Source organism: Bubalus kerabau, chromosome 2 (assembly GCF_029407905.1).
Source record: "Bubalus kerabau isolate K-KA32 ecotype Philippines breed swamp buffalo chromosome 2, PCC_UOA_SB_1v2, whole genome shotgun sequence".
NCBI lineage: Eukaryota > Metazoa > Chordata > Mammalia > Artiodactyla > Bovidae > Bubalus > Bubalus kerabau.
In genome coordinates, this window is record NC_073625.1 from 181,869,827 (window position 1) to 181,934,611 (window position 64,785).

At 42.1% G+C, this 64,785-nt stretch overlaps 1 protein-coding gene, 1 non-coding gene and 1 pseudogene across 2 annotated transcripts; all 3 read right to left on the reverse strand.

The window, feature by feature from the left end:
• Positions 1-270: 270 nt before the first annotated feature.
• On the reverse strand, positions 271-39,999 carry LOC129644172 (serotransferrin). Its single transcript, XM_055569650.1, has 17 exons — positions 39,854-39,999; positions 37,791-37,960; positions 30,160-30,268; positions 29,241-29,417; positions 28,210-28,357; positions 27,388-27,443; positions 26,722-26,900; positions 25,853-26,030; positions 23,907-24,058; positions 21,517-21,607; positions 20,877-20,915; positions 19,379-19,534; positions 14,386-14,530; positions 12,623-12,687; positions 8,447-8,631; positions 7,067-7,253; positions 271-624 (listed from the first exon to the last, which is right to left on the reverse strand). The coding sequence occupies exons 1-17, from the start codon at positions 39,894-39,896 to the stop codon at positions 590-592; spliced, it is 2,115 nt and encodes a 704-aa protein (XP_055425625.1). The 5' UTR covers positions 39,897-39,999; the 3' UTR covers positions 271-589.
• On the reverse strand, positions 36,163-36,234 carry TRNAW-CCA (transfer RNA tryptophan (anticodon CCA)). The gene has a single exon. It is a non-coding gene; the product is annotated as a tRNA-Trp (tRNA).
• Positions 40,000-49,854: 9,855 nt separating the features above from the next.
• LOC129645020 (mitotic spindle assembly checkpoint protein MAD2A-like) lies at positions 49,855-51,058 on the reverse strand (annotated as a pseudogene).
• Positions 51,059-64,785: the final 13,727 nt, after the last annotated feature.

Genomic DNA, 64,785 nt, shown 5'->3' on the forward strand with positions numbered 1-64,785 from the left:
GGTCAAGGGACGATTTTTAGCAAGATGAGGTTCCAGTGATTCACTTTTGCAAGCAGTAAGACTTGGGACCTCAAGTATACCTGATGAAATGTATTAAAAATATTTTAAACTATGTAAATCATCTATATTATTTTTCTGTACTGCCTTGAGCACTCTATGTCAATATTTACTCTGCATCCTCCTTCCTGCCCGTTCCCCAACAATACACACACACACACACACACACACACACACACACGTACACACCTGATTCAATCAAGCCTTGTACACTTGATTTTATTAAAATGACCATGCAGACCCCTTTTAGAAAGAATTCCACTTGGACTGTACCCAGGAACTGTGGCTGTGGGAAAGAGCAAATGAATCTTGAGCTCTGAAGGAAGGGCTAGTTGCAGACCAAGCATTAAGGGGGAAAAATGAAGTTTTTTTTAAAAGATAAAACCAATAATGTTTATTTTTATTTTGTCCTGCAGAGGCGCCACCACCAAATAGTGAGGGCAACCAAATCACTCAGACCAGCGAAACCAGAAGAAGCTTATGGGTCCCATGAGCTCCCATCTCCATCAGGTGTTGGCTCCACTCTTGGATTTTAAGGTTTGTGGAAAGTGCATGCTTCCAGGAGTTCTGTGGGGGCAGAGCAGAGGGGTTGGACAGTTAAAAATCTACCTATATTTAGTTCCTGTTGAGTGAATCAACAATTAAGCTCAATACAAAAGTACTCAGACCAGTTGCCCTGCTCCTCTGATGGGTGAACCTGACCCTCCTCCCAATGCCTCCTGCTCCTGCCTACACACTGGGCAGTGCCCCACACCAAAGACAGTAACAGGAATTCCCTGCCCTGCATCATCCCCTGCCTTATGTCCTATGGGCGGGGCTCCCACACCTGAGTCCATGTGGCTGGAATGAGCCTAAGAGAACTATCCTCTCAGATCCAGGCAAGGAACTAACATAATGAGATGCACTAAGCACCAGGCCTGTGCTGGTTCCCCTGCCGAGGGCTAGTCTCCACCCCCTCAACAGAACAGTAGCCAAGGACCCTTAAACCAGAATTATGTGGGCAGCTGTTAAAATACAGAAATCCTGAACCTGGCACAGACTTGCTGAATCAGTATCCCAGGGCATGGGAATCAGTATCTTAAGGACTGTGGCTCATGGACCTGTACTCTGCAGTTGAAGAATAACCTCCCTTGAGCTACATGGTATTCTCCCAAATCTTCCAAATGATTCCAAGTCATTAAATGATGTCCAACATAGCTATAGCACAAACTGGTATTCTAGATAAGTATAAGCATACCTTCTTTTATTGTGCTGTGCTTTATTGCACTTTGGAGATACTGCTTTTTTCCAAATTGAAGGTTTGTAGCAACCCTGTGTCAACCAAGTCTCCTGGTGCTATTTTTTCAATAGCGTTTGCTCACTTCATGTCTCTGCATCACAGTTTAGTAACTCTTGAAATATTTCAGACTTCTTAATAACTATTATTATCTTTGTCATGGTGATCTGTGTTCAGTGATCTTTGATGTTACTATTGTTAATTGTTTTGGGGCACCACAAACCATGCCCATTACTATGGCAAACTTAATTGATAAATATTATGTGTGTTCCTGCTGCTTCACTAGCACAACAATGTTGAAATTAGGCCAATTAATAGCCCTACATTGATTCTAAATGTTCATGTGGAAGGAAGAATTGCACATCTCTCTCTTTAAAACAAAAGCTAAATGTGATTAAGCTTAGTGAGGAAGGCATGTCAAAAGCAAAGATGGGCCTCTTGTGCCAAAGAGTTAGCCAAACTGTGAATGAAAAGGGAAAGTTATTGAAGGAAATTAAAAGTGCTACTTCAGTGAACACAGAAATGATAAGCAACAGCCTTATTCCTGTTACAGAGAAAGTTTTAGTGGCCTAGATAAAAGATCAAACCAGTCACAACATTCCCTTAAGCCAGAGCCTCAGCTGCAGCAAGACCCTAACTCTCTTCAGTTCTGTGAAGGCTGAGAGAGGTGAGGATGCTTCAGGAGAAATGCTTCAAGTGAGTACAGGTTGGTTCATGAGGAAGAAAGAAGTTGTCTCCATAACATTAAAGTCAAGGCAGAGGCTTCCCCCGTGGCTCAGTGGTAAAGAATCTGCCTGCCAATGCAGGAGACACAGGTTCAATCCCTGGTCCAGGAAGATCCCACATGCTGTGGGGCAACTAAACCTGTGCACTGCGACTACTGAAGCCTGTGCATCTAGAGCCCGTGCTCTGCAACAAAAGAAGCCACCACAGTGAGAAGTCTGAGCACCAGAGCAGAGGAGCCCCTGCTCACCGCAGCTAAGGAAAGCCCACACACAGCAACAAAGACCCAGTGAAGCCAGTAATAAAATAAATAAATAAGATTTCTAAAAAATAAAAGTGCAAAGTGAAGCAGCAAGTGCTGGTATAGAAGCTATAGTAAGTTACACCGAAGACCTACCCAAGATAGTTCATAAAGGTGGCTACACTAAACGAGATTTCCAATGCAGATGAAACAGCTTTCAATTGGAAGAAGCCATCTAGGACTTTCATAGCTGGAGGGGAGAAGTCAGTGCCTGTCTTCATGATCAAATGACAGACTGACTCTCCTGTTAGGGGCTAATGCAGCTGGTGACTTGAAGCTGAAGCTAGTGCTCATTTACCATTCTTAAAAAACTTAGGGCCCTTAAGAATCATTCTCAGTCTGCTCTGCATGTGCTCTGTAAATAGAACAGCAAAGCCTGGATGACAGCACATCTGTTTATGAGAGGGTTTACTGGATATTTTAAGCCTGCTATTGAAACCTACAGCTCAGAAAGAAACATTACTTTTAAAATATGACTGCTCATTGAGAGCATACCTTGTCACCCAAGAGCTTGGATGGTGATGTACAAGATTAAAGTTGCTTTCATGCTTGCTTCCTGGTAGCTCAGATGGTAAAGCGTCTGCCTACAATGCGGGAGACCAGGGTTCGATCCCTGGGTCTGGAAGATCCCCTAGAGAAGGAAATGGCAACCCACTCCAGTATTCTTGCCTGGGAAATCCCATGGACCGAGGAACCTGGTAGGCTACAGTCCATGGGGTCGCAAAGAGTCGGACACGACTGAGCAACTTCACTTCATGATTGCTAACACAACATCCATTCTACAGCCCATGGATCAAGGAGTCATTCCAACTCTCAAGTTTTATTATTAAAGAAATACATTTAATAACTGCCACAGACAGTGAGTCTTCTGCTGGATCTGGACAAAGTCAACCGAAAACCTAGAAAATATTCCTCATTCTAGATGCCATTAAGAACATTTGTGATTCATGGAGTAAGGTCAAAATATCAGCATGAGCAAGAATTTGAAAGAAGTGTATTCCAACCCTCATAAGTGACTATAAGGGGTTCAAGATTTCAGTGGAGGAAGTAACTGCAGATGTGATGGAAATATTAAAAAAACTAAAATTAGAAGTGAAGTCTGAAGATATGACTGAATTGCTGCAAATTTCAAGATAAAACTTTAACAGATGAGGAGCTGCTTGTTATGCATGAGCAAAGAGAGTGGTTTCTTGGGATGAAATCTACTCCTAGTGAAGATGCTGTGGAGATTGTTGAAATGACAAAAGGATTTAGAATATTATATAAACTTAGTTGATAAAGCAAAGGCAGGACTTGAGAGGGTTGATTCCTATTTTGAAAGAAGTTCTACTGTGGGTAAAATGCTATCAAATAGCATTGGATGCTACAGAGGAATCAGTCATGAAAGAAGAGTTGATCCATCAATTTCAGGCTTCCAGCTGAAGATGGCAGACTAGAAGAATGTGTACTCATCTCCTCCTGTGAGAGTACCAAGATCACAGCTAGCTGTTGAACAACCATCGACAGGTGAATGCTGGAACCCACCAAAAAAGATAGCTTACATCCAAAGACACAGAAGAAGCCATGGAAAGATGGTAGGAGGGGCACAATCATGATAAAATCAAGTCCCATACCCTCCAGGTGGGTGATCCACAAACTGGAGAACAATAATCCCAAAGAAGTTCTCCCACTGTTGTGAAGGTTCTAAACCCCATGTTAGGTTTCTTGGCCTGGGGATCTGACAAAGGCACTTAGAATCCCCAGGGAATCTGATCTTAAAGGCCAGCAGGATTTGATTATAGAATTTCCACAGGAATGAGGGAAACAGAGACTCTAGTCTTAGAGGGTACAAACAGAATCTTGCACACACCAAGACCCAGAAGAATGACCCCACAGAAGACTGAACCCAAACTACCTGCTAGTGTTGGAGGGTCTCCTGTGGAGGTGTGGGAGGGCAGGGGCTCATAACAGGGACAGGGGCACTGGCAGCAGTCCTGGAAAGTCCCCCTTGGTGTAAGCCCTCTTGGAGGTCACCATTAACTCTACCATAGAGCCCATAGACCCCAAGGCTGGGTCACCTCAGGCCAAAAAATCAGGGAGGGAGTGCATCCCCACCCATCAGCAGATAATTGGATTAAAGCTTTACTGAGCAAAGCCCTGCCCTCCACAGCAGGACCCATTTTTCCCACTGCAAGCCCCTCCCATCAGGAAGCTTACACAAGCCTCTTAGCCTCCTCCATCAGAGGGCAGACAGAAGAAGCAAGCAGAACCACAATCCCACAGCAGCTAGAACAAAAACCACATTACAGAAAGTAAATCAGTATGAAAAAGCAGAAAGTTATGTACCAGATGAAGGGACAAGATAAAACCCTAGAAAAACAACTAAATTAAGTGGAGGTAGGCCACCTTCTAGAAAAAGAATTGAGAATAATGATAGTGAAGATGATCCAGGGTCTTGGGAAAACAATGGAGAAAATGCAAGAAATGTTTACCAAAGACCTAGAAGAACTAAAGAACAAACAAACCAAGGTGAATAATACACTAGAAGGAATCAATAGCAGAATAACTGAGGCAAAAGAATGGATAAATGACCTGGAGGACAGAATGATGGACATCACTGCCAAAGAACAGAATATAGAAAAAAGAATGAAAAAAGAAGAAGACAGCTTAAGAGACCTCTGAGACAACATTAAATGCACCAACATTTGCATTATAGGGGTCCCAGAAGGATAAGAGAGAAAGGACCTGAGAAAATATTTGAAGAGATAATACCTGAAAACTTCCCAAATGTGGGAAAGGAAATAGTTAACCAAGACCAGGAAGCACAGAGAGTCCCAGGCAGGATAAACCCAAGGAGGAACACACTGAGACACATAGCAATCAAACTGACAAAAATTAAAGACAGAGATAAAATATTAAAAGCAACAAGGGAAAAATGACAAATAACATGCAAGGGAACTCTGATCAAGCTATCAGCTGATTTCTCAACAGAAACTCTACAAGCCAGAAGGAAATGGCATGATATATTTAAAAGTGATGAAAGAGAAGAACCTGCCACCAAGATACTCTACCCAGTAAGACTCTTCTTCAGATCCGATAGAGAGATCAAAAGCTTTCCAAACAAGCAAAAGTTAAGAGAATTCAGCACCACCAAACCAACTTTATAATGAATGCTAAAGGAACTTCTCTAGGCAGGAAACACAAGACAAGGAAAAGACCTACACAAAATAAATCCCGAACAATTAAGAAAATGTTAATAGAATCATACATATCGAAAATTACCTTAATTGTAAGTAGATTAAACCAACCCAAAGACATAGATTGGCTGGGCAGATGAAAACTTGTGCATGTATGCACTTCCATTTACCACATGACTCTGCTTGACCCATTATATTGTGTGTAATTATTATATATTGTTAGGCTAATCATGTTCCCATTATGACTTGAAATTGTAATTATCTTTTTATTTTTGGGGGGTCTGGCTATTCATTGTGAAAACTAGTAAACATCTTTTACTATTGTGGTAATGAACTTTTGGCCTATTTAAAAAACTTATGACATTTTGATTCTACTTGTTTGATTTAGTATGAAAAGCATGTTAGAATTCTAATTTTAAAAAATAGATATGCAGCAAGCAAAATAAATAAGTAAATAGGTTGTGTTTAGGATAAAAAATAAATAAATAATACAAATATCTCAATAATAGTAGCCTTTAAAATTTTTTCCAATGGTATTTATAATATCTAAATTAAACTGTACAATTTTTTAACATATCTCTGATTCTCTAAAGAATCAAGAGAAAGTTTTTGTATTTGTGAAAATAAAGTTTAAAACCCAGTCATCAAGGATTAAAAAAAAAAGTCGATCGATGGGGCAAACTTAATTGTTGTCTTATTTTAAGGAACTGGCACAGTTGATCTGTCAGCTGTCATAAATATTGAGGTAAGACCCTCCACCAGCAGAGAGATTATGAAGGCTCAGATGATAGGGTTTTTTAGCAATAAAGTATCTTTAATTAAGATACGTACATTGTTAGACATTTTTTAGACAATGCTATTGCACACTTTATAGTGTAGTATAAATGTAACTTTTATATGCACTGGGAAACCAAAAACTTCATATGAGTTGCTTTGTTGCAATATTCTTTTATTGCAATGGTCTGAAATGGAACCTGCAGTATCTCCGAGGTATGCCTGTGGTGTGTATAGCAACTTTAGAGTCGCTGGTACTTATCACCATTCAAGCTCTCAAGAACAGCGCCATGTAAAAGAACTCTCTGCAGTGCTGGAAATGTTCTCTTTTTTCATCTATGTGGAGACACAGGTATCTATTTGAGCACTTGAATTATGGCTGTTGTGACTGATTTAAAATTTGTTTAATAATATAAATTTAAATATCCACAGGTAGCTAGAGGCTACCATTTTGAACAAGACAGCACAGTATTAAAAAGGTGTTCAGAGCAGAGCAGTGGGCACAGGCACGTAGCTCTCTTCCTTTTCTAAGCAATAGCATGGAATTCTGCATGTCCGGTGCCGTCAGCCCATGTCCCCTTACCATCTGCCCATACAAGTAGCCTTTCATCCATGCTAGGTTGCATTGTTCCCTCCTCATTTCATCTAGTCAGCTGATCATCTCCTGGTGACTACAGTCTGCCCCTCCTTTTGAATCCAGCACCCAGAACCCCAGCCATATTCACTTTGCAGGTTCCCCGTGCTGTTCCTCCTACTCACTTGAGGTTGAGCATTGTCTCAGGTTGGTCATAGCTCTGACGTAGTCATCCCCTAAGTAGGAGTCATATGTTTTTTTCGCAATTGAAGCCAAACATTTAGTGTCATCCCTGAACAGAAGGTCCTTGGAATTTGATCGGAATAAACAAAAATTGCTCGTGCAGTCGGTTACAGATTTTCCAAAATCATCCTGTCAAATGGACAGAAAGTACATGAGGACCCGTGGAAAAGAGCCCCTGGGAACACATGGATGGGATGGAGGAAACTGGAAGCTGGGAACCAGCCCTGGGAAGAAAGGGAAGCTGCAGGGGATGCCTCAGGATCTTTCCACATCCTTCCCTTGGCATTCACACAAATATGGGCCCCAAATCTAGGCTTCCATGAGGCCCCCAAATCCTTTGTAGGGTCCAGCCTACTCCCATCTCCTTGGGGAAGTCCCTCCCTCCCACCCACCCTCTGCTAACTTCTCTGATCTCTCTTCCCCACTTCATTGGCCATGGCTTTGGGGATGACTTCCAGGAAATGAGAGGACATAAACATTTCCCTTTTAAGTATTATTATCAAGAAGGTATTAAATAAGAATCACCCAATGAGGGGGTGGTACAGGTAGCTGTCAGCTGCATCTTTGATCCTAAATTGATAAGAGGCTGGACTTGTCCACATCTTCTAAGATTATAAATGAAATAATGATTACAGAAAGTTTAGCATTCTATCTAGCACTTAGGAAGTGTTCATTAAATGTTCATTATTAGTGTCATTTACCTTAAGAGGACTCACAAAGGTGTGCTATCTTCATTTTTAAAAGGAGAAAACTAATGATGGATCAACAGGCAGGAAGCTGTCACTGAGGGGAGGTTGGTCTTTAGGGGTGGAAGGGTCTTTAGGATTAAAATATTCAGACAGCCCCTCTCCCCACAGGGCCAGCCCTGGGTTGGTTGTTTTCACCAGAGGACAATCTCCCTGAGGGTAGGGTTGCTGGGTTTCTCTTCCTTTTGGAATGGTTCTCAGTCTGTCTAAGCAAAAGAAACACAGTCCACATTTGATGACTTGTATCCAGAAAGAGTTGGGAAACAGGATTAGTTGCCTTCATTTAAAAAAAAAAGGCAGAAGTGGGTAAAATGAGGGTACCACAGAACAAGGTCAGGGTCGAGCTAGAAGGCAGATGCTTGGACCCTGGAACACATGCGTCAGTTGAGGTCTGATTTCCAGCAAGCAGAAGATATGAGTAGAGCCAGGTCTGGGAGATCCAGTCCACCATCCACACCTTCCCAGTTCTAACTTCCAGGAAAAGAACACAGGAGTGTGGGCTTCTCGCCTGTGATATCCCTCAATAATCCATACCCACACAATAAAAACAGTTTGGAGTCCCTGGCTGGTCCATACCTGCTGTTTGTTTAATATTTTCTCCACACAAGTTGCCTTATCTTTCCGTGAGACCACAGCATGATTCGGGGCTCGGGCCAGGTGGCAGCTCTCAGCATCTTTCACAGGTTTCCTGGTGCCATCCTTGCATAGTACATCAAAATCTTCCTTATGCAGATTTTTTGCCCATGCTTCTTTATTCCTTTCTAGGTTCAGAAAAGGTGCATCAGCCAAAGATCAAAACACCCTCACTGGGAGATGTGACCACCCTCCACTAGCATGTTGGGGGGCTGGACCTAGTGGCCAGCAGAGGTTTCACTAATATGGAGAGGAAGAGAGTTATCAGGAGTTCCCTGGGGCCATTCCTTTCCATCTTCCCAGCCAGACAAGGGACAGTGAACCACGTTCTGTGGATGATGCATGTTCAAAAGGATCTTCATTTCTGCTAAGTTCCAAATTCCATTTAGACTCCACTGTAGGAAGCACATGACCCTCTAAGCAGATTGACAATATCTGTGCTCTACCATCTGGCTGCATGTGTGTATAGTCGCTCAGTTGTGTCCAACTCTTTGCAACCCCATGGACTGTAGCCCACCAGGCTCCTCTATCCTTGATTCTCCAGGCAAGAATACTGGAGCGGGTTGCCATTTCCTCCTCCAGGGGAATCTTCCTGACCCAGGGATCAAACTCGCAATTCTTGGGTCTTCTGCAATGGCAGGTGGATTCTTTACCACTGAGCCACCTGGGAAGCCCCATAGCATCTGGCACTAGCAAGCAAAAGAATCTTCCCCAGAGGCTCTTTTGGAAGGTAGCCCAGGGCTTGAATCTGGCTCATTCACACTAGTTCTATGTAAAATGCACAAACGCCTCTGTGCGTGAAGGCCCATATCCTGTTCTCAGCCCCCTGCTTCATCTTTTCTGTATTCTCTCTGAGAAAAGAACATCTCATCCATTCCCATGGTTTAAGTTCCTTTCTCCTGAGGCAATTCTCAAATAAGCTTTCCTGGTTTTTGCTTCTCTCCTAAAATACAGGATTACAGTCTTTTTCTTAATCTCATTTTCTCATTTAATTGAACAATCACTATATGAATTCACTATTTTAAAAGTTTAAACTTACATACAAAGTAAAAATACCCCTTTTCCTACACTCTCCAAATGTACACTTTAGATTTTAATAGAAAACTCCAAATTGTCTGCCTCTCCAGTATCTGCACATATCTTGCTCACCTTTTAACTTTTTGCCTTTCTTTTCTTATCGGTCCCTCCAATTCAATACCTTCCAAATGAAGTCCATCCTCCTTCTCTCTCCAAACCCATTCTGTTCTAGTTAATAATTTATGCATTTATTCAATACTATGTTCCCAGCCCTGTGTATGACACAATCTTATTAAAAGTGGGAAATAGCACACAAACCAAAAGCAAAAGTGCAGGACACAGATAATATCATTTTATATTTTGTGTAACACTCTCTAAATGCTGTGTGAGCAAGGGAACCAGCACAGTGAGAGTATGTTAACTCAGGAAGCCTAGTTGGAGAGGGCAAGGATTCAGCAGTGTCCTGTAACATGTGTGGGACTGAGAGGAGAAAGGACTGCTTCTCTGAGGGGGGATGGAATGTTCTGGCAAGACTTAGGGACAGCTACATGCCTGGTGTTTCTAGTGGGTGGAGGAGAACAGCTCCGAGCCTTGGGCAGTCAGGCTAGAAACGCCCTCAAGATGAATGTGGGATGGAGTATGGCACTTTGTTGTTATTGTTGTTTAGTTGCTAAGTTATGTCCGATTCTTTGTGACCCCATGGACTGTATAGCCCACCAGGCTCCTCTCTCTGTAGGATTTCCCAGGTAAGAATGCTGGAGCGGGTTGCCATTTCCTTCTCCAGGTGATCTTCCTGACCCAGGGATCAAACTCGGGTGTGCTGCATTGCAGGTGGATTCTTCACTGCTGAGCAACTACAGGAAGCCCTAGTGTGGCACTTGGGTAATAAGAAAGGTTGGTCTATGAGAACTTAATGAATGGAAATCAATGTTAATGTGTGAGCTCCAAATAGGACAATTAGGAAAAATGAGAAGGGAGGTGACTTGGTCTGGGTTAGGGGCAGTGGGCATCTAGAAGGGCATGATAAAAAATTTTCTTTCCAGTAAAAATAATGCTTGTTTACTGTGGCTAATTTGTAAAACACCACATAGTTTTAAGGAATAAGACTTTGAAACCCAGTATAATTCCACAGCATTCACTTTCAACATTGATTAATCTAGACTTGACTGACGGGACCTATAACAAAGTCCTCCATAGGGACGAGGCTGTGTGAAGAGCGAAATGTAAGGAGTTTGGATTTATTCTGGTTCAGGTTGCAGTATCAGTGTACTTCGTACATAAACATGACCACAGGGCAAGCAGAGATCCTAGGATGGTGTTTAGGTAGGGAGTGTATAGGGAGGTAGGCCTCCTCTATAAATTCCCCTCAGAAGGTTAAGGCTTTGGGAGTCTTGGCAAAGAGAATCGAGGTCTAGAGAGGGGAGCCCTGTTGGAAGGATACAAAGAGAAATCAAGGAGTGGCAAAGAACCAGCCTGGGTAACACTCAGGTAGCAGGAAAAGGACAGCCCTTAAAGGGAAAAGCAAAAGTTACAGGAGGGGTGAAAGAAAAATTAGCCAAACCAATATTCCTTCAAGTAAGTACTTAGTAAATTCTGCGTACCTTATACTGTGATTGGTGTTGAGATGTAAGAAAAAAGTAGAGCTCCCTGTGACCATATTTTATTACAGAATGTGATGAATAATAGCAACGTGGACAGAGGATTCTGTTGTGGGATGGAGGTGTGCCATTGGGGAAGGCTTCTTAGAGGAGTTGGTCCTACACTAGAGGAAAAATTTGAGGTTGGGTAAAGGGAGGAGGGCTTCCCAGGTGGGTTAGTGGTAAAAAATCAACCTGCCAATGCAGGAGATATAAGAGAGACAGGTTCAATTCCTGGGTCAAGAAGATTCGCTGGAGGAGGGCATGGCAACCCACTCCAGTATTGTTTCCCAGAGAATCCCATGGACAGAGGAGCCTGATGGGCTACAGTCCAAAGGGTCACAAAAAACTGGACATAACAAATGACTACACACACACACACACACACAGGGTTATGAGGGAGGGAGGGAAGTAATACTGCCTGGACTCTAGGGGGTGGTGTAAGCTGTTAGTGATAGAGCATGGGCAGCTGGAATGCTCATTCTTACCAACATTTAAAAAACAGCTGTCTTGTTTTTAATGTCATGGCCATCTAATATCCACCCACTAGTTTTAGTACCCATTGATTGATGGTCCTTGCTCAAATCGATTATTGCTATATTGGTTGCCAAACGATAGTTGTTTAACTTCATGATTTTTTCTACGTCTGTAATTAGCATTCTGCAATAAAGAAGATGTTTCCCTTATACTCATTCATTTAATCAGGATGGACTCATGTGTTCTTATTTTATTCAATGGGTTTTTCAATCTTCCTACTGTTATTATTTCTTGTAATGCTCAAAATGTCAGATCTGGCCAGTGGAGGGCTTTCACAACAGTTCCAATGTGCTCTGACACATTCCATCTCTCTGAGCACTTCAGCATCATGCTCTTTGGTTCACCTTACACTTTTCCTGCCCCAGCCCCAGAATCAGCTGTTTTTCCGAGGGGCCATGGTTCCTCCTCTTGGAGAATGGTTGTAGAAGCCAAAGTCCTGGTGCTTATTCCTACAGGGGTGCTACTGTCTGTATGTTTTTCCAAGTGGATTTATAATATGGTTAAATATGTATATTGGACCTAGAAATATGAGAAATAGCTATAAAGGGCCTTTGGGGGATAAGTTCACTGATTTTGAATAGGGACTGTGGATGTGATCAGTATTAAACCACATTAGTATAAATTTCCTGATCTTGCTGATTATAATGTAAGTATGTAAAAGTCCTTGTTCTTAGGAGTATTTAGGGGGAAGAAGGCACAGTGCCTACACCTGTGGGAAGGCTTCTAGGAGCGATTTCAGAGCCACTGGGAAGCTCACGGTCCTCACCATTCTGCCTATGCAAGTGGATGCTTCTCTCATTGGTGAACAAACAGGTTGAGAATCACAGCTCTGGACCCTGACAAGAGCCCCTAACACTTCCACAAAGACATCCTGAACACAAGGGAGCCAGCGACCCTGATTTATGGGGCCAAAGGGTTGTGCACATACCGTCAGTGTTCTCTAGGACAGTCTGGTCCTTCACAAAGGCCACGTCTCCCCTCTCCACCAGACACCTGTGGGGTCCCAGACAGGGAGAGAGAAGAAAGGAGGTCAGAGTTACATCTGTCATCCAGAAGGGCCATCTTATAATCTGAAGTTGGGTTTTTTTTAATTTTTAATTAGATGATAATTGCTTTACAATGTTGCACTAGTTTCTGCTGTACAATGATGTGAGTCAGCTCTACATATTCATATATCTCCTCCCTCTTGAGCCTCCTTCCCACCCGCCGTCTCACTCCTCTAGTTCATCACCGAGCACCAAGCTGAGCTCCTGTGTTATACAGCAACTTCCCCCTAGTTATCTATTTTTATATATGGTAATATATATATGTCAATAATATTATCCCAGTTTGTCTCACCCTCTCCTTACCCCCTGTGCCCACAAATCTGTTCTCTATGTTTGCATCTCTATTCTTCTCCTGCAAATAGGTTCATTGGTACTGTTTTTCTGGATTCCATATATATGCATTAATATACAATATACAATTTTTACAATATTGTTAAAAAACAGTATGTTTTTCTCATTCTGACTTACTTCACTCTGTATAACAGACTAGGTTCATCCACATCACTACAGATGACCCAATTCATTCCTTTTTATGGCTGAGTATTATACCACCTTAGAGATCCAGGGCTGGCCATGATATCAGCAACTGTGACTCCCATTTGATCACTAATCTCATATATTACTAATATAAGTAATAAAAAGAAAACAAAACCTCTGATACACTTTGTAGTTATACAATTGCAGTTCTATATATTAAATTCTAAACTCTAGCACATTTTCTCTAACAGGTCTACATCCTTTCCGAAGCATCAATACGGATATTAGAGGAGCAGTTTTCCACCAAGGTGATTCCTTATGTACAGTCTACTTATGAAATTGGAAACTTGTGGACTGTGAATTGTTCTTATTCTAACTCACAAGGTGGTTCTAACTAGAAAATTGAGATAATCTTTGTTTTTCCTTTGCTAGTGAGCAGTTTAGTAATGAATACCACCATCATTGTGAAGTTGATGGATTCATGAACTACCAGGGTAGCAAAGGCCCAAGTCAGACAGGATAGTTAAAAACTAATAAGGTCATAAAGTGCACAGGTGCCTCTTTAAAAATGATTAAAATTCCATGAAACAGAGATGTAACCAAAGATGTAGAAATCATGGACTTTACTGTTGTATATTTCCGTGGTCATAGGTCCCCCCAGAGATGATTGGAAGAGTGTGAGCTAAATGCTTGACTCCTGTGTTTATTCAATTACGGTAGGGTTTCCTCACCTGGCACTAGTGACATTAGGGGCCAGATAATTCTTTGTTGTAGGGTGCTGCCCTGTGCGTGAAGGATGTTTATCAGCCTCTCCCAATTAGCTGCCAGTTGTACCCCCTCAACCCTACTGATAATCAAAAACATCTCCACACACCGCCAAATGTCCCCTGAAGGGCAAATCCCTCCCCCGCTACCCGCCGCCATTGAGAACTCCTGACCCGCATCATACTACCAGTCTTTGCTGTCTATGACAGCCAGTTCCGGAGACGGTGTCCTGGAGGGACCTGGATGCCTCTTCACACAGGCTTCTACATATGTTTGTAAACATGTCACCCTAACATGCAGGACTAATGGCCTAGGAATGTAAGAATCTCACCTGAGCTCCTAAAAGGAACTCTTGTCAGGGCTGGGGTTATTATTATTTTTGTATGAGGATTATAAGACTCACCTGAAAGCCCCTGTATAGCCATAGTATCTTTCATTGCTGTTGGGAACACACTCCTTTCCTGTACCCTTCTCTGAGCCAATGCACAGAGCACAGAGACTGGAATTTCGTGGAGATCCAGGTGCACAACCTGCGCTGAAAAATTCATCTGTGCAGAAGGACAAGAGAAAGTCAGCTCTTCCTGAGTCAGTATGAGTGGACTTTATCTAACACATCACAGGTGTGTATGGCCCAGGTTAGGTAGAACATGCTTATTATGTGACCTGCCATCAACTCAAGACTTGCCAGGCTTAGGCTCTGAAAGTGGAGAAGGCAATGGCAACCCACTCCAGTGTTCTTGCCTGGAGAATCCCAGGGACAGCAGAGCCTGGTGGGCTGCCATCTACAGGGTCGCACAGAGTCGGACACGACTGAAGCGACTTAGCAGCAGCAGCAGGCTCTGAAAGAAAACTTCACTGAGGCTGAAAATGGTAAGTAATCATTACAATTCAGGTGGAGGAGACTCCATCAGCCTCCCAATAGTGTCATTACTTAAAGAGAGATGAGATGGAAATTATGTGGAAGGTGACTGAAGCAGGTGTAAAATTGAAGGTCTCACTCCTTGAGTTGTGCCATTTGTTTTCAGGTGTTTCTTTCCTCTGATATTTATTAGAAGAGCTTTTAACAGAACTTAGAACTCCGAACTCAAGAAAATTCTGGGGAAATCTCACTCACAGCTCAGCTGCTCTCTCATGGCTGTATAACTGCCAGGAGGCTCAGGAGAGCAGATGTGGTGCCCTTGCTGGTGGGGCACAGAACTCCTGAAAGTCGCCCCAGCCACCTTCCTGGCAAACTGATGTCACAGAGCATGTTAATGCAAAGGTGTGATTGCATCTCTGAATCTGAACCTCCTCTCCAGTACACACAGGACTTGCCTGGCTCTGTCTTTAGAGGCCTCTCCTTTTAAAGTTGCTACACATATTTGGAGATGGCAGGGGGAAAGTACTCAGGAAGTTAAAGTAAATAAGAACCATGAGGAAACATATCCATGGTGAACTTATGCACAGATTTTAGGAGGTAGAACTAAGGCCACACCTGAAGATATTCAGAGGACACAGAGAACAAACTGATTTCCACCCCTTCAAAGGGGCCTAAGAGCTGAAGCTGCCAAGATCTTAAAGAGACCTGAGAATCCCTTACACCATATTGCCTAAAAAACTCTGTGGCACGGCTTGTAGCCATCCGCCAAATGGCCATTTCCTCTTGTTTCTCTGTAACAAAGATCAAGTTGGGTTTTTTCTCTTAATTTTTTTCTCCATTAATTTTATATTGAGATATAATTGACGTGTGTGTGTGTGTTAGTTGCTCAGTCGTGTCCAACTCTTTGCAACCCCTGGACTGCAGTGTGCCAAGCACATTATATTAATTTCAGGTGTACAACATGATTCACTATTGTGACTATATTGTGAAATGATCACCACAATAGGTCTAGTTAATATCTATCAGCATACAGGGTCAGAAGGCAATGGCACCCCACTCCAGTACTCTTGCCTGGAAAATCCCATGGACGGAGGAGCCTGGTGGGCTGCAGTCCATGGGGTCACACAGAGTCGGACACAACTGAAGCGACTTAGCAGCAGCAGCATACTGCTGCTGGGTTACATTTCTTTTCCTTTTGGCTAGGACTTTCAAAACTATGTTGAATAAAAGTGGTAAGAGTAGACATCCTTGTCTTGGGGAATGCTTTTAGCTTTTCATTGTTGAGTATGATTTTAGCTGTACGTTTTGTCATATATGGTCTTTATTATGTTGAGGTACGTTCCCTTCATGCCCACTTTCTGGAAAGTCTTTATCTTAAATAGATGATTGTTGTTGTTGTTCGTTGTTTCGTCGCTCATTTGTGTCCGAATTGTTGCAACCCTGTGGACTATCAGCACTCCAGGCTTCCCTGTCCTTCACCATCCTAAACCAAATTTAAAGCTCCTCTGGAGCTTACTCAAACTCATGTCCATTGAGTCAGTGATGTCATCCAACCATCCCATCCTCTGTCGTCTCCTTTTCCTTCTGCCTTCAGTCTTTCCCAGCATCAGGGTCTTTTTTAATGAATTGACTCTTCACATCAGGTGCCCGAAGTATTGGAGATTCAGCTTCAGCTTCAGCATCGGTCCTTCTAAGGAATATTCAGGACTGATTTCCTTTAGGATTGACTGTTTTGATTCTCCTTGCAGTCCAAGGGACTCTCCAAAGTGTTTTCCAATACCACAGCTCAAAAGCATCAATTCTTCAGTGTTCAGCCTTCTTTATGGTTCAATTCTCATATCCATACATGACTACTGGAAAAACCATATCTTTGACTATATAAACCCTTATTGGCAAAGTATGTCTCTGCTTTTTAATACACTGTCTAGGTTTGTTATAACTTTTCTTCCAAGGAGCAAGCATCTTTTGATTTTGTGGCTGAAGTCACCATCTGCAGTGATTTTACAGCCCCCCAAAATAAAATCTTTCACTGTTTCCATTGTTTCCCCGTTTATTTGCCATGAAGTGATGGGACTGGATGCCATGATCTTTGTTTTTTGAATGTTGAGCTTTACACCAACTTTTTCACTCTCCCCTTTCACCTTCATCAAGAAGCTCTTTAGTTCCTCTTTGCTTTCTGGCATTAGGGTGGTGTCACCTGCATATCTGAGGTTATTGATATTTCTCCCGGCAATCTGGATTCCAGCTTGTGCTTCATCCAGCCTGGCATTTCCCATGATGTACTCTGCATATAATTTAGATAAGCAAGGTGACTATATACAGCCTTGACATATTCCTTTCCCGATTTGGAACCACTCCATTGTTTCATGTCCAGTTCTAACTGTTGCTTCTTGACCTGCATACAGGTTTTCCAGGAAGCAGGTCAGGTGGTCTGGTATTCCCATCTCTTTCAGAATTTTCCACAGTTTGTCATGATCCACACAGTTAAAGGCCTTAGCGTAGTCAATAAAGCAGAAGTAGATGTTTTTCTGGGATTCTCTTGCTTTTTCTATGGTACAACAGATGGCCATTTGATCTCTGGCTCCTCTGCCTTTTCTAAATCCAGCATGAACATCTGGAAGTTTTTGGTTCATGTACTGTTGAAGCCTCACTTGGAGAATTTTGAGCATTATCTTGTTAGCATGTGAAATGAGTGCAATTGTGCAGCCGTTTGAACATTCTTTGGCATTGCCTTTCTTTGGGATTGGAATGAAAACTGACCTTTTCCAGTCCTGTGGCCACTGCTGAGCTTTCCATATTTGCTGGCATATTGAGTGCAGTACTTTAACAGCATCACCTTTTAGGATTTGAAATAGCTCAGATGGAATTCCTTTACCTCCACTGACTTTGTTCATAGTGATGCTTCCTAAGGCCCACTTGACTTCACACTCCAAGATGTTTGGCTCTTGGTGATAGATCACATCATCGTGGTTATTTGGGTCATGAAGATCTTTTTTGTATAGTTCTTCTGTATATTCTTGCCACCTCTTCTTAATATCTTCTGCTTCTGTTAGGTCCATACTGTTTCAGTCCTTTATTGTGCCCATCTTTGCATAAAATGTTCCCTTAGTGTGTTTAATTTTCTTGAAGAGATCTTTAGTCTTTCCCATTCTATTGTTTTCCTCTATTTCTTTGCATTGTTCACTTAGGAAGGCTTTCTTATCTTTCCTTGCTATTCTTTGGAATTCTGCATTAAGTTGGGTATATCTTTCCTTTTCTCCTTTGCCTTTTGCTTCTCGTCTTTTCTTAGTTATTTGTAAGGCCTCCTCAGACAACCATTTTGCCTTTTTGCATTTATGCATAGATGATGAATTTTATAAAAAGCTTTTTCTGCATCTATTGAGATGCTCATATGATTTTTTATTATTCAATTTTTTAATATGGTATATCACATTAAAATTTTTTTCTTGTGATGAGAACTTTTAACAGCTACTCTCCTAGCAACTTTCAAATACACAATATGGCATTAACTATAGTCACCAGGATATACATTATATCCCTATGACTTATTTTACAACCAAAGTTCATACCTTTTGACTATCTTCACTCAATTTGCCCATCCCCAACCCCTGCCTCTGGCAACCACCAATCTGCTCTCTGCGTCTGTGAGCTCAGGTTGTTTTGTTTAGATTCCACGTATAAATGAGAACAAATGGCATTTGTCTTTCTCTGCCTGTTTTATTTCACTTATTTCACATAGTATTCTCAAGGTCAACCCATGTTGTTGCAAGTGGCAAGATTTCTTTCTCTTTTATGGATGAATGATATTCTATCTATACATATAAACCACAGTTGCTTTGTTCATTCATTCATGATGGACACAGGTTCTTCCCATATTATGTGTTGTTATGTAAATAATGCTGCAGTGAGCATATGGGTGCATATATCTTTTTGAGCTAGTATTTTTGTTTTTTTCTAGTAAATACCCAGAAGTGAAATTGTTGGATCATATGGTAGTTCTATTTTTAATTTTTGAATAAAAATCTAAATAAAAGATGGCATTTTACAGCCCCCTTTACAGCTAATTGTGACTATGTACCTAAGTTAGGGGCAATGAGAAGTTAGCTGGAGTAATTGGGTTAGACCTCCTAATTGGCTCCTTTACCTCCTAACAAGGCTCCTTGTTCCTTAAGGTTGCCTGGATCATGGATGTAATGGCAACCATGGGTAACCTTGAAGATGGAGGCCTCATGCTGAGAATGGGGAAGCAGGAAGACAGAGAAGCCTGGGTTTCTAACGACAGTACCAACATGGACTCCTGTCTCTGGTCTTTTTCATGAGAGAGAATAGTAAACATATGTTCACTTAAGCCATTATGTGCAACTGAGAAGAGCCGTTCTGATCCACCTCCCAGTCCTGCTGTTCCTTTTATTTCCTTGAAGTTCACTAAACCAAATTGTATTATCATAGAACAAGGGCCTCGTGTACCATACTACTCTTGCCAGTGTGCCTCTTTCCACCCAACTCTGACAACAGCACACTCCCAGAACTCACTCACCAAATTTACAGTTATTAATCTTGCTGTAGAGCAAACCCATGGGGATGTTCCAGCCAGCGGTTCTGTCTACTGCAGTGTGGCAGGACTTCTTGCCTTTCAGATTGTTCCAGTTGATATCAGCATCTGATTTTTTAACCACAGCCACAGCAAGATACCCTACAAGAAAGACACCCCAAAAGGGAGTATTAACACCTCTGGACCCTCCAGAGTGTCTGTCTACAGTCAAACCCAGCCATCATCCTATGGAATAAAATTATCCCTAATCATTCCTTCTCTCTTTGAAAGGGTCTTCCTAATAACTGACTGAAGGGAGATACAAGTCATTCTAGGAGGTGGAGATTAATCTGAACTTAAAAAAACAAAACAGTAAGAATACTTAATCATTGGAGCAATGGATGATGATGGACAACACTTCCCCAAATGCCTGAAGCTACTGACATAAACCAGCAACTCACCCTCCACTGTGGAATAGCAGAGGAATGGATACTGAAGGATACATGTAACTCCAACATTCTAAAAATTAACAATTTTATTAGAAAATAGTAGTAATGTGCAATAAACTGTAGGTTTATTATTCTGGTCAGATGTTTTACGATAAGGAGAATAAAGGTTTGCACCAAAATAAATATGCAAAGTGAAACTATCATAATCAAGTTAGCTGCGATCATTGGCAGTAAATACATGCTGATCTTTAAAACTGGGAATAGAATATAAACTCATGATTTCAGTTCTCCAATTTAATTAATTCAGGAAATTGTTTCCAACAGAAAAGATACAAATCTTTTTGCTCATGGACTAAGAAGGGTTCTATTTTTGGCTAAAGAGCTTGCTTCCTAGTATGATGGGGAGAGGCTGGGATGCTGTAACTGGAAAAAGTGATGAGAACAGATTTGTACACTAATGGCTGGAAATGGCCTGCAGGGACTTGAGCATGGGACTCAGAGCCCAAATCTTTGGTAAGATTTCCTGTCTTGCTCTTGCCACATCTTGCCAGATCCATCCCAAGCCAGAGTCCTGGGTGAGAGCCAGGTTGGCCTGGGTTTCTAGGCTTAGCCCTGGCTGGGAGGCTGGGCAATTTCATGTCTCTAGATACCTTCCTTTGTGAGCCTCTCCCCTCAGGCCTACCAGACACATGTCAGCAAGGTTTCTGGGCTGGTGCTAACTCTTGTTTATAACTTTGCAGGCCTCATGCAATGCAAAGCAGTAGTGGGAGGGTCTGTTTTTTCTTGTTGGATGTCAGAGTCTAGACAACTTGTAATCTCTCTAAGCTGTTGTTCCTGTATGCATCCTTAGAAGAGGACAAGTCACATCTTACAGGATTAAAAGACAATTCCCATGGGTGTGGCAAGTGTAATTATCTTGCCAACTATTCTCCTCCTGTGGTTCTTTTGATTCTGAAAATTGGTCTCTTATCTACTTTTGATTTGAATTTAAACTTGCCTATGCTTTCCCAAAAGCAATGGGAATTAAACTCATGAAGTTACTGATACCAACTCACCTTTTTCTGGTGTGGTCTTACAACTTTCACCCTCACCTTCTGCAGAGGAAAAAAAGTCATTAAACACTTATGTATAGAGTGAAAATTGTCTTCCTCATATGCAGCTCAGAATTATAAGAGCCAGGAAAACTATCCACATATTACCAATTCCCAAAAGGTCCAGGCTCTCTGGATTATGCAAACTCACTTTAGCTCCCTGGCCTCTGGAATTTAGCCCAAAATTTTAAATTTCAACTTTCCCACTCTTATCTATCCTGTGACCATAGTGTAACTCTGCTAACTGTACTTGAATCCCTGCACCAGGGCAACAGAAGAAGTGCGGACTTTGGAAGCAAGAAGATCTGCCAGGAATCCCAGCTGAGAACCTAGCTGTCCTCTGCAGAGGGGTCACTTTCAGTTAGAATCCCAGTGCAGTCTCCACCTCCCTTGTTGGAGTACAGTAGAAGGTACGGTAGAAGATTCTCATCCTTCAAGATAACGGAAGGGACTGGAGATGAGGGAGCCCAGAGCTTAGCAAGTAGGAGGTGCTCAATAAGCAAGAGCTTTATGCTCCCTGTGGCTGAATCAGGCTGTGATTTTGTCTCCTGTCTCAGGTTGCTTTCTTTACCAGAGGAAATGAACCACTGCCCCTCCCACTTACTGTAGTTCTCTGCCAGGACAGGCACCAGGCCACATTTGCCTGCTATGTAGAGGTAGCCTCCGTCCAAGCTCATGGCATCAGCTTCTCCTTTCTGCAAAGACACAACACATCACAGCAGGTAAAAAGAGACCCTCTCCAGTCCCACGTGCCCGTCTGGTGGTTTCCTTGAAGCAACCTTGCCGGCACAGGTTGTGAAGAGACAGAAGGTGCTGGTAATGGACCCCCAAAGGGTCAGTCAGGCAGACCTGACATGGAAAATAAAAGGTGCTCCCATTTTCACCCAAACCATGATGAACTGATGATCAACTCTGGATGATTTGCTTTGTTTCTTCAGGAGCAAAGACCCACATTCAGTCCCCTTGGCCTCTCATAGGACACGCTGTTCCAGATACACTCACAATACCTTTCTGACATCAAGAATTCTCATTTGTAAGACAAACAAATGGAGTCAGAGACATAGGGCTGTGTCTGTGGCGTGGAGTGCCTTGCCCTGAATTTTGACCTCATTAGCTGAGTGCTATTTCAGTGCTTGGTCAATAAAAGGTCTTTAATGAATGAGTAAAATAAGCTCAAAGGAGTCAAATAAACTGAACTGCAGTATTGGAAAAGACTCTTGAGAGTCCCTTGGACTGCAAGGAGATCCAACCAGTCCATCCTAAAGGAAATCAGTTCTGAATATTCATTAGAAGAACTGAGGCTGAAGCTGAAACTCCAATCCTTTGGCCATCTGAGGTGAAGAACTGTCTCATTTGAAAAGACCCTGATGCTGGGAAAGATTGAAGGCAAGAGGAGAAGAGGACAACAGAGGATGAGATGGTTGGACTTGATGGACATGAGTTTGAGCAAGCTCCAAGGGTTGGTGATAGACTAGGAATTCCACCTGGCGTGCTGCAGTCCATGGGGTCTCAAAGAATTGGACACAACTGAGCGACTGAACTGAACTGAACTGAATAGAGCTAATAAGCCCCAACTTTCAGAGATGCTTAATTCAATAAGACTGCCAAGCTTCCCATTAGGCCTAGAAATATACTTTTAAGGAATATACCCTAAAGGAACAATCAGATATGTGGGAAACTATTTGGGCAAAATGTGTAAGTAGGCAAAATCATGCATGTATGATTCATAATAGCAATGAGACAGGACCAGACTTAATGCTCAATAGCAAGGAAATGGCTCAATAATTACAGCACACCCACACTCTGGAATAATTATCTACATTAGAACATCATGTTTTCATGGAAGCAACCTAAATGTCCATCAAAAGATGAATGGATGAAGAAGATGTGGTGCATATATACAATGGAATACTACTCAGCCATAAAAAGAATAAAATAATGCCATTTGCAGCAACACGGATGGATCGAGACATTATCATACTACATGAAGTCACTCAGAGAAAGACAAATACCATATGATATCACTTATATGTGGAATCTAAAATATGACACAAATGAATTTATCTACAAGACAGAGACAGACTCACAGACGTAGAGGACAGACTGTGGTTGCCAAGGGGGAGGGGCTGGAGGAGGGATGGATTGGGAGTTTGGGATTAGCAGATGCAAACTATTGTATTAATATATAGACTAGAGAAGCGGCAAGTCCCGTTGTATAGCACAGAAAACTGTATTCAGTATCCTATAATAAATCGTAATAGAAAAGAAAAATAAAATTCGAATTAAAAAAAAGAGAAAAAAAGAAATGAAAGAGATAGTTCCTCATAAACTTGGTCCCCAGACAAACCACTGTAAACAGGATAGTGTATATTCTTTAAAAAATAAAATACATTTTAAAAAGTCATGTTTTCAAAAAATGATTTTTTCTTTGGGAACATGGGAGCAAGTCATTCTGTGAAAACAAGAAAAAAGCTCCCTAGATAACCTTAGGTGAGAAAAGGGTAATAAATTTCATGCATGATATGAGCCCAGTTAACAGGATTTTTCTGATTTATAAGGTTACGGTTACTTTTTATGTATTTTCTTATTTATATCCTTCAGTTTTTCAGCACTTCTAAAAGCAAATGTGGAATGGCCTTGTGAGCAACAAAGCTAAACTTCTACATGCTTGCACAGTAACATGACCTTGTCACACTTGCCATGGCACACCATGGGTCTCAGGCACACTCACACTGAGGTCTGGCCTCCCTAAGTAGACACAGCTCAGATCGCCCTCCACAGAGTTCTGACACTAGGAAGAAACAAGCCCTTAGGAGTCCTTCAGATTCACAAGCTCAAAGGTCCTGAGGATCCTGTGGGGCTGGGATCCCACAGTGAGGGTGCGGTTCCTGGGAACTTGCTTTTCATATAATTCCCAGGAACGCTCGCTCAGCCTTGGGGACAGGTGGGCAGCAGTGGCAGGCACGCTGCCCCGTGGACGCAGGAGGGACGTACCATGATCTTGGCGATGCACTCTTCAGTGTTCTCTGCTGTTTCACACTCTATTGCCCCGTCACTGAACCCACTCCACTGATCACACTTTGTCCTCTCCTGGTGACCAATTGCACACCACTTCACCATGCACTCATCCTTTGAGGAGTCTGGGGCTAGGACATAAGCAAGAAAACCAGCGATGAGAAGAGGCCCAGATGTGGCTTGCTGATTTTGCTGCTGTCTTCAGGAAGACTCTGGGGTTTTTTAGCAATACACAAACATTCCATTCAAGGAATTAATCTCTTAGAAACTAAAGGCAGTAACAGTCCCTTGGCTGGCTTCTTATCATTTATATTTAACTTAAAATTACTTCTTCTGAAAAGTCCACTCTCCTCCCAACTTCAAGGCACTCTATCACTTCAGGCTGGGGTTATTTTCCCCTCATTTAGAAATAGCACTTAACCATCCAAGCAGATGTTGTATATTTATTCATTGCTTACTGTCTGTTCCCTGCAGGAGAACATAAGTTTGGCCAGGGCGAGGGCCATGCCTGTCTTGTTCTCCATGGCACCCTTAATGCCAGGTTCATGGTCAGTGCGATAAATGTTTGCTGAATAAACAAACACCTACCCAGCTTTCAGACTGGCTCAAGAGGCATTTCCTCAGGGAAGCTTTACCTCAATTCTTGGATCTGTTTGTCTTTGTTTTTGCACTCTTGTAGAGCCATGATATTTTGTTCTGGATTTTTGTTTTCTTTCTGCTGAGGAAATCTCTCATTTCAATTGATCATTCAGTGGAGTGACTCTTCCTTCAACATTTCTCTTTCTCACTGGTCTGAAAGTTCTATGACAACAGAATCTAATACATCTTTGCCTCACCATTATATGCCCAGCATGTCACACTGCTACTGCTAAGTCACTTCAGTTGTGTCCGACTCTGTGCGACCCCATAGACGTCAGCCCACCAGGCTCCCCCCTCCCTGGGATTCTCTAGGCAACAACACTCGAGTGGGTTGCCATTTCCTTCTCTAATGCATGAAAGTGAAAAGTGAAAGTGAAGTCACTTAGTCGTGTCTGACTCTAAGCAACCCCATGGACCGCAGCCTACCAGACTCCTCCATCCATGGGATTTTCCAGGCAAGAGTACTGGAGTGGGGTGCCATTGCCTTCTCCACAGTTTGTAGCTATTAATAGTAGATGATCAATACATGTCTGTTGAATAAACGAGTGTTCAAACACATCTCTAATGACCCAAGGAATTCAGGAGGAGGACTGACCTGTCTAAAGCTCCAGCTTCACCATGGCACATGGTGACCACAGCACTGGCTGCAGATGTGCTTATTTGTAGCAGTTTCATTCTATTTGACTTACTTTGTACCAGGCTAATTGGCTTCACCAAGTGGGTAGGGGAGCCCTGGCTTATACAAGGGAAGCAATACTGGCATCAATGCAAATTTTCTTCTTTTTGGGTGGGGGGCCTGCCTTGTGGCTTGTGGGATCTTAGTTCCCAAACCAGGGATCGAACTTGGGCTCTCTGTAGTGAAAGCACAGAGTCTTAACTACTTGGCCTCCACAGGGTTTCCAATACGAATAATTTTAAGTGTGAATTTCCTTTAATGTCCTTTGGTGATGTTCAGGCCCATCTGGTGAGGGTGGGGACTGGAGAGTAGAGTCTTTCCAGGTACTGAACACCGGTCCCAACAATCCTTCATCTGCCCTGCCTGTCCAGCCCAGTGTTAGACGGATGCTAAATGGGCATCCGTCTAACACTGCCTGTTCAGCCCAGGGCATCCGTCTAACACTGCCTGTCCAGCCCAGGGCATCCATCTAACACTGGGCTGGACAGGCAGGGCAGATGAAGGATTGTTGGGACCGGTGTTCAGTACCTGGAAAGACTCTACTCACCAGTCCCCACCCTCACCAGGTTATTAGACTCCTAGAACCACATGATCCTTTCCAAATACTTACGTTTACTTTCTCTTAGATTCTGAAGAGCAGTGACATATTCATATCCCAAGTACAGCTCAAAATCCATCTTAGAAGGAATCTTTAAAAACCCATCAGCAGAGTCCTTAAACAGCAGGTCCTTCCCATGAGGGGATTGGAAGAGCTGGAAATTGTCTGGTTTATCTTTGCCAAAATGTTCCTGTTTGTAGTAAAAACACAGGTCTGAATGGCTACAGCAACAAGAGATGCTGCAAAATGGGCCCAAAGAAAGATTAAAACTGTGAAATTTTCAAGATTCCAGGAGAGAGGGCAGTCAGACCTGCTCTTTCCCACCCAGCACCTTCTCCATTCACAGCCCTTTTGGGCCATAGAACAAATACTTGATACCCTGAACTTTTTCTATGCCTGTCTTCCTGGTTGGATGGTAGCTCACTGGGTGTAAGAAACTCAACTTCAGAGGCTGTGTGGTTGCCTTGATGGACAGATGGGAGGGTTGGACAAGAGAAACTGGCTCGGTTCTGGCATTCTGCTACTCTGGGAAAGGAAGGCTAGCTGTGCATGCAACTCCCTTTCTGTCAGGCTAAGGGACCTTGGAAAAGAGACCATTTCCTTTCCAATGGGAGAGAAATGAAAGAGAGCAAGAAGGAGCAGCTTCATATCACTGACCCAGAATGTAAGGGTCTGGCAGAAGACAATGCAGGACTAGGCTACGTGCAACTCCAAGAGGGCTTTACTGGGTGGGTGTCTTCATGCAAGTGGATGGTGTGTGGCATGGTCCCTGCTATGTCCTGAACACAGAATGACTTCCACAGTGGCTGAGAGGGAGTGAAGGAAATGCCCAAATCCAAGCAGGGACTGCTAAGCAGGAGAGAGGATAGGGGATTTGATACCTGGGCGTGATTGAGAAGTTCCCAGATCACATCCTCCTTGCCGCCCACAGTTCGAGCCACAACCGCATGGGAAGGAACCTTTGCCAAGTAGCACTCATGGTAATCATCTACAGACTTCCGGGTGTTGTCCCCACAGAGCAGCTCATAGTTTTTCCTGTCTTCTGGGTTAGGCAGGTTGTCTGGGGAGGGAAGCCCACATGAGTCGATGGCAGGTGCCCCCTCCTCTCCCTTGCAACCTCACTGAATCAAGAACTGTGTGAGCGGAGAAGCCAAGAGCGAACAGTGAAGGCCAGAAGGAAACTGACTTGCTCAAGATCCCATAGCCAGTTATAGGTCAAGAAGCTTCTGATGCCCCGTGCCGGGGTGATGGCCCACATCCCATAAGAAATTTCATCTCCGCAGGCCGACTACAGGACAAGGTCAGCCAGACCTGCTCCTGATCCTTTGCTATTGCAACACTGGCCTGGTATTCAGTAAGCTGAATGATAGGATGAGGCCCAGGAGTCCAGGTGGGGACCCTGTGGGCACACACCTCCTCACAGGTGAACATCCCAGCAGTGGGAAAGGAGGAATGCATTATGCTCACATCTGACACCTGAGCATGAAGATAAAGAAAAGGAAGGCCCTCTGCTTGAAGGGTCTACAGATTCTTCTCCTATCACCTACCGAATACCGTTGAGTGCTTGACAAAGGCCACATCCCCAGCTCCGTCCATCAGACACCTGTGGAGAGGAGACACATTAGGGAGGTTCTTGCAGTGCAGGCCCTTCTCCTCAGGCTCCAGTGTCTGACCACACCATCCAGCCTTGGGACAAGGATAGTGCCTGGGGGAAGCCTCCGTGGAGACCCACAGCTGAGGAAGCACCATGGAGGGGCTGATCCCCAGGGCATCAGGAGATGTAGGGTGAGCTCACAGGAGCTGGAGGGCTATCACCATGTGCCCCAAAGCATCAAAAAGGTATTGAAGATATTTCAATAGTGAAAAGTGCTTTCAAACTTCTGGTGAAGGATAAAGGCATACTGTCTCTTGAGGGACCCTTTGCTGGCTCTAAAACTTTAGGATATAACCAAGCAAGGAGAGGGAGCAAGAAATCAGCCACATGAGCTGCCTGTGCAGGAACAAAGAGAGGAGGCAGGAGAGAGGCCAGGCCATTGAGCAGGTGACACAGATGCCATGGAGAGCAGAGGGCCATCACCACAGAGCACCCTGGGCGCCAGGGCAGTCACTTCTGGTTCTGCATAGTCCAGTGAGAAAACTCTGGGGAGACAGAAAGGGTCCCAGGAGGGGACTTGTCAACGTCTCATGAAGAGAGTATGCACTGGCCTGGCCTGGAGAATCCCAGCTGTGTCACTGAGTTCCTGGGAGGGTATTAGGTACCCTGGATGCCCCTTTGCAGGCTGGGCTCTGCTATGGGTCAGGGAAGCCCCCCAACCTGAAGACACTGGACACTTAGGAGCCAAAATGGAGAAGCAGCCAGTCTCACTCACTTAAAGGCCCCTGAGTAGCCGAAGTATGGTTCGTGGTTGGAGCAGGCACACTTGTCTGTCCCTTTCCCCGCACACAGTTGACACAGTTTGGGAAATGATGATTGATCCGCGCAGGGGACACAGCTGGCAGAGAAGAAGTTGGCCGCAGCTGCTCAACACAGAGACAGAAATACAGGGCATGAGCCAGCCTGGCCAGAGGCAACTACAGCTCCCAGTCCAGGCTCACAAGAGAGACCCAAACAAAACCAGCACCCCCACAGTTACAGCTTGCTTTTATGAATGTGTGTTTGCACTCAGTCATATCCAACTCTTTACAATCCCATGGACTGTAACCCACCAGGCTCCTCTCTTCATGGGATTTCCCAGTCAAGAGTAGTGGGATGGGTTGCCATGTCCTCCTCCAGGGGATCTTCCTGACACAGGGATTCAACCCATGTCTCTTGAGTCGCCTACATTAGCAGGCAGGTTCTTTACCACTAGGGCCACCTGAGAAGCCTCTCTTCAAGACTAAAGGTTTTCAAAACAGGACACATTTAACCCCTTCCCTCCTACCTCCTCCCCAAGAACCAGACTGGCATAGGCCTATGTGTCCCGCTGGACTTGACCTCCAAGACCAGATGGAGGACCCACTCAGAGAGGTGTAGGCCAAGTTCATAGCCAGCAGATGGCCATTAGGAAAGCTCCAGCAGAATGGGGAAATCATCAGCCATGACATGAAAGCACCCCAGGGAAGTGGACAAAAGGGCCCAGGAGCCTTGACCCTGAATGAAGCCCTCTGTTCCCTTCCCCCAGTTCCACAGGACAGCCTCTGGTGGGATGTCAGGAGCTTCGAGGTAAAAAGGACTCTTGACAGCCCCCATTAACTGCTAATGCAGCAGATTTGCCCATTTGAAGCAGGTTAATCTCCCACCTCCACTCCCAGAGCCATCACACATCATCACCTAACCATGTCTGAGTGATGCCGGTGTGGCCTGTGTAGGCATCTGAAGAAGAGATTCCTGCTGAGGGTGCTCACCCTCCTGCCCACTTACCTCTCTGAATGGATTCCTGTGGATCAGGCAATTCCTTATAAAGTCTGCCCATGGGGATGTTCCACCCAGCGGACCTGCCGAGGCCTGTGTGGCAGGACTTCTTGCCTTTGAGCTCATTCAGCTTGAAGTCAGTGTCCTTCTTCACCACCGCCACAGCATAATAGTGAGTTTGCGGGTCTGCAAAGGGACAGTGTGGATGAATGACTCTCAAACTGCCCACCAGAGAAGCATTGTTCATTACTACTGGGCTCCTGAGCAGGGAAGGGGTACCCAGAGGTAACATTTATGATGGATTGGGTCCTAAAGAGGACCAGAAAAGCCTTGCTAGGCTTACAGGGGAAAGGACGGACCACAGAAGAGATGTTTGTAATAATCCTCCAGGCACACCCAGGAGCAAGGAAGCTATGTGCACGCGTGCCCCAGTGCTCTTGCCTACCCTGGCCTTGCAGGGAGTGTCTGCCTGTACCCTGGAAACTGGAACTGTGGCAATGGAGGCCACATTCCTAACTTTCTCTAAGTATTTTTGTTCCTTACACAGACCCAGGAACAGTTGAGTTGCTCTCAGATGAGATCCAAGGCTGTGGGGGCTCCAGGTACATGCTCCTGTGTGGTCTCTCCCCTGCATGTGGTTCTTGAAGAACTCCTCTTTATTCTAAACCCCAATGGTTCAGTTCATTGCACACAGCCTGCCTAGGAGGTCAATGTCATGAGCACTAGTCCTCAACCAGCCCAAAGCTCCCAGAGATCTTGAGTTGTATCTATGGTGGTTGACAGGGCCCCTCATTCCCCACTCACTCCCCAGTGGGGAAAGCCCATAAGTAGCTAATCTCCATTACCTGCCTGAATGAGACAAGACCCAGTATCTACCAGGAGGGAACAAGGGCTACAAATTACTTCCTGGGTCCGAGGGAGAGCTTACTGTCTTTTGTCCCATGGAACTCTGCCACCACAGGCTTCAGGTTGTTGGGCTTCAGGCCTGCCTCATACACCAAACCTCCATCCAACGTCACAGCGTCTGCTTCGTTATTCTGAAAGAGAACAAACCAGAGTTCAGTGAAGCCCTTACCTCCAAGAAAGGCCTATACTTGGGTGTGTGGAAGTGGCTGGTAGTGCTTCTCAGACCTGAGGCCAGACGAACCCTCAGCTTGCCCAGAACTTGCGTAACACCACGGGCTTCAGTTACCTCGGCTTCCCTGGTGAGGGGTTTTGGCCACAATTTTCCTTATTCCTGCAAAAATGGAATGAATCATTTTTCTCTTTTTTCTGGTGAGGAGTCTAGCTACTGGCCCAGAAAACTATTGTGATTTTCAAAATTGACCTAACTTACAGAGGCTTTGCCAGCAGGCCTCTTGGGGGAAAGCTCCAACACCAGACTGGGTGCAGTCCATTCACTACAGGCTCTGAAGGAGCTGCAGTCAGGGACTGCAGTCTCTCTGCCTAGCCATGCTTTGACACATATTTATATTTCAAGTTCAGGTCCAACCTCTTTATCTTGGGCCTTCTGCTGAGATCACCCTCAGATGTCTCTGTGGAGAACTCTCAGTGGGGAGGAGGAGACTTGAAGACATCCTTCTCCACTGAAATTTAGTACTTTTCCTTCTTGTCCTGGGTCCATATAACCACAGGAGTCTTTTGTTCAGGGACTGGAGCTTTCTCTGGCTTTAACTTCATGCTTATACTCTAAACTGACTTGTTTAATGCTCATTATGAGCATTAATGAATGTTTAGTTCCATTATGGCTGATTGTTCATTTAATCAACTACTCAGACATCATTGTCCAACTCAGCTCCATCTTACACATTAAAAAATAGAGGCAGAGAAAGTTTAAATCACCTCCCCAGACCACATAACTAGTAAGTCATATAGCTGGGATTTGAATCCACGCAGTGTGGGTTTATTTCTTCCATTACACTGTTGCTTTCTGGGTTTTGTTTTGCTTTGTTTTGGTTTTAGTTTTTGCTTTTACTAATTCTCTTCTTTAAACCAATATTTCACTTGAAGTATTATAGATATCTTCCCACTAGGTCTAGAATTTATTTTCTCTCGAAGTGAGATGCATCATCTTTATATAGACACTTCATAACATTTTTATTGCCTTTTTTCCTTGCTTCAAACATCTTTAATCAAAATGACTTTTCCTGAATCCCTTGCTAGTACTCCATAAATATAGTTCTTATGAATTAAATTACAAAGGAGAAACTATAATTCCATAATCTGCATCATGTTATAGGTAAATAACAAGAAAATAGTATTTATAAATGAAATATAATAATAATGTAAGCCAAAATATATATTTGTTTAGCTGAAACTTTTCTTTCAATGGTTGGCGTTGTTTTGGTTGTTTTATTGTAATAAAATAATGTACCATAAGGTTTATCATTTGACCATTTTTAAGTGTACATTTCAGTGCCATGTATGGCAACTGAACATGCATGTATGGCAACATGCATGTTAGTGAAGGACTCTTTTATTCCCCAACTAGACTCCTTATATGAAGCAATCTTTATGGCTTTCTTGGTATCCCAAAGGTAGGTGAAACCTCCAGAGGCTTTCCTCACCCACCCCATCCACCACAGAATAAAAATAAATGAGTAAAAAACAGAGCTTTTCTTAAAGCAGTAAGGTTGGGGCTTTCTTGGCCCAGACATCAGTATCTTGGGCAGGAATCACTGGGGCCCCAGAGGCTCAGAAATTAAGAAGTCAAGGTCTAACTCATGTGGCCCTAACTCCACGAGGGCCACAGGGATTCTGAAAGGAACCTGAACCCCCAGGAAGGTGGAGGATTAAAATCAAGCATGACTTTCCAAGTGCAGATAACCAAATGCAAAAGAAGGGAAGCCATGATGCATGGGCATCAACAGGGGCAGCAGACTTAGGCCCTCAAAGACTGTGGAGTTTGAAATGGCCAGAAACAATGGAGAAGAGCTATATATGGACTTTATGCACAAAGTGAAGGTCATAATCACAGAGCTAAGTATAGAAAAGGAGATTATCAGGAATAAAAAGAAAAATTAACTCGAACTTCTAGAAGCAAAAAGTGTAATCATTGAAGTTTGAAAAGTGAATGAATAGGCAACAAGTTTGATAAGACAGATTAAAATTGAGAATTAGAGAACTGAAAGTTATATCTGAATAATTCATCCTGGATGAATTTGGTGCCCATCTGTGCCAAAAAGAGGTGCAGAGACAGAAGCTATGAAAGAGGGATTAAAAGATATGGAAGCCAGATAAAAGAAAGCCTGACATGTGTCTTCTTGGAATCTTAGAATTAAAAAAAGAAAGAAACAGAAGAAAGACAGTACTTTTTCCAGACCTCCTGAAAAGCATGATTCCACAGATCCAACATACTCTACCAAGATCCCACAACTGGAAACCTCATGGTGAATCTAGGGAACATCATCAACCAAGGACACGAGAAGTTATCCAGTGAGATGCCTAAAGGAGAAACAGGATGATACCAGACTTCTCAGTGACTACAGTGGAAGTCAGGAAACAGTGGAAATATTTTTAAATAGTGTAAAAGCATCAAACTAGAATTATACACTCAGCAAAATTACCATTCAAGAATAAAGGGGAGACCAGCATTTGCAGAGAAAACAAGCAAGCAACGGAGAGAGTTTAATACCAAGAAATTGACTCTAAAGTATCCCCAAAAGAACACATTTCAAAAGCAAACATCCCAGAAGGATGGTTGGAAATATAAGAGGGAATAGTAGCACGTCCCCTGGTGGTCTAGTGGTTAGGATGTGGCCCTTTCACGGCCATGGCCTGAGCTCCATCCCTGGTTTTATTGTTGTTTTCATTGCTGAATCATGTTCGACTCTTTTTGACCCCATGAACTATAGCCTGCCAGGCTCCTCTGTACATGGAATTTTCCAGGAAAGAATACTGGAATGGATTGCCATTTCCTTCTCCAGGGGATCCTCCCCACTGAGAGATCAAACTCACATCTCCTAAATTGGCAGGCAGATTCTTTACCACTGAGCCACCAGGGAAGCCCCAATCCCTGGTTGGGGAACTGAGATCCCACAAGTCACACACCATGGCCAAAATTTTTTTAAAAGCTTAAAAAAAAATAAAAAAGAGAAAGAAATGGTAAATAGATTAAATGGCAAAAATGTAGATAAATCCAAATTTCTCTGTGTGTCTTCCTCCCTCTTTCTGAACTTTTGGGCACATACACAAACTTACACTGATGATGCTGTGAAAGTGCTGCACTCAATGTGCCAGCAAATTTGGAAAACTCAGCAGTGGCCACAGGACTGGAAAAGGTCAGCTTTCACTCCAGTCCCAAAGAAAGGCAATGCCAAAGAATGTTCAAATTACTGCACAATTGCACTCATCTCACATGCTAGTAAACTAATGCTCAAAATTTTCCAAGCCAGGCTTCAACAGTACGTGAACCATGAACTTTCAAATGTTCAAGCTGGATTTAGAAAAGGCAGAGGAACCAGAGATCAAATTGCCAACATCTGCTGGATCATCGAAAAAGCAAAAGAGTTCCAGAAAAACTTCTATTTCTGGTTTATTGACTATGTCAAAGCCTTTGACTGTGTGGATCACAACAAACTGTGGAAAATTCTGAAAGAGAAGGGAATACCAGACCACCTGACCTGCCTCTTGAGAAACCTGTATGCAGGTCAGGAAGCAACAGTTAGAGTTGGACATGGAACAACAGACTGGTTCCCAATAGGAAAAGGAGTACATCAAGGCTATACATTGTCACCCTGATTATTTAACTTATATGCAGAGTACATCATGAGAAACGCTGGGCTGGAAGAAGCACAAGCTGGAATCAAGATTGCTGGGAGAAATATCAGATATCAGCTATGCAGATGACACCACCCTTATTGCAGAAAGTGAAGAAGAACTAAAGAGCACTTGATAAAAGTGCAAGAGGAGAGTGAAAAAGTTGGTTTAAAGCTCAACATTGAAGATCATGGCATCCAGTCCCATCACTTCATGGCAGATAGATGGGGCAACAGTGGAAATAGTGGCAGACTTTATATTTTTGGGCTTCCAAATCACTGCAGATGGTGATTGCAGCCATGAAATTAAATGACACTTGCTCATTGGAAGGAAAGTTATGACCAACCTATACAGCATGTTAAAAAGTAGAGACATTACTTTGCCAACAAGGGTCCGTCTAGTCAAGGCTATGGTTTTTCCAGTAGTCATGTATGTATGTGAGATTTGGACTATAAAGAAAACCGAGCACCAAAGAATAGATGCTTTTGAACTGTGGTGTTGGAGAAGACTCTTGAGAGTCCCTTGGACTGCAAGAAAATCCAACCAGTCCATCCTAAAGGAGATCAGTCCTGAATATTCATTGGAAGGACTGATGTTGAAGCTGAAACTCCAATACTTTGGCCACCTGATGTGAAGAACTGACTCCTTGGAAAAGACCCTGATACTGGGAAAGATTGAATGCGGGAAGAGAAGGGGACGACAAAGGGTGAGATGGCTGGATGGCATCACCAACTCAATAGACATGCATTTGGGTAAACTCCGGGAGTTGATGATGGACAGGGAGGCCTTGCGTGCTGCACTCCATGGGGTTGGAAAGAGTCGGACACGACTGAGCGACTGAACTGAACTGAACAAACTTACACATGCATACACACACATACTTAGTTATATAATATGTATGTTTACTGTCAAGAAATACATGAAGTATCTACATTCCAGGGTTAGTTAAGAAAAGACAGACGTAAAATATCAATATAGTCCAGAGTTCTCTTTCTGTTTCAGAAAGAGGTTGGGGGGGGGGGTTAAGATTATTTTACTGTTAACTCTTTGTAAAGCTAAAATTATACAGTAAAAATTTAAGGGAAGTCATTAAACAATATAAACAAATTGTTTAAATTTACTTTCAATGGGGGAAAGGTGGAATAAAGGGAACACAATCCAAATGAACACACACACGTGCAAACTCAATTTTTAAAAATCAGAAATCTGGGGGAAAGTAGGACTATGAGAAATAAAAAGTAATATGGCAGAAATAAGTACAAATTTATCATTAATGAAAGCAATAATTTATTAATGGTTTAAATTTACCACAGAAAATAAATGAGATTACCAGATTTCATTAATAAACAAAATCCCAGCAACATACCATTTTCATAAGACACACCTGAAGGATAATCATACAGGAAGTTGAAAATAAAGGAATGACATAGACATAGAAGGACAATCCTAGTTAAAAGAAAGTTAATGTAGTATGTTAATATCAGAGAAATAAACTTTAGTTTAAAAGCACTTCCAGAGACAGTGATTAATTTATAATGATAAAATATCAAAATCACCAAGAATTATATGAATTATTCTATCATATACGGCTGCTGACAGTGGAAATTTGAATAACCACATTGCATTTGCTTAAAAACCCAAATACATTTGGCATTGTTTTTGAAGTCAAATACTCACACATCCCATGGCACAGAAAATCTGTTTGTACATATGTATTACAGAGAAACTAGTAATATTTGTGTACCAGGAGATTTGTATTAAAATATTCCTCAAACCCGGATTAGAATAACAAAAAACTAGAAACAATCCAAATGCCTAATGACCAGAAAAGAAAAAATAAATTGTGGTATACTAACACAGTGGGCTTTTGCAGAGCTCTGAAAATGAATGAACAATAGCTGTATTCAACAACATGAGTGAAATCCTAGTATAACGTTGAGGAGGAAAAAGCAAGTATGAGAAGACAACACACAGTAATGACATGTTTATAAAATATTTTAAGAAGCAATACTATGCAATCATCCACATATACCTATGAAAGTGAAAGTGAAGTCGCTCAGTCGCGTCCGACTCTTTGTTACCCCGCGGACTGTAGCCTACCAGGCTCCTCCGTCCATGGAATTCTCCAGGCAAGAGTACTGGAGTGGGTTGCCATTTCCTTCTCCAGGGGATCTTCCCAACCCAGGGATTGAACCCGGGTCTCCCGCATTGGAGGCAGACGCTTTAACCTCTGAGCCACCAGGGAAGCCCAATATATACCTATACAAGTCTTTAAATAAAAAGCAAGAAAGTTTTGGGATTCTGTTTGCTCTGGATAGGGAAGCACATGGATAATTCTAAGCAGGGTTAGAGGGTTACACTGCTCCAAGTGATGAAGTTCCTCTAGAATCCATGCTGCCGCACAGTAGCCCTAGAAGTCAGCTACTGGCAGTGCTGAAGTTTTGAGAACCTCTGGTAGGTTTGTGGATAGTATTACTTCATATTATTAATGCATTTTAAAACAAAGAGGGGTATGCATATACCAAATCTGAAAGTCAGTCATAAATCAAGAGTTATAATTAAGCCTGGATGGTAACTGAGGTTCAGTACACACACACACACACACACAACAGACCAGTTATTTATACCAAAACACTGATTCCTTCAGTTAATCATGCTCCATCTGACTGAGTCTAGTTCTACCCCTCACTCCTTCCAGTCTCCTGCTTGCTCTGCTCCAGCCACTCTAGCTTCCCTACAGAAAATCAAACAAGCCCAGCTCTCCGCTGACTCAGGTCCTTTGCACATGCTATGGTTCACTACCTGACATATTCAACCTGTAGCTTTTGGCAGGCTTACCCATACTCATCCCTGGGGTCTCAGATTCATTTCTCCCTTTCAGAGAGATTATCACTGACACCCAGACCAGAGCAAGTTTCCTCTGAAAGTTCTGTTTCTTTTCCTCCATTGTACATCACACAATTTGAAATTTCATGTCTACTTGTTTGCATGTTTTTCTTCTCTCCTGACTGGACTGTAAGCTACTCAAGAATCAGGACCATGTGTGCTTAAAGTCACTGCTGCAGCCCCATTGCCCAGCACAGGGTCTGACCCATGTTCAGATGAGCAGGAGCAATGTTGAACAAGTATTTTGGAAAACCTAGAACAAAAGGATCAGCTATCATCTCCAATCATGACAATGTATTCCTCTTCCTTGTGCGTATCGTTCGTCCACTTCTTGTGATGCATCAAGAACCTCCAAAATAGTGTTACATGGTCATTTTGATAGCATGCATTTCTTCTCTGAGTTCAGAGAACTTAGTGGGTCAAAAATAGTCCTCTTTTAGAGTATGTTAGGAGAAGGCAATGGGACCCCACTCCAGTACTTTTGCCTGGAAAATCCCATGGATGGAGGAGCCTGGTAGGCTGCAGTCCATGGGGTCGCTAAGAGTCAGGCACAACTGAGCGACTTCACTTTCACTTTTCACTTTCATGCATTGGAGGAGGAAATGGCAACCCACTCCAGTGTTCTTGCCTGGAGAATCCCAGGGACAGAGGAGCCTAGTGGGCTGCTGTCTATGGGGTCGCATAGAGTCAGACATAACTAAAGCGACTTAGCAGCAGCAGCAGAGTATGTTATATGTTGCTTTAAGCCATTAAAGATGACTGCTTCTATTTTCAGTTCTAAAATGATTTTACTAGCACTAGGGGCTGACTGTTCCACACATCAGTCTCCTACCTGTGAGTACAGAATCATTCCAAATGACAGGGAAGAGCAAGTATGGATTTTCTTCCACTCTCTTTTAGGCGGCAGTGACTTACCGAGATAGCCTTGATGCAATCCATGTGTGAGGTTTTCTTCACACAGGAGACAAAAGGACCATTCTCAAAGATACGAAGCATATTTTCACGAAAACTGGCACACTTACTGGCCTCATGAGTTGAAATGGTGCACCATCTCACAGTTCTCTCGGGGTCCGCCAGACACAGCCCTAGGGGAGAGATGCCAGAGGTCCCTGTGTCAGTGGGAAGGACAGCAGCAGCCTCTGGAGGGTCATGGAGGCCACTTCCTCTCCATTCTCTCCTGTTCACCCCACTCCTGTCCATGAACAACAAGGGTAGAGGTTCCACTGCTTTCTGAGTCTGGGGACAAGTGGCAGGTATTCTTATGGCCCCTTAGTTTCCCACTGACCAGCATGTGCTGATCAGAGGATGCTGGCTTGACTGTTAGCTCTCAATTGGCGACAACAACCTGTTCCTCTGTGTTCTCTGAGCCTCCTTCGTTCACCTCATGACATGTGGCCTGCCACGGAATACAAACTTCCACATCCACGGGGGATTTTTAGTTACATCAAGCTGTTGGTTCAATGCTATAACTCTGGGAAGCCAGCAGGGTAGGAATTACATTTTCTACTAATTAGTATCTTTCAGAGAGTGATGCTTTACCCAAGGTTACCTAGCTTCTTAATAGCTGAGTGGTCTAGAAATCAGGTCTCCAGACTTTGGTCTCTGCCCAGGTAACAAAAGAAGATAACATTCTGAGTTGTTTTCCATCTGCTTGGCCAGAAGAAAGGGGTAAATGATTGATGAGGCAATGAATTTGCCTGTGATGCTCATCTGTCATCCTCTGTTCTAGGAAAAACTAGAAACTCCACGTATTCAGTGTTTCTGTTTCCAAAGACCCCTCCTTCAATTTCCACAATTAGGCCTTTGGACTGTCACTAGGAGAAGCTAAAGCCAGCCATGTCTGTGAATATCAATCCCCATGGTTGCAGATGTGTTGTCCCCATGATATGAGCATTTGGCACTCTCCCCAAAGCCCTCTGTCATCTCCACTCTATGGATCAACAGCACAGGGCTGACTCAAAGCTGATAAATATCTATGATGCACGAAGCAGGAGATGGGGAGGAAATGGTTCTCCAGAATAGAAAAAGAGGGGCCACAGGAAATTTACTCCCCCAATCACCCTTGACCCCATCTCCACCCGTGGGGTATCAAACCAGGCAACAAGGGGTCAGTGGCAGACTTTGCCAAAACCACTCCTCCAGAGCGTCCCCAAACCATCCCTCCTGAGGCCCCAAAGACAGGCGTTTGTCCTCAGTCATGCATTTTCCTTCCACAGCCTTGTGAGATCTTCTGAGGTTGGGAGGGGGAAGGGTAAAGTAAGGTGGGTGGACTCTCAAGGGCTAACTTTTTCAGGAGAGTCAAAGAACTAAACACAGAAGGCTCCAAAGGTAAGATAAAGGCACCACGAGTGACTAGCAGAAGTTAGAGGACAAAGGGGGCCCAACAGCGACAGGCAGATCTGTGCAGCAAGGTGCACTCCACCAGTGCCTGGATCTGTGGCCTTACCTATTTCCATGGGACCTTCCCAGGCCAAGCTGCACTACCCTTCAAAGTTTGGCTTCAAACCCCATGCTCAGAACCCTTCAACAGACCTCACTAGTGTGGCACGGTCAGCACCAAGGACACTCATGGGACATCAGACTGTCAGTGGAGGTGGGACCAGCTGTGGGAAGGCCTTGATGGCCATCCTAAGCAGTTTGGACTTATTTGAGGCCGCAACAAAAGGATTTGATAAACCGGGATGGGAGCGCTCTAATTTACTGTATTCCGCTACCACGAGATTTACTGGCTACGAGGGGAAAGCAACGAGAGAGTGAAAAGGTGGCAGAGGCACCGGCAGGACTAGAAGGTGCGCGCAGGCGCAGAGCTGTCCCTGAGGCAGTGCTGGAGCAGGTGCGAGGGTGCGGCGGGGAGAAGCGAAGCAAAGGTCCCAGGCTTCCAGCTCCAGCGCGGAGCCCAGAGAGGGTGCAGAGGGCTCCGAAATGCAGGGGGCGCCCGGGCCGGCGACGCTGAGGGCCTTCCCAGCGGCCACACTCACCCAGAACCGCGCAGGCTAACAGAGCGCGGACAGCGGGCCTCATCCTCCCCGGTCTGTAACGTGGAGTGCAGAGCACAGACCGACCGGCTTCTGCGTCGCCTCCCTGCTCCCCGCGCCCCTATATCTCCCGCGGGGCTGGCCGAGCACAATCCTTGACCCCTTGTGTTTACGCAGCCCGCTTGCCCAATCTCCCCTCAGCCCTCCCCTTTCATTCCTCGCCGGGGCTGATCACCTCATTTCCTGACCTCTGGAACAGACCCGTGGGTGGAATCCAACAAAAAAGTGCTGATTGGAAGGGAATGAAAGAAAAATCAACCCGTTGTTAATCTGTGCTTGCTCTGTACCAGGAGCAGAGCTGCAGCCGGCTGGTGTGGGGGTGGCTCTGTTGCTGAATCCGGGGGAGCTAGAGCTGGTCCTGAATCAACCTCTGTGCTCATTCCATAGAAGAGGGAAGCCGACTGCCCCAAAGGCAGACTAGAATAGGAGCAAGACAGGCAGAGACCTTCCTGGGAGAGTGTGTGAGAGAAGAAGAAGCTGATCACAAGTCAAAGACAACAGGCTCATCCCTTTTCACTTGTTTCCAGATGTATCCAGAAACCCTGCTCCTTCTTGGGCTTTTAAAACCCCAAGGATGAGTTTTTATCCCTGTGTACCCTCCTGAGCACAGGATCCTAGACAGGTAACCTTCCTTCCTTTCATGCAGATTGCTGAGCATCTTGACTAGGGACAGAGTCACAGGAGTGACAATGTCTGTCCCAAAGAAGCTGTCTAGGCGTGTGGTCAAGACTCTGTGACACTCAGGACAAGAGACTCATGAACACAAAGAAAGGGACCCAGGAGAGGATGTGGCCTGATCTCAATGCCCTGTTTCATCCCTAGCTCCCTGCGAAAAAGTGGTCTCCAAACCATTTTGATCACCCATCCTTATCAGGAAAAATAGTGAAGCTGTACATTCCATATATATGCTTAAAACTAACATCATGTTTATTTCAATCATGAAAGGAATAGAAAAAATTTAAACTATGGGAAAGATGAAACATTCATTTTAAAATGTCTATTTGTCTTATATACAATGGAAAATATCTCAAAGCAAAATGTACACTTAGGGAGAGAGTAAGGTTCCTGATAGTAGTTGAAGATCCATATTCCAGGGGGTCATCAAGATAATTTTAGGGATTTCTTAAGTTACTTAAGAAAGCTACCTTTCCAACTCAATCAGATGGCCATTGTTATTGGTTTTATTTACACTAATTTACACCAGGCTTAGAAGATATGTCAGTAGTGCCATTTTAACTCACTTATGTTTTTGGTTTCAGAATAATCTTCTACTTCTAGTTTCTTTGCAGAAATCTTTCTAAGGCACTTGTGCATCTTGTGAGATCTGATGAGTTAAATCATATTACTTCATCTGTACGTCCATTTTACTGGGCTATGCAAACCACAAAATGTGGAGTCACAAAAGTCAAAAGTAAAGAACAGGTCAGGGAATCACAACCTTCCAGCATTCCCTTCCACACCTCAGTCTTTGTGAGACTTTTCACTTCTTTCCTCAGGACACCTCAAAAGCGCTCAGTGCTGTGCATCTGTCTGGCCTGCACACCAGGTGGGAGCTAGTACCAATCCTCATGTGAAGCAGGAGTGAATATTAACTTATTTATTTTTTGCAGGAGGTGTAAATATTACCTGAAGCTAGGATGAATTCCCCTCACCCCAGTAGATTGTCTGATGTGCAAGGGGTTACACACACCCCAGTACAGAGAGCATTGCATTAGCAGGGACTTTCTGTTTACAACGGTGACAGAAGACATGCCCAGCTCTCCAAATCCCTGCTGCTCTTCTTCTGCCCCTGCCCTCAGGGTGGGAGGGCCTCTGCTCCAGCCTTGGGAAAGTCAGCATCTTACCAGGAGGGGTGTGTTCCTGCTGCCCCCTGCATCAGGCATTAGGGAGTGGTCTGGCCTCATGGGGACACCTTGAGGTACAGAGAGAAAGATGGAGGGAGAGAGTCAAGGGCAGGGGTGGCTGAGTGAGACTCTGCAGATCAGGGTACCCCTCTCAGCTCATGCCTTCTACAGGTCCTGCAGTGAGCTTGCAGAGTCTGCCCAGAAGCAGAAAGGAGAGTTGTCAAATGTTGAGCTGCTTCACAAACTCAGGGGAGCTCAGTGGAGGACTGACAGACCATGATCCTCCCCTCGGGTCCCTTCTACAAGTGAGCCTTTCCTGAGTCAGTTCCTCCAGGAACAGCCCCACCGCCTAGCCTGAGCCCCTCAGAGGAAGCACTCTGGCCAGGCAGAGTTCTCTCCAGGCCCGCCAAGCCCATGCCTTGCTTCAGTGGAGCCCTCTGAATCTAAGCCCCAGACACGCAGGCCCATGGAATCTGAAGAAGGGCCAGGTGAGACACAGAGAACAGGATCACATGTCCTTTTCTCACCTGGGCCTTCGTTCTTGCTCAAGAGGACAGGATAGAGGCCTGTGTCTGTCACTTCTGGGAGGCAAGGGGTGAAGCTGGCTGTGGTGGTCCATGTGTATGTGACCCTGGTGGTATGGCCATGCCCACATCTATAATGTGTAAGGGGGTGTGTAGAGGTGAGACGTGAAAGAGTCAGTGTTTTGTGTCCTTGGTGGCCCATGACACTTGTCCCTGTCTCATGACAGTTGTCCCTGTCCCATGACACTTGCTCTCCCTTCTGGTGTTTAATTCTTTACTAGAGACACTCTGGCCCCTTGAAACTCATCATCCCTCTTTTACAGTTTGATGATGACCAACACTTGCTGAGAGATTCGCTGGGCCCTCACCCTAGCCCTGTAAGATAGGTGCATTAGATTCGCCATTTTACAGATGAGATGAAGACACTGAGGTCTGGAGGGGTTAATAACTTGTCCAAGGTCAGCTGGCGAGCCAGGTGCAAAATCAGGCTGTCTGGTTCCAGAGTGTGTGAACCCATCCACCGGGGACACTGCCTCTGCCACCAAACAGGGACAAACATAGAGGCCAAGAGGTTTGTTTGGGGTGACACTGAGAGAGAGACAGATCTAGAACCTCCAGCCCTGCCATTTCTCCACAGACACAGGGACCCATTTTCTACTGCAGAAGAGCTTGTCTCTGAGGGAAATCTGGGTGCCCCAACTGCAGCATCTCAGGCACACATTGGCTTATCATGTTCAGATGAAAGGAAAGAATCATGGTTTCAACTGTTCCACATTCCAGGCATTGTCCTGAGGCAAGACCTTGTGATCTTGACCAACTGCTTAAGGAGATAAGATTTGAAATTGAAATTGAAGTCACTCAGTTGTGTCCGACTCTTTGCAACCCCATGGACTGTATAGCCTGCCAGGATCCTCTGTCCATGGGATTTTCCAGGCAAGAATACTGGAGTGGGTTGCCATTTAGTTGTGGGCATCATAGTAAAATGAAGTTCCTCATTCACAGAGCTCTGGGACCTGAATCCAATCTCCTAAGTCCCAGCCTTCTCTAGACCACAGCTGCCTTCTTGATGCTGATCTTCTCTCCTTTTTTAAAAAATATTGATCCTCTCTTTTTTATAGTGATCTTCTTTCCTTTTTTTCCTATGTTGATCTTCTCTTTATTTGTCCAGAAAAGGAGAGAAGAGAGAAAGGAAGGGAGGAAGGAAAGGGGAAAGGGAGGAATAAGGGAGAGAGAGAGAGCTTCCAGTTACAGATGAATCTGTCTTGACCCAAATCTTCCACCATAAGCTAAATAAAAGTCTTAAATTTCAACAAGCCTTCTTGTTGAAAGAGCTGAACTTGTGTGGACGTGCAGGGAGGTTGGGTAGCTGACCTAAAGGAGATGGCATGAAGGCATTAGTCCTCTGAGCCAATATTTGTTTTCCAGTGTTGCCTCATTTACAACATAAGTGTTTACATAAGCAGAGCAAATAAAGAGCCTCTGTCTGCTTAACCCCGTCACTCCTCCCCCTCCTCTCACAGCTCTCTACCCAACACCATTGGAGAGACTTGCCTCTGGGTCACTGGGAAGATGGGATCAGGTAGCCTGAGAACTATGCTCAGAGACTCATTATCCCACAGATCTGCCAGCTCAAAGATGTGTGGCATGACAGTTGGTAAACAAGAGCAGAGTGTCTTTAGGAAAATGTCAGATAATTTGAAATGCCATACACCATCACTTCTATCTTTCTCTCATTTCTACCCCACAGAAGTCTCTGAACAATGAATGATTCTTAGGTTTTCTATTCTTTCCCTGGGGAAACCCATAAAAATATCCTTTTCAGGAAGAATACTCCAGGGCCAGATAGCTTCATGGATGAATCCTACCAAACATTGAAGAAGAATTCTTACACACACTTTTCCGTGTAATAGAAAAAGAAGGAACACTCCTTGACTAAGTTTTTGAGGCCAGTGTGTGTGTATGTGTTAAGTTGCTCAGTTGTGTCCAACTGTTTACTCACCAGGCTCCTCTGTCCATGGGATTTTCCAGGCAAGAGGACTGGAATGTGTTGCCATTTTCTCCTCCAGGGGATCTTCCTGACCCAGGGATCAATCTCATGTCTCCTGTATCTCCTGCATTGCAGGCAAATTCTTTATCACTGAAGGAAGTCCCCTTCTACTAGGGAAGTCCCCTTTCAGGCAAGTAAGTATGGCAAAAAGCAAAAACCATCAACAATGTCATAAGAAAGATTAAAAAATTCTTTTTATGAACATAGATGCAAAAATCCTAATGAAAATATTAGCAGATTGAATCCAGCAACATCTAAAAAAGTGAAGTTATTCAGTCGTGTCCAACTCCTTGCGACGCCATGGAATATACCCTACCAGGTCCCTCTGTCCATGGGATTTTCCAGGCAAGAATACTGGAGTGGGTTGCCATTTCCTTCTCCAGGAGATCTTCCCAACCTAGGGATTGAATCCGGGTCTCCCGCACTGTAGGCAGATGCTTTACTGTCTGAGCCACCAGGGAAAAAGGGATACTAAATCATTACCAAGTTGAGTTTATTCCAGGAATGCAGTTGTCTTTTTAAAAAAATCAATCAATGTAACTGATCACAATAACAGCATAAAGAAGAAAAATTGTATGATCATCAGTAGGTAGAGGAATAGCATTTGGTAAAATCCAACAACCACTCATTTTAAAACCCTCTTAGCAAATTTTTCCAGGAAATATGCTTAATCTGATAGGGTATGTATGTGTGTGTGTGAAATATGAATAAAAGAAATATATAAAAAATATATAAGAAACATATATGAAATTATCATATTCAGTGGTGAAATGGTGCATAAAAACTTTCTCTTTGAGATCAAGAAAAAGATCAGAAGGTCTACTATTATCATTCTATTCAACATTTTTACTTCCAGTCCTACCTGACAGTCTGTTCAGGAATGAAAAAGATAAAGTATGTAAAAGGATTGAAAAGGAAAAAATAAAACTGTTATTTTCACAAATGAAATGATTGAAAATACATAAAATTCTAAAAAAACTAGATCAAATATTAGAAATGTAATTGAGTTAGGCAGTGTTTCTGGATACAAGATAAATATGCAAAATCAAATATGCAAAATTCAAAATTTTTAAAGAAATGCTATTTAAAATAGTATAAGAACTACAACTGTCCAAGAATAAATCTATCAAAAGACGTCTAAAATTTTTACACACAAAACTATAAAATATTGATGAGAAAAATTAAAGAAACTCTGAGTTAATGAAGGGCTATACCCAGAAAATGTAGTGGTGACCCAATATTACAAAGATTTCAGTTCTTCCCAAATTACAATATTTAGGTTCAATGCATTCCCAATCCAACTCCCAAGAAGTTTTTTTATATTTTTTGGTGGGAATTGACAACATAATTCTAAAGTTTATAAAGAAATACAAAAGACCTTAAAAAGACATTTGGTTGATTGTGTAAGTTGTAGCATTCCAAAATTAGAGCAGAATACATTTGATTTTTCTAAATTTTTCTGCCAATTCTAAGTACTGACATCTGAAATATAATTGTCATGTCTATATAATTCAGGTGTTCATTATCAATAAAATTACCTATGTGCTTTCTATAACTTGATACTGGACTAGTAGTATGAGTGAAAAATATATACAGTCCACTAAATAAGTATTTGTAAATATACGTCTATACTAGTTCATGTATAATTTAATTCCTATTCTACAAGGTCACAATCACCCTGATACCAAACAGGCAAAGACAACACAAAAAAAGAAAATCACAAGTCAATATCACTGATGAACATAGATGCAAAAATCCTCAACAAAATTTTAGGAAACAGAATTCAACAACACATTAAAAAGCTCACATACCATGATCAAGTGGGATTTATTCCAGGGATGCAAGGGTTTTTCAATATATGCAAATCAATCAATTTGATATACCATATTAAACTGAAAGATAAAAATCATCTGATCATATGATCATCTCAGTAGATGAAAAAAACCTTCAGTGAAATTCAGCACCCATTCATTATATAAATGCTTCAAAAAATGGACATAGAAGGAACCTACCTCAACATAGTAAAGGCCATATATGACAAGCTCACAGCAAACATTATTCTCAATGGTGAAAAATTAAAAGTATTCCCTCTAAGATCAGGAACAAGACAAGAGTGACCACTCTCATACTGTTATTCGACATAGTTTTGGAAGTCCTAGCTACGGCATTTAGAGAAGAAAAACAAATAAAAGGAATCCAAATTGGAAAAGAAGTAAAACTCTCACTGTTTGCAGGTCATATACTATACATAGAAAATGTGAAAGAAACTATTAGAAAATTACTAGAGCTAATCAGTGAGTTCAGTAAAGTCATGGGATACAAGGCCAACACACAGAAATCACTTAAGTTCCTATATATTAACAATGAAAAATAAGAAAGAGAAATTAAGGAATCAATCCCATTCACCATTGCAACAAAAAGAATAAAATATCTAGGAATAAACTTATCTAAGGAGACAAAAGAACTGTACACAGAAGACTATAAGACACTGATGAAAGAAATCAAAGATGACATAAGCAGATGGAGAGATATTCCATGTTCCTGGGTAGGAAGAATCAATATTATGAAAATGATTATACTACCAAATGCAATCTACAGATTCAATGTGATCCCTATCAAATTACTAATGGATTTTTCATAGAACTAGAACCAAAAAAAGCTCACAATTCATATGGAAACCCAAAAGACTCTGAACAGTTAAAGGAGTCTCGAGACAGAAGACTGGAGCTGGTGGAATCAACCTTACTGACTTCAGACAATACTACAAAGCTACAGTCATTGAAACAGTATGGTACTGACACAAAAACAGAAATATAGACCAAAGGAACAAGATAGAGAGCCCAGAGATAAACCCTTGCACCTTAGTTTTGACAAAGAAGGCAAAAATGCACAATGGGGCAAAAATAGCCTCTTCGATAAGTGGTGCTAGGAAAACTGGACAGCTACATACAAAAGAATGAAAGTAGAACAATTCCTAATGCCATACACAAAGGTAAACTCAAAATGGATTAAAGACCTAAATGTAAGACCAGAAAATATAAAACTCTTAGAGGAAAACATAGGCAGAACATTTGATGACATAAATCAAAGTAAGATATTCTATGACCCACCTCCTTCCCAACTCCTCTAGTAATGGAAATAAAAACAAAAATAAACAAATGTGACCTGATTAAACTTAAAAGCTTTAGCACAGCAAAACAAGTAGTTTGTAGTTTGTCTACAAAGACACCCTCAGAATGGGAGAAAATAACAGCAAAGGAAACAACTGAAAAAGAATTAATTTCCAAAACATACAAGCAGCTCATACAACTCAATAACAGAAAAACAAAAAACCCAATCAAAGAGTGGGAAAAAGGCTTAAATAGACATTTCTCCAAAGAAGGCATACAGATGGCTAACAAACAATGAAAAGATGCTCAACATCACTCATTATTAAAGAAATGCAAATCAAAACTACAATGAGATACCACCTCACACCAGTCAGAATGGCCATTATCAAAAAGTCTACAAATAATCAATGTTGCAGAGGATGTGGAGAAAAGGAAACCCTCTTGGCATTGCTAGTGGGAATGTAAATTGCTACAGCCACTGTGGAAGATAGTATGGAGATTCCTTAAAACATTAGGAATAAAAAAACTATGAATACAACCACCATATGACCTAGCAATCCCACTCCCAGGCATATACCCTGAGGAAACCAAAATTGAAAAAGACACATTAACTTATATGCAGAGTACATCATGCGAAATGCCAGGCTAGATGATGCACAAGCTGGAATCAATATTGCCAGGAGAAATATCAAAAACCTCAGATACACTGATGACACCACCCTAATGGCAGAAAGCAAAGAAGAACTAAAGAGCCTCTTGATGAAAGAGGAGAGTGAAAAAGTTAGCTTAAAACTCAATATTCAGAAAACTAAGATTATGGCATCTGGTCCCATCACTTCATGGCAAATAGATAGGGAAACAATGAAAACAGTGAGAGATTGTTTTTTAGGGCTCCAAAATCACTGCAGATGGTGACTGCAGCCATGAAATTAAAAGACGCTTACTCTTTGGAAGAAAAGCTATGACCAACCTACACAACATATTAAAAAGCAGAGACATTACTTTGCTGACAAAGTAATCTAGTTGAAGTTATGGTTTCTCCAGTAGTCATGTATGGATGTGAGAGTTGGACTATAAAGAAAGCCAAGCACCGAAGAATTGATGCTTTTAAACTATAGTGTTGGAGAAGACTCTTGAGATTCCCTTGCGCTGCAAGGAGATCAAACCAGTCAATCCTAAAGGAAATCAACCCTGAATATTCACTGCAAGGACTGATAGTGAAGTTAAAACTCCAATACTTTGGCCACCTGATGAGAAATGACTCAATGGAGAAGACCCTGATTCTGGGAAAGATTGAAGGCAGGAAGAGAAGGGGACGACAAAGGATGAGATGGTTGGATGGCATCACCTACTCAGTGGACATGAGTTTGAGCAAGCTCCAGGAGTTGGTGAAAGACAGGGAAGCCTGGCCTGCTGCAGTCCATGGGGTTGCAAAGAGTCAGACACGACTGAGCAAATGAACTGAACTGAACCCCAATGTTGATTTCAGCACTGCTTACAATAGCTAGAACATGGAAGCAATCTAGATGTCCATCGACAGATGAATGGATAAAGAAGCTGTGGTACATATATACAATGGAATACATTGCTCAGTCATAAAAAGGAATGCATTTGAGTCAGTTCTAATGAGGTGGACAAACCTAGAGCCTACGATACAGAGTAAAGTAAGTCAGAAAGAGAAATATAAATATCATATACTGATGCATATATTGGAATCTAGAAAGATGGTACAGATGAATTTATTTTCAGGGCAGCAGTGGAGAAACAGACATGGTGAACAGACCTATGGACGTGAGGGAAGGAGAGGAAGGAGAGGGTGAGATGTATGGAAAGAGTAACATGGAAACTGTCAATACCATATATAAAATAGATGGCCAATGGGAATATGCTGTATGACTCAGGGAACTTAAACAGGGACTCTGTGACAATCTAGATGGGTGGGATGGGGAGAGAGATAGGAGAGAGGTTTAGGAGGGAGGAGACATGGGTGTACCATGACTAATTCTTGTTGATGCTTGACAGAAAACAACAAAATTCTGTTAAGCAATTTTCTTTCAATTAAAAAATAAATGAAGTGGCAAAAGAGAAGTAAATTAAACTCTTTACTAGTTATGGTTTAGAATGTATTTCAGATTCTTCTCTTTCTCCTCCTTCTTTTACATAGACATAGGGAATTTTCTTTTTTCTTTTTTTTTTTTTTTCACATAAAGAACAATGTTTATTTTAAATCTACTGTTATAAGGTGAAGGAGGTTTAATAAAAGTTTGTCCAATGAATTGAAAGTGCCTCAAGACTTACTCTACTTTGTGTCCTTAGGCCCTCCCTACAATATAGTAGGCACAAGAAATAATATGCCGTACTGAATCCATAATAACTACATAACTGTATCAATACACCAATATAAAAAATTTAATACAAATTTAAAACATACACATTTAACTTTATTTCATCATTGCCATTTAAAGCTTGATTTTATAAAACATAAAAGACATTCTTAAGAGTTCTGTATCACAACAATTTGAAAAGTGGGAATATGCACAGCTTTATAGGCTCAAGTTACATAAATTAAACTCAAATAATTGGACATTTTTTCAATACAGAAACTATACAAATGAAATAAATGACAAGAGGATGCAATAGGAGAAATATGTCACTACTTATGGACTATCATTAGTTACTTTCAGGATGTAAATGAAGATTCTGAATATTCATATTTCTTTTGTTCTATTTCATATTTAAATATTTCTCTACATTCTGAGTCAAGCTACTTGACCAAAAGTCTGATTTAGAAAGGCATTTAGCAAAAGTTTTTCCACCTATGGTTACTACCTCCAAAGAAAGTAACACTGCAGTACTGATGCAATCTGCACAGTAACTTATGTCAACCCTATGGAAAGTCAGATAGGTACCAAAAATGGAACAATTTTGCACAGATTCAGTTAGGTATCATGTTAAGTTTTCCTCATCTAAAAATTAACCAATGAAGTAAAACATACCAACTACAGTTGACCTGGTAGGAAAACCACATTTGAGAGTTACAAGTACGTCATTGTCCATATCTCATCCTCAGTCATTGACAGAAATTTTGTAGGCTACCATGCTCTTTACTTTGTGAATTGTAGTAGTAAATGAACGAAGACAAACTTCCTCAGGATTGGTAATGAACTGTGGTCCCGACTCTTCCCATTTTTCAGGTACAACCAGATCTTTGTCTGTATAAATGCGGAGATCAAATGAACAAGAAACTTCCAACAGTGGCAGAAATGTTACTGTAGCTGTGATCTGTCTGATCACTGAACGGATTTCATCTTGGAGAGCTTTCTGAGACTTTTCTCTGGGTGCACTGTCATCTTTTGCATCTTTTGAACTCAATATCAAACTGCCATCTTTCAAGGACCTCTCCACTTTCAACATTTGAGATGACTACCACCAGTTTCTGAACTGAACACTTGTATAACCATTAGAAGAACTCGGCCACGATCTCGGCGCTCCCGCGCAAGGTGATGCCTTGCTCCCGAGAGAGTTGCAGCGCCATGGCCAGGCCCACGGATGACGGTACACGTTTCCACCCAGCAGACAGCGACGCCAGGAGCTTCGGGAGCAGTTCCCCGCCACTCGTTTCAAAAGGCGGGAATTTTCAAATATACATAGAAATAGAGAAAATGATGTAATAAACTCCCATGCACACCTTACCTGGGGCTTTCTTGGTGGCTCAGCAGTAAAGAATCCTCTGGCAATGCAGGAGATGCGGGTTCAATCCCTGGGTTGGGAAGATCCCCTGGAGAAGGAAATGGTAGCCCATTCCAGTATTCTTGCCTGGGAAATCCCATAGACAAAGGAGCCCGGTGGGTTACAGTCTATAGGGTCGCAAAGAGCTGGACATGACTGAGAGATTAAACAACAACAACCCCTTATCCAACGTCAACAATTGTCAACATTTCGCCAATATTATTTCATCTATCCTCCCACTTCCCACCTTTTTTCTGGAACAGCAGACATTGCATTATTTCACCCACAAAATGTGTCTCTAACAACTAAAGAATTTTTAACATATAACCAAAATGTTTATCACATCTGTCAAAAGATTAATTATTCCATATTATCATCTAATTCCCAGGGAATATGCCAATTTCCCTGATTGTCAAAAAATTTTAAGTTACCTTGTTCAAATTAGAACTTAAAACAAGACCCAGGGGTTGAATTGGTTATATATCTTAAAACGCTTCTACTCTTTTCTTTTACCTTTTATGCTAGTTACTTGTTGAAAAAATGGCATCTTTTGTTCTTTGGTATTTCCAATATTCTGAATTTGGCTTATGTAATTTAACATGTTATTTTGCATTTAACAGCATTTTACAGAAAGTCCCTCAATTTGGGTCTGTCTGAAATTGCTTCATGACTTCATTCAGGGTGTGCATTTTTGGCAGCAACATCACAGAAGTGATGCTGCCTTCTCAGAGTATTGCACTGGAAGGAAGACAATAGTAATTTGTCCCATTATCATTTCTGTTAACTTTATTTGCTTGGTTAAGGTGGTGTCTGGCAGATTTCCACACTGTAAATTTTCCTTTGTAATTAATGAGCAGTTTGTGAGGACATATTTTGAGACTACTTTTCTTCCTCATCAAACTTTCATCCTCCAGTTTTAGTATCCATTGATGATTCTTGCCTGAATCAATTACTACTATATTCATTGCCAAATAGTGATTTTCTGATTATATCATTCCTTATACATTTATTGACTGACATTCTAAAGTAAACAAGTACTTCTCTTTCTCCATTTACTTGTTTTTATCAGCATGGACTTAGGGGTTTCTTTTATATTCAGTGGGTTATATACATTTCTATCATTCCTTTTCCCATTTTTTTATTGTGGTTAAGAAACACAACCCATAAAATTTATCATCTTGGCCATTTTAAAATGCACAATTCAGTGGTATTAAGGACATCCGTATTGCTATGCAAACTGCCACCACCATTCATCTCTAGAGCTCTTCATCTTGCAAAATTAAAACTATACCAAGTAACCAATAATTCCTCATTTTCCCCTACTTCCAGCCCCTGGCAACCACCTCTTTACTTTCTATCTCGATGATTTTGACTACACTAAGTACTTCATTTAAGCAGAATCATATAATATTTGCTTTTTGCTTCATTCATGCTGTAGCATATATCAATACTTCCCTTCTTTTAAGGCTGAAAAATATTCCATTGTGTGTACATATCATATTTGCTTCTCCATTCATGGGTTGCTTCCACACTTTAGCTATAGCAAATAATACTTCTATAAACCATGAGTGTATAAATATCTCTATGAGACCTTGCTTCCAATTCATATGGGCATATACTCTGAAGTGAAATTTCTGGATTATATGGTAACCCTATATCAACATTTTTTGAGAAATTTCCTTACTATTTTCCACAATGGCTGCACCACTTTACATTCCAACCAACAGGGCTTTGATTTACCCACATTCTCACCACTTAAAATATTCTGGTTTGTTGATAGTAGCTTTCCAATGCTTTCAGTTCAGTTTCAGTTCAATCGCTCAGTCATTTCTGACTCTTTGTGACCCCATGGACTGCAGCACGCCAAACTTCCCTATCCATCACCAATTCCCAGAGCTTACTCAAACTCATGTCCATCACTTTATATTCAATCTATCTGTGTCTTTGGATCAAAGTAAATCACAGAAGAACTGTACAAAAAAGACCCAGATAATCACGATGGTGTGATCACTCACCTAGAGCCAGATATCCTGGAATGTGAAGTCAAGTGGGCCTTAGAAAGCATCACTATGAACAAAGATAGTGGAGGTGATGGAATTCCAGTGGGGCTATTTCAAATCCTCAAAGATGATGCTGTGAAAGTGCTATACTCAATATGCCAGCAAATTTGGAAAACTCAGCAGTGGCCACAGGATTGGAAAAGGTCAGTTTTCATTCCAATCCCAAAGAAAGGCAATGCCAAAGAATGCTCAAACTACTGCAAAATTGCACTCATCTCACACGCTAGTAAAGTAATGCTCAAAATTCTCCAAGCCAGGCTTCAGCAATACGTGAACCATGAACTTCCAGATGTTCAAGCTGGTTTTAGAAAAGGCAAAGGAACCAGAGACCAAATTGCCAACATCTGCTGGATCATCGAAAAAGCAAGAGAGTTCCAGAAAAACATCTATTTCTGCTTTATTGACTATGCCAAAGCCTTTGACTATGTGGATCACAATAAACTGTGGAAAATTCTGAAAGAGATGGGAATACCAGACCACCTGACCTGCCTCTTGAGAAATTTGTATGCAGGTCAGGAAGTAACAGTTAGAACTGGACATAGAACAACAGACTGGTTCTAAATCAGGAAAGGAGTACATCAAGGCTGTATATTGTCACTCTGCTTATTTAACTTATATGCAGAGTACATCATGAGAAATGCTGGGCTGGAAGAAGCACAAGCTGGAATCAAGATTTCCAGGAGAAATATCAATAACCTCAGATATGCAGATGACACCACCCTTATGGCAGAAAGTGAAGAGGAACTAAAAAGCCTCTTGATGAAGGTGAAGGAGGAGAGTGAAAAAGTTGGCTTAAAACTCAACATTCAGAAAACTAAGATCATGGCATCTGGTCCCATCACTTCATGGGAAATAGATGGGGAACAGTGGAAACAGTGTCAGACTTTATTTTTTTGGGCTCCAAAATCACTGCAGATGGTTACTGCAGCCATGAAATTAAAAGACGCTTACTCCTTGGGAGAAAAGTTACGACCAACCTAGATAGCATATTGAAAAGCAGAGACATTACTTTGCCAACAAAGGTCCATCTAGTCAAGGCTATGGTTTTTCCAGTGGTCACGTATGAATGTGAGAGTTGGACTGTGAAGAAAGCTGAGTGCCGAAGATTTGATGCTTTTGAACTGTGGTGTTGGAGAAGACTCTTGAGAGTCCCTTGGACTGCAAGGAGATCCAACCAGTCCATTCTAAAGGAGATCAGTCCTGGGTGTTCTTCGGAAGGAATGATGCTAAAGCTGAAACTCCAGTACTTTGGCCACCTCATGCGAAGAGTTGACTCATTGGAAAAGACTCTGATGCTGGGAGGGATTGGGGGCAGGAGGAGAAGGGGACGACAAAGGATGAGATGGCTGGATGGCATCACTGACTCGATGGACGTGAGTCTGAGTGAACTCCGGGTGTTGGTGATGGACAGGGAGGCCTGGCGTGCTGCGATTCATGGGGTCGCAAAGAGTCAGACACGACTGAGTGACTGAACTGAACTGAACTGAAATGCATTCTAGACAATGTATTCTTAGATCTTTTTTTTCCCATTCTGCTAATTTCTGTCTTTTTGTTGGAGAGTTTAATCTGTTTTTATTGAAAGTAATTAATGATAAGGAAGTACTTCTTTCATAGTACTATTTGTTTGCTATAAGCCATATAGCTTTTTTTGTTCCTCAATTTCAGCATTACTGTCTTCTCCTGTGTTTAGTTGATTTTTTTAGTAGTGAAATATTTTCATTTCCTTCTCATTTCCTTTTGTGTGTTTCCTATAGCTATTTTTTGTGGTTACTATAGATTATATAATTTAAATTTATACCACTCTAATTTGAATTTATACCATCTTAACTTAAGGAGATCCAACCAGTCCATCCTAAAGGAGATCAGTCCTGGGTGTTCATTGGAGGGACTGATGCTGAAGCTGAAACTCCAATACTTTGGCCACCTGATACAGAGAGCTGACTCATTGGAAAAGACCCTGATGCTGGGAAAGATTGAAGGCAGGAGGAGAAGGGGACGACAGAGGATGAGATGGTTGGATGGCATCACTGACACAATGGACATGGGTTTGGGTAGACTCCGGGAGTTGGTGATGGACAGGGAGGCCTGGTGTGCTGCAGTTCATGGGGTCGCAAAGAGTTGGACACCATGGAGCTACTGAACTGAACTGAACTGAAGTAACATGCAAAAACTGCTCCTTTACAGCTCCACTCCCTACTCTTATTTCATAAAATTACATCTTTATACACTGCGTTTGAAAACATAGACTAATAATTTATTTTGCATTGCATGTGTGCTAAGTCACTTCAGCTGTGTCCGGCTCTATGTGACCCTATGGCCTGTAGTCTGTCAGGCTCCTCTGTCCGTGGGATTCTCCAGGCAAGAATACTGGATTAGGTTGTCATGCCCTTCTACAGGGGATCTTGCTGACTTAGGGATCAAACCCGCATTTCCTCAGTCTCCTACATTGGCGGGCAGGTTCTTTACCACTAGAGCCGCCTGGCCACATACAGAAAACAAAATGTGGAATTACACACCATTGTTACAATAATACGAGCTTTTATAATCACTCTATCTTCTTTTACTGTGATCTTTGTTTCTGCATAAGACTTCGAGTTATTGTCTGGTGTCCTTTGATTTCAACCTGCAGGATTACCTTTACTGTATTTTGTAGAACAGATCTAGTGGTAACAATCATCCCTAGCTTTCGTTTCTCTGGGAATATCTTCATTTCTCCCTCACTTTTGAAGGCCAATTTTGCCAGATACAGGATTCTTGGTTGATTGTGCTTTTCCCTTTAGCCCCTTAAATATTCAGCCCACTGCCTTCTGATCTCCCAAGTTTTTGAGGAGGAATTTGTTAATAATCTTGTCAAAGATTGCTTGTATGTCAAGAATTTCTTTCCTCTTGCTGCATTCAAGATTATCTTACTGTCTCTGGCTTTTGATACTTTGGTTATGTCTCACTGTGAGTCCTGAGGTCACCCTACTTGGTGTTCCTTGAGATTCTTGGATTTATATTCATATCTTTCATCAAATCTGGGAAATTTTTGGCCATGTTTTCAAATATTCTCTCTACTCCTTTCTCTTCTCCTTCTGGGACTCCCACAATGTATACGTTATTCTGCATTATGATGACCCACAATTTCCTTATTCTTTGTTCACTTTTCCTCTCTATTTTTTCTTTTTGTTCCTCAGACTCAATAATTTCAGTTCACTGATTCTTCTCCCTTTTCAAATATTCCTTTGAATTCTTCTAGTGAATTTTATTTCAGTTATTATACTTTTAACTTCAGAAATTCTAAGTTTATTTTTAGGTTTTCTATCTCTTTACTCATATTTCCACTTTGTTTATACATCTTTAAAAAAAAAAACTTTCTCAACATCTCCTTTTAGTTCTTTGATCATTTTTAAAGCAGTCATTTTAAAGTTTTTGTCTAGTAGATCCACCATCAGGTCTTTTTCAGGGACCTTTTCTGTTGATTTTTCCCCCCTTTGAATGTTTCTTTGTATGTCTTGTGTTTTTGTTGTTGTTGAAAATGGGACATTTGAATTTAACAATATAGTAATTCTGGAAATCAGATTCTCCTTCTTCATTGGGGTTTGCAGTATTGTTTTTTTTTTTAAATGGCTGTGTACTATCTCTGTGCCAAGAATCAATCAGAAGTACAAAGTTAAGGTCTTTTCAGGTATTTTTGATCCCACATCTTTCCCTGTGTATGCACAATGACTTCTTAATTTCCTCTCACTATAAAGTTGCTTTTTAAGTCTTAAATGCCTCACTCTTCAAAAGGGAGAAAGGGAGAAAAGTGGAAAAGTGTGATAAAAAGAGTGTTGTTGTTGTTTAGTCTCTAAGTGATGTCCAACATTTTTGTGACCTCATGGACTATAACCCACTAGGCTTCTCTGTCCATGGGGTTTCCCAGGCAAGAATACTGGAGTGGGTTGCCATTTCCTTCTCCAGGGGATTTTCCTAACCCAGAGATTGAGCCCAAGTCTCCTGCATTGCGAGTGGATTCTTTACCACTAAACCACCTGGAAAGCCCAGGTAAAATTATATTGGCCCTTTAAATTCTCTGGAAGTCACTCAGTGGGGGAGGGTCTTGCAACAAAGAGGTAAAGTGCAATAACAATGACATCCCTCCTCTGTAGCTGCACCTCCATGTTCAAAAGCAACTATCAATGACCCTAACATTAGATTCTAAATATTTCATAAAAGAATCCTTATTGCCCACCTTGATTCCATAAGCTATGTGCCAGCTGCTCCTGGAATACACGCACAGCTGTCTGATGTGGGGCAGTGGGGACAGAGATAGGTAGCCACTGCTCATATAAGAACTGAAACTGACTGAAATTAATAATAATTTACCCTTTAAACCTTCCCTTAGAAGTTGGAAGCCTCCAAAAATACTTAAATCAAACAATTCTACTAGTGCAATTGTTGTTTGAGTAGGAAGACTGATTTTTGGTGTTTTATACTCTGCCATCTTCCCAGAGCTCTACTCCTCATTTATTTGGATGATCAGATGGTGTGGCCCTTCAAGCTTGCTCTTGTGTATTTTTTACAAGCCCTATAATTTTTCAAGCACTTCACTTTCTGGCAGAATATGACATTCAGCCCTATCTCACACTTTCCCTATACCAGTTCTAGAATCTCTGTTTCAGGAATCTCATTTCTCTAAGAAACTTTATCATTGTAGTTTAGAATGGTATTTAGGAAGAAAAATGTGGATGCTAGGTATGGGAACTGCTTGGGAGAGAAACTGATAATAGGATCTTTCAACAAACATGCTGCTGCTGCTGCTAAGTCGCTTCAGTCATGTCCGACTCTGGGCAACCCCATAGACGGCAGCCCACCAGGCTCCCCCGTCCCTGGGATTTTCCAGGCAAGAATACTGGAGTGGGTTGCCATTTCCTTCTCCAATGCATGAAAGTGAAAAGTGAAAGCGAAGTTGCTCAGTCGTGTCTGACTCTTAGCGACCCCATGAACTGGAGCCCACCAGGCTCCTCCATCCATGGGATTCTCCAGGCAAGAGTACTGGAGTGGGGTGCCATTACCTTCTCCGTTCAACAGACATATATAGATATATCTTAGGTATAGATATGGATCTCCATACTAACACACATCTACATTCATTTCTCTCTCTCTCCAACCATGCTGCTGCTGCTGCTGCTAAGTCGCTTCAGTCGTGTCCGATTCTGTGCGACTCCATAGACGGCAGCCCACCAGGCTCCCCCGTCCCTGGGATTCTCCAGGCAAGAACACTGGAGTGGGTTACCATTTCCTTCTCCAATGTATGTAAGTGGAAAGTGAAAGGGAAGTCGCTCAGTCATGTCTGACTCTTAGCGACCCCATGGACTGCAGCCCACCAGGCTCCTCCATCCATGGGAGTTTCCAGGCAAGAGTACTGGAGTGGGTTGCCAGTGCCTTCTCCAACCATGAGTTCACACTGATTCCTGCAATTCAAGTTGACTCTACCGCAAGTCTTAGTTTTCTCCCTCTGCATATTTGTAACTCCCTTCTCCTTGACCTAAATATTCTCAATATTTCTAGCCCTTGTTCCCTTTCCCTGTATATTATCAATCTCCTGATCCTCCAACTACCTCTTTGCCCCAGTCTCTCAGGCTTCACTCCCCCTGACATACTCAAGGAAATGAAATGAACAAGAACAAATATTTTTAACTGAAAAAAAAAAAAAAAAAGAACAAAAAGAGAAGAGAAAGAGAAAAGTAGAGAAAAGGAAAAGGAAGAGGAACCTTTTTACCCTTTTTACCTGTCTCCATAGTTAAACAGTATTCTGTGAAGGGCAGAATGCAGGATCATGTGTGGAATGAGGAATAATTGAACAGAGATAGTCAGCACTTTTCACCATTAAACAAAGCTCTGGACTCTTTCTCCTCAACCCAATCATTCTTCTATAGAGTATTGGGAGAGTCTATCAGATGTTTGTCCTTGCTCCAAAAGTCAAAGATGTCCAATCTGCAAGCAAAAGAATCTCCTAAGAAAACCCTTTCCTTATCAGTATAACGTTCAACCTAACCTGGCCAATCTTACCTCTAGGCCAATAGATGCACAGGCCACTGACCCTGGAACTGAGTGGACTCTGGTCATATGCAAACGGACAAAGGTCCCTGATCAAAAGCAGGCATGCAGGAAAAGTTGGTCTTCTCTGGTGTACTCTTTGCAGAGCACTCGGACAGATTTGGCCAAGATGGGAAAGCAGTTAGAAGTTAGGAGCAGGATGCAGTTTAGAGCTCCATGACAGGGCTGATTTCAGGCAAAACTGTGAAACAGGCAGGATCTGTCCCAGGGTGGAACATCTGTCCAGAGGTGACTCCAACAATTGACTTCTCCTAGACCACTCAGTGGGATAAAATGGAGGGGAAAGGAAGCCTGGGAAATTCTGAGAGTTCAGTATACAGTGAGCCAGAACACAAGGGTATCAAGGAGTCTGGATTTTTAAATAAAGGAAGAATTTCAGATAGAAGAATCTGCTCCCAGAAGTGGAGTTAATTCCCAGATTTGAATTTGGAATCATCTGCCCAGTGCTAAATAAGAATGTAGTGGTTATAGCAGTAGGATTAAGTAAACGCGAGAAATGATCACAACTGCAAAGATTGAGACAAGAAGGGAATGAGACCCTGGTTCTCCCTAACTAGTGTGGTTTGATCATTTGCTTCTGCACTTTCACTTCTATTCTACCGAATAGACTTTCAGTTGTTTAGAGAATTAGGCAAGTTAATCTAACTCTCATTGCCTCAGTTCTTACCTAGAAAACGAGAATAATAATATCCACTTTTGTAGGGTTATTATGAGAACTAAATTAGCAATTAAGGTAAATCATCTACTACAGTACCCATCACATTATTCTCCTTATTTTTATTTATGTCATGACCAATATCTTTCCCTTCAGTTTCTGTTTTCACAGTGTTGTGACCCCAGCTCCTCAAGTCACACCACATCAGGGAGCCCTGAAAGAATACTGACCACTAAATCCTAGACAATGTATGATAAAGGCTATAGCAAACAGATGCTGCAAACCTTTTTCTCTTTATGCTAGTTATGTATGCACACTTTTTATTCACTTGTCTATATTGAGGACAGATGTTGGGTATTATGTGCAATCTGTGGAACAAAATGGATATGAAATTGGAGTCAGGGACTCTTGGTTTTGAATCATAGGCCACTTGGAAAATACATGATGCTGCACAAGTTACTTATCTATTCCTAGCATCTGTTTTCTCCTTAATAATAAAAATATGATCACCTACATTCTTGGGTCATTTTGAAGATTACTTACAGTGCTATTAAGGTACAAGTCCTGCCTGACATGTAGCAGTCACCAATAAATGGCAATGCTATCATTATTACAGAACACTCAGCATAGACTGCTGCTGCTAAGTCCCTTCAGTCGTCTCCGACTCTGTGCGACCCCATAGACGGCAGCCCACCAGGCTCCGCCGTCCCTGGGATTCTTCAGGCAAGAACACTGGAGTGGGTTGCCATTTCCTTCTCCAATGCATGAAAGTGAAAAGTGAAAGTGAAGTCACTCAGTTATGTCTGACTCTTTGCAACCCCATGGACTGCAGCCCACTAGGCTCCTCTGTCCATGGGATTTTCCAGGCAAGAGTACTGGAGTGGGGTGCCATTGCCTTCTCCACAGCATAGACTAGGTACTAACAATACATTCAGTGAATTAATGAAGTGATTTCATATAATTTCTTTATGGCACCTTCATTGTTAATGGACTCTTCAGCAAAACATATCCTATAAGACCATCCAGTACAATGATCTCATTTTATAGAGAGAAAAACTGAGGCCTAGCCAGAGGACATAACTGGTAGGGTACCCAGCAAGGCAGACAAAGTCAGAAACCAGAACTTTAGACTCAGTATCCTGAGCTATCCCCACCAGCCTGTGACATGCTTTCTTGAAAGTTGTCATTCATAATGTTTTCTAAGTCATTTAGGGATTTCACTTCCCATTCTCTTTCACCAGGAGAAGCCAAGTCCCAGGATCTTCAAATGGGCCATGAGCAGTGGCTGGTGAAGCTGGGCAAAGTCTGGTGCTCCTGGGGCAAAACAAACAGATAGCAGATTTCCTCTACTGCCGTGATAGCAAATGCCATTGTTTGATGTTCCTGCTCTGCGTGGGAGGAAGATGGCAAAGTCCACCTTGTTTCTCAGCTGTCCCAAAGTAAACCTCTGATCTTTACAGATTTGTAGAAATTGGTGTCAACTGTTGGTATCTACAGTTGAATTATCTTACTCTTTTAATTGTTATAAATGTTCCACAGATAAATGTTCCTTTAACATAAATATATGCAACTTGTGCAACAAGATTTATTAACCCCACAGGATAGCATCTGCCTGAAAACAGATTAAGTAGCCTTTATCCCTATTAACTCTAAACACCCTAGGGGAAGGTGGTATGAGGTTGTGGAAGAATCACTGGACTGGAGCTATAAATATACAAAAATTACACACCAAGGTGTGTGTGTGTGTGTGTGTTACTAGGGTGAGAGTCCCAGGATTTTATTAATCCTCAAAAGGGTCCATAAGTACCTCAAACATGTTGAAATACTAAACATTAATAATCTGGTCTGGTCTTCTTTCCAAGTGATAAGATACTTGATAGGTCTTCCCCAATTAGGGAGAGGTCCCTGTTGGACCAGAAACTTTAGACTTCTGCCTCAGGTCTATTCCGCTGAAGACTGCATGGGTGGCTCTCCTGGTGGGGGAAACTGGTGGCAGAAACTCAAAGCCAATCAGAGGCCATAGTCACTGGATAAAGGATAAAAGCTCCAGTGTAAAGGATAAGCATGCCTGTGGCTTCCTAGGGATATCTTGCAAGGAGATAACCTAGGACCAGGTGTGAAAATCTTTCCCAATCAAGAAGGACAAAATGACCTGGAGCTGTCTGGAGCAAGAGACCACTGAAGGTGGAATCAAATTTGTATAGGAAAAGGAAAACAAGGAGGAAGTAAAAAGAAGGTCTAGACCAAAGTGGACAAAGACATAAAACCAAGAAACCCAAGAAAGCAAGGAACTATGTTTTTGAATAATGCATAAAACAACAGAAGATGGAGCTCTGTAAAGTAAGAAACGCTTTCTTGAAAATAGCCTTATTCTAAAAGTTCAGGAAAGCAAATTTCACCTAAAACTGAATAACAGAGAGTATCATGGTCAAATACTATATAAAGTTATTACCAAAAATTAAATAAGATGAAAAATAACATATCTACAGACAATAAAGCAAGCCAGAAAGATGTACCCACAAAATATCTAAAATCTCCAAGCTACACAAAGTATGGAGAGAGCCAGAAACAGTAAAGATGTGGGTAAATATTAAAGATTTTTTTCATTTTCTGTTGTTGTTGTTCAGTAGCTAAGTCATGTTAGACTCTTTGCAATGCTATGGACTGCAACATGCGAGGCTTCCCCTGTCCTTCACCATCTCCCGGAGATCGCTCAAACTCATGTCCATCAAGTCGATGACACCATTCCAACAATCTCATCCTCTGTTGTCTCCTTCTCCTCCTGCCTTTTATCTTTCCCAGCATCAGGGCATTTTCCAATGAGTCCACTCTTCACATTAGGTGGCCAAAGTATTGGAGCTTCAATTTCACTATCAGTCCTTCCAGTGAATATTCAGGATTGATTTCCTTTAGGATTGACTGGTTTGATCTCCTTGCAGTCCAAGGGACTCTCAAGAGTTTTCTCCAATACCACAGTTTGAAAGCATCAATTCTTCAGTGCTCAGCCTTCTTTATGGTCCAACTCTCACACCCGTACATGACTACTGGAAAAACCACAGCTTTGACTATATGGACCTTTGTTGGAAAAGTAATGTCTCTGCTTTTTAATACACTGTGTAGGTTTGTCATAGCTTTTCTTCCAAAGAGCAAGCGTCTTTTAATTTCATGGCTGCAGTCACCATCAGCAGAGATTTTAGAGCCCAAGAAAATGAAATCTTTCGCTGTTTCCATTGTTTCCTCACCTATTTGCCATGAAATGATGGGACTGGATGCCATGATCTTAGTTTTTTGAATGTTGAGTTTTAAGCCTCTTTTACCTTCATCGAGAGGCTCTTTAATGCCTCTTTACTTTCTGCAGTAAGGGTGGTGTCATCTGCATATCTGAGGTTATTGATATTTCTCCCAGAAATCTTGATTCCAGCTTGTGCTTCATCCAGTTTGGCATTTTGCATGATGTACTCTGCATATAAGTTAAACAAGCAGGGTGAGAGTATACAACTTTGATGTACTCCTTTCTGAATTTTGAACCAGTAATACTGGTTGCTCCACGTCCAGTTCTAACTGTTGCTTCTTGACTTGTGCACAGGTTTCTCAGGAGACAGGTAAGGTGGTCTCATATTCCTATTTCTTTAAGAATTTTCAACAGTTTGTCATGATCCACACAAAGGCTTTAGCATAGTCAATGAAGCAGAAGTAGATGTTTTTTTGGAATTCTCTTGCTTTTTCTATGATCCAATGGATGTTGGCAATTCCATCTCTGGTTCCTCTGCTTTTTGTAAATCCAGCTTGTACATCTGGAAGTTCTCAGTTCATGTACTGTTGATGTCTCGCTTGGAGGATTTGAGCATTACCTTGCTAGCATGTGAAATGAGTGCTACTGTGCAGTAGTTTGAACATTCTTTGGCATTGCCCCTCTTTGGGCTTGTAATGAAAACTAATCTTTTCCAGTCCTATGGCCCCTGCTGAGTTTTCCAAATTTGCTGGCATATTAAGTGCAGTACTTTAACAGCATCATCTTTTAGGATTTGAAATAGCAGCTAGAGCTATTTCAAATTCATTTTAAAATATAGTTAAAAGGTAATTGACAGCTTGATATAAAGCTATCACTTTTATTATTTTGTATATATTTCATTGTGGAGTTTCTAACATATGTAGGAGTGAAATGTCTGATAATAAAAGCACAAAAAATAAAACAGGGAAGTCAGGGAAGTAGTGCAGCTAGCTTATGCTGGCTTGCAAAGGCTGACTGTGTATCTCTTCTTGTCTCTGACATTACTTGGATAGTTTGAAATCATCCATGGCAAGGGAATGTGCTCTGTGAATCTGGCAAATGATACCAATCTGGGCCCTTTTTACCTTGAACATCTGGTTGTTAAAAGTTTATCCACACTCCACTGGTGAAGGTAGAGCTGCACTATTACAGGATCTTACTGGGTTGGCCAAAAATAAGATGTTACAGAAAACCTAAATGAACTTTTTGGCCAACCCAATATGTTATCCACAAAGTGATATAAAGTTATTTGATGCCAGTGTTAAGATAAATATGTATATTACAAACTTTCGAGAAGATATTTAAAACAAATATCTTTTTATTTATAAAAATAAAAAAGTTATTATTATAGAATAACAAAGAAATAAAATAATAATAATCCAATAGAGAATAACAAACTAATAGAGAAGATAAAGTGAAATACTAAAAATTATTCAGTTAATCCAATAGAAGGAAGAAAAGAGGAAATAAGGAACAAAGAACAGATGAGACAGAAAACAAACATCCACAATTATGTTATATATAAATGAAATAAACACTTCATTTAAAAGAAAA

Coding starts and splice junctions, on each gene's coding strand:
- LOC129644172 (XM_055569650.1), bottom strand. CDS start 39,896: ATGAGGCCCGCTGTCCGCGCTCTGTTAGCCTGCGCGGTTCTGG. Junction 14,531..19,378: donor GATTAATAACTGTAAATTTG/GTGAGTGAGTTC, acceptor CCTTCTGCACAG/ATGAATTTTTCAGCGCAGGT. Junction 7,254..8,446: donor AAATATTAAACAAACAGCAG/GTATGGACCAGC, acceptor TCCATTTGACAG/GATGATTTTGGAAAATCTGT.